Below are 69778 nucleotides of genomic sequence, written 5' to 3'. Positions count from 1 at the left end.
TAACCTCTAACTTAGTTGAACTCATGTTGTCGTTGGAGTATAACACTACTAAGTTATTATCACAATAAATACTTAATGACCTCTTAATGTTTGTAACAACAGGCAAGCCAATGACAAAATTTAACAGTCATATCATATGGTTCGATGTCTTAAAATAAGATATTAACTCCACCATCATGTTTAAAGATGTATCCTAATATGGAGTTTCTTCTATTTAGGCATCCCACAAAGTCAGAGTCAAAATATCTTATGATCTCTAAACTTCTAGACTTCTAATATGTAAGCATGTAGTTTTTTGTTCTCTTCAAATAGCGCATTATGCACTTTACTACTTTCTAGTGCCGCATACCATGATTGCTCACATATCTCCTTAGGATTCCCACTAAGAAAAAACTATTTAGGACGAAAACAAACTTAAGTATACATAAGACTCCTCACAACTAAAGCACAAGGAATCATTTGCATCTATTCTTTTTCAAGATTATTAATGGGGCACTATTTAAGACTAACTTGTCTCCTATACCAACATGTGTATCTTCTGGTTTATTATCTTTCATGTTGAATATATCCTAAACTATATTATGATTAGGAAGTTTTCATCAACATATATAATGCCAAAAGAACAATTTTATTCCCACAGAAATTTTGGTATATGAAATCAACAACCAAAATTGCCTCCAAAACCATAACAAGTAATAACTAGATGAAATTTGTAATACCATTGACAGAAAGCCTATTTAAACTCATAGATGGATTCTTTAAGTTTGCACACCATTAACTTTGAATCGTCTTAACAAAGTTTTCTAGTTGCACTATATTGTTTCATCAATGTTGTCATTTAGAAACATAGGCTTTTGCATCCATCTAATGCAACTCTAAATCAAAATGAGTCATCAATGTGATTATAGTCTTAAGAGTCTTTCTATGAAACCAGAGAAAAGTCTCTTTATAATCATTGCCTTCCTTTTAAGTTAAGTCTTTGGCAATTAGACAAACTTTATATATCTCAACATTATCCTTTGAATCCCTTTAAATTATATGCTTACAACTTGTGGGGTTCGCATCTTCAGGTAATTTGACGATATTCCAAAAGTTGTTATCAACCATTGATTTAATCACATATTTAATAGCAATAGTCCATTTTTTAAGGGTTAGAACATCGTATGACTTGACTAAAGTTGATTAGATCTTCCTCAGTCAACCTAATGTCATATCGATGTTCTTAAAGAGATGCACCATAATAATCCAAAGTTACATTTCCCATTTTTCTAGTGGATCTTCTAAATGACACTTCTTGATATTGTCAGGTTTAAACTATAGGTGGTGTTTGAGGAGGAATCTCAATGTTTTCTTGTCCTTGAATGATGTCAAGAATAACATCATTATTAATTACCATATATGTTTCTTGAACAATGGTAAGTACAAAGACTTATCCATTGTCAATAACAGTTTATTCTTTAAGGACAACACTAGTTATGTTTCCTTCCCCTCCAAACTCAACTTCCTCAAGGAATTTTCCATTTCCCTTTCAAAGAATGATCTTATAGTGGGATTTTAAAACTTATTCTCACAAAAGCATTCAATCTAATCAACAAAGCAGTAACTATATCTTTAAGTATAGTTTACCTTAATGAAGCCTATAAGGCATTGCTTCAGCTAAACATTCCCAAATTGCATATGCCTAATGATGGACTTATTCTCATTCTATAGCTCATGGGGGTTCAGCGACTACTTTAATTGTTACCTTGTTGAGGATATAAACTGTAATCTTTAATATCTTTCCCCAAAGTGACTCTAGTAGACAAAAATCATACTTATCATATCCTTAAGAGTCCAATTTCATCACTCTACAACTCTGTTCATGTTAGGTTTGCTCAACATTATATATTGTAGAATAATTTTACACTTATTGAAGAAGAAAAAATGTGAAAGGGTCTAGACGTTGCTCACCTTATTTGTCATATCTATCGTAGTAGTCACCATCACAATTAGATTTGGAGTGTCTTAATTCTCTTTCCTAATTGAAGTTCAACTTCAACTTTGAAAGACTTGAAAACATCTAGAAACCGAGACTTCTTATCTATTAAAAAAAAAGTAGTCGTCTATGAAAATAATAAAATACATTTGTCCATTCCATGAATCCATAGAAAAGGAATCACAAACAAATATCTGTATGAATTATTTCTAAGACATCCTTAGCTCTTTCGGGACCTAAATTTCTTTTGTTTGTTTGTTTTCCCTTAATACACCCAATATAGATTTAAAAGTCTGACAAATCTAAGGGTCTAAGAATTTCCTCAAGCATAAGCTTCTCAGTTCTCTATATAGAGATGTGGCCTATGTGCCTATGCCATAAAGTGACAAAATTTTCATTTAATTTATGTTTTGTACCGTGCGAATCAATATTTAATTATAGGAACACTCAAAATCAATTAAAGACCCATAACCAATATCATTTGAATTACAAGAGAGATTAACTTTATTATTTCCAAATGAACAAGAAAAGCTGGATTTGTCCAAAATAAAATAGAAATTGAATTCTATCTAGTAGATGGTGCAACATATGTCTCAACCAAATCCAAATGATAAGTCTTTAAAAGCAACCTAAAAGTTCCTATAACTTCAACTGCAACTTTATTTTCATTGCCCCATATAGATGATTCTTTCAGCATCACTTGGCAAATGATTCCACAAACAACCTTACGAAAACATACTTATGTGAGTAATAGCACCAAAATCTACCCACCAAATGCCCTTGGGTACGAAAACTAAATTAATTTTTGAACAAACAAAATGAAAAGTTTACCCTTCTTCACAGATCAAAGAGTGTACTTGGGACACTTTTATTTCATATGTCCCACCTTTTTACAAAAGTTACAAGCAAAATCCTTATCTTACTATCGTGTTTCTACTTTAATTGAGAAAAAATTTATGCAATATCCTCAACTTTCTTCCTTTTCTTATACAAAAAAGGATCTAGTTGATCCAGTGTCATGATAAATAAGTCCTATTAACATTTTTCGTAGTTAAAAAGTTTTTCCAATTAATTCCATGCAATTGAGAAATTCTCAATTGACTCCTTTTAAAATGATAAGTTTGGGATTCCAAAAAATGTGAGTAGTGAAAAAAGACTTAAACAAGATATCTAGCACACCATTAATTCTAACCTTTGGATTGAAAAGACTAACTGGAAGTGGTACTCTCAATGCAATGATCAAACACTGATGATAAGTCCTGTCAAACAATGGTTGTCTTTGGACATTTCATTGTTCACATGAAAAAATAATTTGGTGACAAATCATGTCAAATAATGATTGTCTCTGGACACTTCATAATTTACATGGAAAACCAATCATTATAATCACCACACACTTACCATCGCAGACATGTAATTTTCTGGTCAAACGGTGTCTTCCTTTGGGCTGAACGTAATTCGCAAGAATAATTACACACAACATTTGTGTAAACTCAATCAGACTAACCTCACCAACATATGTTACTTTGGCAATATGTTGTTTCAATTAATCCAACCAAAAATACCAAACAATTTAATTGAAATAGGAGGTCTTAAATTTACACATTTTACACATAAGCGTACAAAACCAAAAATTATATGTTTACATTATTGTTTAATGATCATATAACCCTTAAACAATCCTCAAGTGAAAAAAAAAGAATTTCCAAAAGAATTTTCAATTTCACAAGACTTTATATATTATATAATCATAAAACATTAATTCCAAATTACCATAATAAAACTGCATCACAACTATATATAATTAACCCACCAAATTTGATTCAATCCTTTTTTTAAAAAAATATTTTAAATAATATCTCATTATATCCAAAATCCAAATGAAATTCAAATGATTTTGGCGGTTGATTAAAAAAAATAGAATAAAATACAATTATATTAAATTTCAAACCACCTACACCTATGGATACTGCGATACATACTAATATTGTATCCAAATCAATATTTCGTACATTGACTTTGTATCCACCATTAGACATATATTTGCTTAGTCAAGAACAAAGAACCATTCATAATATATAACATGTTTACAAATAACAAAAAAAAGTCATAATACATATATATATAACAAGACGTGCAAATATTCAAATAATAGACACATTACAAGATATTCAACATAATATTAATTCATAGTCTTTGGATAGAGAAATTAATTTGTAATTGGTACTCTCAAGATCAAATATTGACAATTAGTTATGTCAAATAATAGTCTTTCTTTGGACCAACCATTATTCATATGAAGATACTTTATAATTGTCACATATTTATTATTACAAGTATGTTATTATTTGACCAAATTGTGTTTTCCTTTTGGGCTAAACACAATTCGAATGAATAGTCTCATACGAATATCTATGTAATTTTAATCAAATTAATTTTTCAAATAGAAATTATTTTAGCAATATATTGTGTCAATCTATTTAATAAAAAAAGTATCAGACACACAAATAAATGGGGAGAATCTGTAACTACTAAATTTGCATCTAATCATGATAGCGATAAATATAAAAATATTAATCACGACAAGTAAATATCGTATCCTTAAATTATATTTAACGCTATCATTAATTTATACTTAAATTATGACAAATAAATATTGCATTCGTAAATAATGTTATCACACTATTTCAAATTTACTATAACATCACCGATTCATGTATCAAGGAAGCGCAAGACAAATTCATCCAAAAAACATTTTTTTGCCATGTATGTAACATCTAGACAATGACATCCAAGGATTTCAAATGACACATAATGCTTAATGTAGAAAAACTTGAATCCTAACAATCAAACAATGAAGTCTTGCTCTGATATTACTTGTTGGAATATCTTTAATCTTTATTCTTTATGTGGATGCTAAAAGTTCATAGGTCTATAATCTAAGACAATTCACCAAAAGCCTTAGGATCTACAACATGTTTGATTATTAAGGATTAGATAAAATACCTGGATCCGTAGTTGGTTTCTAATCTAAGCATTCTCTAGCATTTGTTGTAAGATCTTTGTGGCTATCTATCACGATCACGAACAATGGCATTATGATTCTTCCTCAACCAGAGTCTCTTTATTCTTTAATGAGACCTTCATAACTCTTCAGATGGGGAAAAGAGAAATTATGCATGACGGTTTGGTATATTGGGGACTATAGTCTTCTTATAGAGTGTTAGCCTAATAGAGTTCCCAGTATTTCCTAATAGGCCAACATTGACATATGTTCATTTAAGTTTATATCATCTTATTTAGTTGTCTAACGGGATCACTTAATTTGACCGCATAAAATAAAATTCACTAATAATAAATAACTAATATAATTATCTTATAACATTAGCCCACATTAATTAATGGAATAGAAAATTCCAACATACCGTAGTTGCTTGCCATCCCACAAATGGGGTGTCACTAACCAACCTTGTGGCGATTACACTAGGACTTGCTAAGAATATGCATGTTTCAATCTTAATATAATTTCTTTTATGGTTTCAATGTTGTCATATGATTGAGATTGTCATAATCTGAAGTTGCATGTAATAATTTATGTTTTTGCTTCGTACTTTTGTTGTGGTTGTATGGTTGTGTATTATATGTACTCTTGGTTATTAAATGTTGATAAGAATAATATTCTATTTGAGATGGAAAAGTTTGTGAGAAATATATTATTACAAGCAGTTATTTCTAGAATTTTGTTTTCTATACAAAGTAAAATTCTAGCTATTATTATCATTAGGTATGAGATTGTGGCACATGCATGGTTATCAAACTCTCGAGTTAACTCGCTAACTCTTACGAGTTTATGAGTCCACTTACCCTATGTTAGTTGACTCGTGTGTAAACTCTCTTTTTAGTAGACTCTAGGTAAACTCAATAAACTATAAGTAAACTGGGTAGACTCTCGAGTTTACCATCAAATCATAAAATAAAAAAAATTAGATAAAAATATAAGTCATTTTGGGCTATTTTTTATCTGTTTACTATTTAACATACCTTCATTTAGTGTTTGTTCTTGAATCAAAAAAATTTCATCATTAATAACATCAAACCCTTGTTCTCTAATAACATCAAACCCTCGATGAAAATTATTTATCACTACTATAACATCTATAAGTTATTATCTAGTAGTGATGCATTACTAGACTTGATTATTTAAGTATTGTGAAATTTATGACTTATTATTTTGCTTTATTATATTGTTGGAATGTTTAATTAGTATGTTATTCACACATATTTTATTATTATTTTTATATAAAGTGGACTCTTATGAGTCTACAAGTTGAGTCCACGAGTCGAGTCTATAGAACTCTCACGAGTCTACGTAAACTCTCGAGTTTGATAACCTTGGGCACATGAAATAAAATTTGTGTATTATATACCTTTTTTTTTATGAGATTTACTACTCTTTGTTGATTCAACTCTAACAACAGGAGTCATTTTTGCATAACATTGTTCCTTCAATTAAAATTTTAACAAATTGGTTTAATTTTTCAATAATTTTTGCTTGAAGGGTTAATGTTGTTTTTGAGGATTCTTGGTCAGATTTTGCAACAATTGAGCCTACTTAAACAGTTGCATAACCTGTTGACTATCGCTTTTGAGTTATGACAAATTCAAACACCTACTCTCAAATTGAAGTATGTATGTCCTTTTTTATGACACATTTTTGAGTTTTTCAACTGTCTTAATTTTATGTCTACACTGCATGAAAAGATTTATTCATTAGACAATTTCAAAACAACTAAGATACTAAACTATGCATGTACAAAACGACATTTTTTAAGAGTCATCAAAATGGCTTGGGCTAACCCTGGTCCACATGGGCCAAGGCTAAAAAAAGCCTACAGTGCCAAAAAAGCCCACAGTGCCAAAAAAATCCACAAAGTCATTGGATTAGGGCTGGTCAATGGACCTTAAGTGTCAATATCATGAAATTTTTTTAATACTTAAGTCAAAGTCAGTCAAAAACAACTTTGATCGAGGTCATCCAAAAACAACCCAAATAGAGGTTGGCCAAAAACAACCTTGGTAGAGTCAACTGAAAACTGTCCAAACTAAGGTGGCCAAAATGAACCTCAATCGAGTTGACCAAAAATTGTCCTATCCAAGATTGGTAAAAAATAATCCTAGCCAATGTCGGCCAAAATAACCCAAGCCGAGGTCGATAAAAAATAACCCTAACCAAAGTTGGTCAAAAATATCCTTGACTGTTGAGATCAACCAAAAATAACCCTAGTCAATGTCACCAAAAAGTAACCTTTAGTCAAGATTATAACTAATTGCAATCAAATATCTTCTTGTTAGCCCAAGTTTATTAATTTTGTTAGCGGCAATGCCCTAAATTGCCCAAGTTACCCTTTCTAGGATGACCAACATATTTTGAGTGTAGGGATGAGAATTGGTTGGGTCGCCGATATGAGCATATGATCTAGCTTGTTTAATTAAAAGGAGGCGCAAATGATTTTACAAGCTATCCTAAGCCAGTAATATTATTTTATTGTGACTGGTTTGATCCAATGAGTAGAGGAACAAGAGTTGATCCTAAATATGGCACAATGGAAATTCAAATGGATAAAAGATATACTTTATTTGACCCATTCATCATTGCACATAATGAAAGGAAAGTGTATTATGTGTCGTATCCAACAATAAGAAGGGACAAGCGTGGTTGGTGTGTTGCAATTAAAACGAAGCCAAGGGGTTACATGAAATCTGATAATGTAAAAGATGATGTGCCTTACCAAGTAGAGGAAATGTCACATGTCAATGAAGTCATTGAAGTTGAAAGTAATTATGGATTGCAAGATTTAAGAGGTGGTGTTGAAGAAGTGGACCTTGCTAATTTGTTGCTAAACGAAGGAGAATCAAATAATTTTGAAGAAGACAATGAAGGGGAATTAGAATATGATTTTGAAGTTTACAATTCTGAAGAGGATTAGACATTGATGTTTGTTAGTCAATCTTAATGTTTATTATTAGTATCATGTTTTTTGTTGTTGTGATAGTTGAACACTTTATTAGTGTATTTTTTGTGTGTGTGAAATAGAATTATGTTAGTTATCTAATTTTAGTTCATCCCATTCTATTTGATTCATTATTTGTAATATTATTTTTCTATATATAAATATAATCATCAGGAAGTTCTGACCCTCCTCGACCCCCGTCACATGACAATAGTGGGAAAGGGACAAGTGGGAAGAAAAAATGATATGTGGTTAAACTACTACCACCTAGAGATGGCATGTCATCATTTACCCCATCCTCGTCTTATGTATCTATGCCAATTTGATCTTCTGAAGTTGTGCCTATACCATCTCCATCTTTGACTGAAGCTAGACTTTTTCTATCTCCGATTGATGCATGTGGACCATCCCTGGTACCTACATCCACACCATCCCCATCCCTAGTTGTAGCGAACTTGTCTACTGATGAAGACGTTCCAACTTTGGCCATGGAAACCCCCCCCCCCCCCCCCTCAATGATTGTTCTACGATTACACTTATCAATGGAGCGTAAGTATTAAAAATTTAAATAATTATCATTATATATCATACATCATTTTATCTTTTTATTTTTCATGAAATATTTTTTCTATTTAGGTTTCATCCATCTATGGTTGTGGCAAAGGTTATCACATTGCCATTAGGCAACAATTTGCTAACCCATGGCCTACATGGGGAGCAATTCCAAATGATCATCAAGAACTCTTCTTCCAGCATTTTAAGGTAACTTATTCACCTCTTAATGAATTAGTTCAATTGCTGAAATGGATAACTCATGTTTTAAGATTATTTTTTTTTCATTTGAAAATTGGGTAATGCTTTTTCTTTTGGAAATAAGATTGTAGCATAATTAAAATTTTGATAACAACCACTTTGTTCTTTAGACTTCAAAATTTTATATATATATATATATATATATATATATATATATATATATATATATATATATATATATATATATATAATGTGTTATTTGTATATCTTTGGTTGAATCTTGGAATATGAGAGACTGAATGTGATCTTGTATTGGAAGGAATTTAATTGGGATGATAACGTATTTGTTGTTTTGTTTGTGGCTTAATTGATGGTTTTAATATTCAGAAACATTGGGAGCGAGAGAGGTTTTCTTCAAGTGATTATGATGTGGTGTTCCTTCCATATGTTGAACATCATTAATGGCTAATCAATTTATAAGTGGGAAGAAAAAATATTGCATTCATTTGTGCTCTATATTTAATATCCTTCATTTGTGCTGGAAAATCAATAATAAGTAATGTTGATTTTGTTGTATTTGATTTGAAATTGTAAAACAGGTATTTTGCTAATTGTGTGGCATTTCATAACTTTGTGATAATTTAGAGAAAATTGGTATGGAGACCCAAGGAAGAGAATGAAATTAAGAAAGCTTTTAACTCGGAAGCCTCTCACAAACTTTTTGAGATGTTCAGAGATGCCTGAAACAAAAATAAAAGGCCATATTGGATTGGAGATCATGTCTGGAACGATATATTATCACATTGGAATGCACCTGGTTATTGTTCCAAGTGTGCATAGGCCAAAAAAATCGGTCCTCTGAAAAGGGTGGGTGTATGCATATAGCTGGTTCTATTAGCTTGTAGGATCACGTCATTAGCTTGGTATTTACATTCAAATTATAATACATACTTCTTTATACTTGTTTAATTTGCCACTTAATGTTTGTTTTACAATGTTTTTAAATAGTTATAGGAGCTTGGTCGATCTGCATACGTTGATAATGTCTTTTAGCAAATTCATTTATGAAAGGATACTAATCAATTTGTTGATGATAGATCTAGGAAGACATATGTGAGACCATTATCTTGCATGCTCTTTTATTTTTTAAAATGTTTATTTTATTTATGAAATAATGACTGTTTATGAATGACGGAAAGATTTTGAGGCTAGACTGTCTCAAGCTAAGTCTAATGTTGCACTAAGTATTGGTCAATCACAAATCACTCCTTTAGACCCAGTTGAAGAACACAAACTTAGGACTTGTTGTTAGGTTGCAGCTGCAGGACCAAAGCATAAGGGACGCCTTTACGGTACTGGAGATCTTGCTCATAGTTATAAATGTGGAGATGACAGCTTCATGCAACATATACAAGGATCTTATAGTCACACTCATGATTCAACGAAGATTAATTGATTAAGTGAGGAATTTCATCAATCAAAGGAGGAGATGGGTGTATTTCAGTTAGTTGTACTTCAATTCCTACCTCTTAAAGTGTGGAACATTATTCATCAACATCAACAACCTGACCATCAGCAACAACACGACAATGACCAACTAGATGACCAGTAGCAACAACATAATGACCAACCATATGACCAGCAACAACAAGACAATGACCAATAGAGGCACTCTATCAATGGATATTCAGATTACTGACTAAGCAACACTTGTTATTATTGACATATTAGACATTGTGCTTTTATTTTAGATTTATTTTGAATTTAAGTGAATTTGTTCTACCATTTGTTTTGGATTTATGAATTTGAGTATTTCACTAATTATATGTATGTGTTAATTTAAATATTGACGTTAAATAATATAAATGAAAAAAATATATATTCCTAAATTACTGATGTTAAATAATAAAAATGAAATAATAAATTCTCGAAAAAAAAATTACCGATGAATTTTACCGTCGGAAATTTGGTCGTGGGCAATACCAACAGACCTATCCATAAAAAATTTTCCACGAATATTTCCATATTTCCATCGATAATTACCAACGGTTATATTCGTCGAAAAAAAGTCGTTGGTATTTTCAATGGATATATTTGTTGGAAATTACCAACAATCTCTTTTCGACAGATATATTCGTCTGTAATTACTGACAGACAATAAAATTCCATCAGTTGATATTTCCTACGAGCATTTTTTCTGACAGATTATGGCCCGTCAAAAGTATTAAATTACCAATGGATTTTGGGGGTTACCGACGGATTTGTGCAGTCGAAAATATCCTTTTTTGTAGTGGGTTGAGCTTAGGTTTTTAAAAAATGTCTATATAGTTAAATAGACTAGACTTGAGCTTATAAATAGTTTATTAAGTCTAATAGGTTAGTTTGTTTATTCATATAAATATAATAAAAAATTAATATATATTATACTTCTATATTTAATATCTTATAGTTGATAACTTTTATCATAAATAAAATAAATATTTAAAATAAATAATTTTAAATAGACTAATAGATTATTTCAGACATTAATTTTTTAAAATAGGTTAGGTCTATTATGCAAAGTCTTGCGTAATCTAACCTATTTTCCACCCTTATTTGAGGGTCATCAACAATAAAGTTACCTATACCCCATTGAGATATGAAGGCACGGTAGAATTTGCTTAAAATTAAACAAATTCTTATTTATATACTTTTTAAAAAAATGCTTGATGTTAGACCTTACAACAATATCTTATACATTAATTAATTTCACAATCAGCTTGTAGTTGAAGATATTCGTTCATTATTTCAGTGTAACACAATTTGTAGAAAAAAGAGATGAGCTTGACTAATGAACCACATAGCCTTTGTTTCAATTTCTTTTCAAAAAAGGAGGGGAAAACAAAATGAAGAAAGGTCTCTACTTGGTGTCGGTGATCATTCTGATCATCCACGTACATCTAAGCATAGGGCAACCTCATCGGAGGAGGTAATGGGCAATGACTTGGAATCAAAGTTCTCATTTGGTTCCCATGTGACAAGAATTGATGCAATCCTCCCTAGGAAGGGACCAATCACTAGAACCATGAGCAAGAGGCTCCAAGAAGATTGGGCTAGAGCTGCTGAAGAAGGCCCTAGGGTTCTCATGAACCTTAGGGTAGATTTCTGAGCCCATGGGCCAAGGTTGGGTCCAATTATCTTTGTACATATTAGACTAGGATGTCATTATATTTGGTCCTTGTATATAGGGCTCCATATTGTAGGTAGGGTACCCTAGAAATATAGGATTTTTCAGCCCTTGTATTTTTGGGCACCTAGACTAGTTTTTGTATTAGGGGTAGTTTTGTAATTTCACATGCACTAAGTGGATATTTGATGTGTGTGGTTGGAAATAAATTTAATTGAATTGGTAGAAGCCCAATCCAATTAAATTTTAGAGGGGGAGGTGAGCATTTGCTTACTACACCCCATTGCCACATCATATAGTCACACTTTGTGCATGTCCTTCATGCTTTTCATGCCTCATGACACCTAAGCACACTTAGTGGAGAATCTTGTAATTGATCTTGGATTAGTGGGCTGAACCATAACTAAAATTCACTAATCATAATTAGTGAAATTTTGGCTCCAAAGTTTGGCTCCACAAATTCAATTTCAAATTCAAGTGAAATTTGAATTTCCCTCCAATTTTGTGTGACACTTAGGCTATAAATAGAGGTCATGTGTGTGTATTTTTTTCAACTTTGATCATTTGAATATTAACTTCAGATTTCAGAGCTCCTTTTGAGCACAAAATTTCGTGCTCTTCTCTCTCTCTCCCTTCATTCATCTCCTTCTTCCTCCAAGCTCTTATCCATGGCCTCCTATGGTGGTGAGCTTCTTCTAGACTCATCTTCTCCTTGAAGTGGCGTCTCCTCTCTCTCTTCCTTCTCCATTCCGCTGCCATTTATCTTCCAAGAAGCAAAGGAATCCATTGATGAAGAAGATCCTAGGCCTACAAGCTCCAATGGAGCTTGCATCAAGAATGCTCTGAGACTATGATGTAAGTCAATCTAAGTTCGGCAAAACAGGGATTAACAACAATATGCTGCTGTTAATTGTCCACAAAGCAATCGTTATCGTAGCTGCTTGCCACCCCAAAAAATGGTAAGAATATTTTTTAGTTAAAATTTATTAAAATTTAAAATTTTTTACAAGTCTCATTATTTTTTAATTAACCTCACTTATATATTTTATTTTTCAATAATCTTTAATTAATATAAGAAAGAATATATTATTAATACTCTTCAATTATATATATTTCCCTTTTTTCTCAATATATATCTCTTTTTAAAATCTATCATTGATATATGGTCGAATATTGATTTTGACAGCGAAAATTATATTTACACATACATTATTGTGTGCAAGAACCACACAAGAGGGATATGATGAATATCGATAAAAAAAAATGGTACTATTTTTTTTCTTAATTTATTTTATTGTTATACATTTAATAAACTTAAAAATGCATGTGCTGCCAAATTATTATGAATCTGTTTAATTTAAAATTCGTTTTAATATAATTAGTTCTGAATATTAAATATAATTTAGATAAGTGTTTGAATTAATTTCAGATTTTCAATTATATATAAATTCACATTATAATATATTTGTTGTATTAGAAAATGTTAGAACAAAAGAGAATGTGGATGAAAGTTTGAAAAAAAAAGAGAAAAAAAAAGAAAAAAAAGGCTTTAAGTCCCACATCGCTCAGGATAAACACTTGAATAGTGTTTCACTCCCTATATATAGAGAGCTTCTTTCTTCTTTTTTCCTTGCCCCAGTTGAGAAGCATTTCCTCAACTTTTCTTTCTTCCTCCCATTTTTCAGCCGATGCATTTCCGGCAAACTTCTCCCTCTTTCTTTATGTCGCTCTATAATTTCGGTTGGTTATAAGAGTGACTTTTTAAGTCATATTTTTGGCTGGCTATAAGAGTGATTTTTTAAGTCATATTTTCAGTTGGCTATAAGAGTGACTTTTTAAGTCATATTTTCGGTTGGCTATAATAGTGACTTTTCGGGTGGCTTTAGAGTGACTTTTCAAGTCATACAAGAGGGTGTAATTCTAGAAAGGTTCCCTCAGTGCAGTGGGAATCTTATACGGTGATTTGTACTATTTTATCCTAGGGACTTCGTGGTTGATAGTCTGCTTCCACAATTTTTGGCAGTGCCACGAAACGTCTTAAAGAAAACGACATTGTTCGCGACTCAGCCAGTAATTTTTTTTCGGTTTGCCATAAACTATTGTTACAACAATTTTAAGACGATTTTGATTCTGCTATGGCTACTGTAGATATTACTGGCTCGAACAACAATGACCTCAACAAACCTTTTAGGTTTGAAGGGTATCATTTCAAATGTTGGCAACAAAAGATGATGTTTTCTTTAACTATGAGAAAAGTTGCCTATGTTTTGAACACTGATATTCCAGTGGTACCTGAGGATGCTGAGAAGGAAGTGAAGGATAAAATGACTATGGAATTAGCTCTCTAGAATGAAAATGATTACCTATGCAAGAATTTCATTCTGAATGGGTTAGCTGATGATCTCTATGATTATTATAGCCTATATAAGTCTGCCAAATTAGTTTGGCTAGCTTTGGAAAAGAAGTATGATACTGAGGAAGCTGGGACTAAAAAGTATGCTGTTAGCCGCTACCTCAAGTATCAAATGACTAATGATAAATTAGTAGAGTCTCAATCCCATGAAATACAGAAAATTGCTCAAGAGTCATACATAGCTGTGATAACTAAGATTAATATGATTGGAGGATCAGATGGATGGTGGATAGACACTGGCGCCTTTCGCCATGTCTACTATGATCGTGCTATGATTAAAACATACACAAATGTTGAAAATAAGAAAGTGTTGCTGGGAGATTCCCACACCACTACTGTTGCTGGAACTGGAGATGTTGAACTGAAGTTTACCTCTGGAAAGACTTTGATTCTCAATGATGTGATGCATACTCCAGAGATGAGAAAAAATATGGTTTCTGATTTTCTTTTAAATTAAGGAATAGTGAGGGTACTTCATCTAGTCATCTTCTTGCTATTAGTAGTAAAAATCTTACCCAACCAGAACCAGATATAGAGCCTCGAAGAGGTAAGAGAGCAAGAATTGCTAAAGATTATGGGTCCAATTATATGGCCTATACATTAGAGGAGGATCCATCAAACCTCCAAGAAGTTTTGTCTTCTTTGGATGCTGACTTGTGGCAAGAAGCCATTAATAATGAGATGGATTCTTTAGAATCTAACAAGACCTGACATTTAGTAGACTTGCCTCCTGGCTGCAAACCAATTAGATGTGAAATCATTGTTGTGCAACAACTTTGATATGAAAGACCTCGGAGAAGCAAGTGTAATCCTTGGTATTAAGATTATTAGGTCAAAAGAGGGAATTTCTCTGGATCAATCTCACTACATTGAGAAGATCTTAAAGAAATATGACTACTTTGACTGTAAACCTGCTAGTACACCATATGATCCAAGTGTAAAACTGTTTAAGAACACTGGTGAAGGTATACGACAAACTGAGTACACAAGTATCATTGGCAGCCTTAGGTATGCCACTGATTGTACTAGACCCGACATAGCCTATGTTGTGAGATTCTTATGCAGGTTTACCAGTAGACCTAGTATGGAGCACTGGCACGCTATTGAAAGGGTAATGAGGTACCTTAAAAGAACCATAAACCTTGGATTACATTATAAAAGGTTTCCCGCTGTACTTGAAGGATACAGCGATGCAGATTGAAACACTCATTCAGAAGATTCCAAAGCAACCAGCGGCTATATATTTAGCATAGCTGGTGGGGCTGTTTCTTGGAAGTCAAAGAAACAGACTATCTTAGATCAGTCCACTATGGAATCTGAGATGATAGCACTAGCAACTGCTAGTGGGGAAGCAAGTTGGCTAAGAAGCTTACTTGCAGAGATTCCTTTATGGGAAAGACCGATACCAGCTGTGTTGATCCATTGCGATAGTACCACGGCTATTGCAAAAATTGAGAACCGTTATTACAATGGTAAGAAATGACAGATACGTCGTAAGCACGACACTGTTAGAGAATTACTCTCAACAGGAGCTGTTAGAGTGGATCACGTACGCACTGATGATAATTTAGCAGATCCTTTGACGAAAGGATTAGCTAGAGAGAAAGTCCATAACACTTCTAAAAGAATGGGACTAGTGCCCTTACTGCGATGATCATTCATGATGGTAACCCGACCTAAATGACTGGAGATCCCAAGAACTAGGTTCAATGGGTAATAACAAGTTATGAAGTGATATGAGATGAACATGCAGTTATAAGTGAAAGCAGCATGATTCCTGAAGTAACAAGAGGATGAGTTATGAAAAAAATTCATAATTCTTAATGAGATCTATACTCTACGTTGAGTGGAGTACCTAGGCTACAGGAGTACTCTTGATAGACTGACCTATGTGAATGTTGAAGTGAGGGCCGCTTCATATGAAATTTTGGGCAAAAATTTCTAGAGCGTTCACTATACTGGGATAGACGTGCATGGCCTTTAACGCACGAGCTTTATAGAATACACCTATGAAAAGGTTGTGTGTGGTTTGATGTCGGAGATAGAGTTCAAGACTTTGAGTCACTCTAGTAAAATCTGAATCTTACTCACTATGCAAAGGTTCAAGTTGTATGACACCTTTGTTTATGCACAATTTTATGAAATCCTCGAAAATCTTCTTTTCAAATTTCAAGTGGGGGATTGTTAGAACAAAAGAGAATGTGGATGAAAGTTTGAAAAAAAAAGAGAAAAAAAAGAAAAAAAAGGCTTCAAGTCCCACATCGCTCAAGATAAACACTTGAATAGTGTTTCACTCCCTATATATAGAGAGTTTCTTTCTTCTTTTTTCCTTGCCCCAGTTGAGAAGCATTTCCTCAACTTTTCTTTCTCCCTCCCATTTTTCAGCCGATGCATTTCCAGCAAACTTCTCCCTCTTTCTTTCTGTCGCTCTATAATTTCGGTTAGCTATAAGAGTGACTTTTTAAGTCATATTTTTGGTTGGCTATAAGCGTGACTTTTTAAGTCATATTTTCGGTTGGTTATAAGAGTGACTTTTTAGGTCATATTTTCGGTTGGCTATAAGAGTGACTTTTTAAGTCATATTTTCGGTTGGTTATAAGAGTGACTTTTTAGGTCATATTTTCGGTTGGCTATAAGAGTGACTTTTTAAGTCATATTTTCGGTTGGCTATAATAGTGACTTTTCGGGTGGCTTTAGAGTGACTTTTCAAGTCATACAAGAAGGTGTAATTCTAGAAAGGTTCCCTCAGTGCAGTGAAAATCTTATACGGTGATCTGAGTTATTTTATCTTGGGGACTTCGTGGTTGATAGCCTGCTTGCACAATTTTTGGCATTGCCACAAAACGCCTTAAAGAAAGCGACATTGTCCGCGACTCAGCCAATAATTTTTTTTTTCGGTTTGCCATAAACTATTGTTACAACAGAAAATGTAAAAGTTGAATTTTTAGCACCAAAATAAAGAGGCGGGGTTAAATAATATTGCTATATGCGTTAAATAATAAAATATTATTTTATATATTCATATTAAATTAAACAACACATTATTTTATACATAAAAACATTTCCAATGGGGAAGAATGTTTTTTTATGCTTACAGGAATGTAAAATAAAAAAAACACCGAAGGAGAATTTCTCTAAAATATTATGAAATTTGTAAGATTTTATCTGTACATATACTTTTTTTTTTATGCTTACATTAATGTATTATCTATACAATGTTAATTCTGCGGACCACGGTGGATAGATGTTCTTGTGCGATCTCGGCCCTTAAAAAATTCAAAGCCACATGTCTAACAGAAATTGATTGACTCATAAAATATTGTAAAGGTTGTTTCATTTCAATTTGGCACTCCTTGTGCTACGATTGAAGTATATCTAATAAGATCTCTTTCTTTGTTCGTAAAACAAAATTAGAAGAAAAAGCTAACTTAAGCTACTTTTATAATACGAAATTATAAAATGTATTTACGTGAGTAAAGAAATAGGAAGTGAAAGACTGAAATGAAATAAAGTCGACCTCACTTGGATTAGGATCTAAAGTTTTCTAAGTAGAAAGAAAAAGGCTTGTTAAAGAAAGATGCCAAATTGAATTCTTTAAATAAAAAAAAAACAAAAACTAGCTGGAACCTTATCCTCTTTTTTGAGAGCAATGCACAATCGAGTCCCTACATGTTTCACTCGTATTGATTAGTAGCCAATAGCCATCCAATTATATCAAGACCAACGGATGAAGTATAAAGAAAATCTCTAATCTCTTTCTTTTTCAGATTTTTTATTTTTCAAAATGTTTAAAGTGAATAAGATTTTTTTAGGCTATTAAGTAAGACTTTTCCAAACCACACAGGAGAATTCAATGCTTTTCTCTCGCAATTCCACACACTGATAAGGAACATCCCTGGTTATTTCGTTTTAATACTTTATTCCTTTCAAAAACAAATTAATACGAGCAAACAAATTTGAGTGAAAAAGCTTTTTCGATTAGCCTGTTGTTAACGTGTAAGCCACCGACAGATTTAAAAATTCTGGTAATAAAAATAAAATAGTATATCTTTTTTATATGATAAAGATTATAAAAAAACTACATGATGGGCAATATAATTTAAACAGAAATGAATGTATATTTACTCCTAGTAGTTCTATCCTATTTAAGCATTATTAATTTCAGAAGATAATATAGTTTATACAAAAAAAAATCACTCATTTATATAATACTAATGAAATATTTTGAAATTAAGTGGTGATAAGTATTTCCAAATTACAAAGCATGGCGTCAAGTAAACTCTCCTCAGTTTCTTGAAGAAGAAAAAACTAAATAAATGTCTCTAAAATATATACGTGAGGTATATTAATTTTTAATTTAATTTAAATTATATAGTCATTACATATTTAAATTTAAGAAAATGTAAAATGAGAAAAATGTTTATATATTCTTTATTCTTATTTGAATTAAAAGATTCCAAATACTTAACCTATTTTCAATTAATAATAAATGTCCTCGGCTTTACATATTTCCCCATTTAATATTTTGATTTGTTTAGGATTAAAAGAGAGTGCAAATAAATAAAAAAGAAAGATTGAAAAAGAAGAGAAATAAAGTGAAAACATATTTTTTAAATATATATATATATATATATATATATATATATATATATATATATATATATATATATATATATATATATATATATATATATATATATATAAAGGTAGAGAAATTTCTTTCTGCATGTTTAAACAACTGGAAAGCAATCGAAAATAATGTAATAATATTTTTATACTAATTAAGAATTTTTTTTGTTAATATCCTTCCTTTCTATTCCTCTTCTCAAACAAATACTAAAAGTTTTATATTTTTTTTTCATCTTTCTCTTTTCTATTTGCAAGAAAACAAAGGTAAGAGTTAAATCACATTATTCTCAATATACTAAAATTGAAAAACAAAAAAACAAACTTGCAGTTAGAAGAGTAGTACATAATAGAGATAATACCTTAATTTCACACTCAACTTGATGTTGAAGAAGATTCCTATTATTTAGTGTAACCCAACTGTACAAAACAGACAAGAAGAGGCCTTCACTCTGAACCAAATACCATAGTCTTCTCTTTGTCTGAGAAAATAGTTCCCCCCAAAAATAAAATGAACAAGGGTCTCTCCTTTGTGCTGCTGATTCTTCTGATCCACTACAACAACGTTGTCAACGCCAACAACAAAAACTGTGTCACAGAGGATTGCCTCATCGGCAACAATGATTTGGAATCAGAATTCTACTTCGGTTCCCATGTGGCCAGAATGCTCTACGATGTGAGCCAATCTGTGTCTGGCCAAACAGGCAATTCAAACAACAAAGCTGTTAATTGTCCACAAAGCAATGGCTACCGAACCTGCTTGCCTTCCAAAAACGGTGGTGGCCCTAACCAAAGTTGTGGCGATTACACCAGGGTTTGCTAAAGAACATGTTCCAATCCTTGTAATTTCATTTCTCATTTTTAAGGTTGTCATATGATGGAGAATCTTATTTATTTTAGTTTAATTTCCCTATGTTATTGTCTTCTTTTTTATATTCATAAGTCAGGTACAGGAAGTTTGTTTATAACAATCCTGTTATTGTTAGTATTACTGTATGTAATATTTAATGTTTTCAGTTCATACTTTTGTTGTGGTTGTATTGTTATTGTGCCATCAGTTTATCAAATGTGGATAAGAATAATTCCATGTGAGATGGGAAATAATAATATATTATTGCCTGAAGTAATTTCTGGAATTTTGTTTTCCGTAGGTTTTATTGTTTTTAATCTGTATTCTCAGTTTATTAATATATCAATTCCATCTGTATTCTCAGCTTAATCAATTTTTTCTTAGTAAGATTAAATTTTGCATATCCTGATTTGTGTTCAAATCAAACTATGTATATCACCTCAGTGGACCATGGTTCTGGAAAAATTGAAATTGAGGGGAAGACAGGAAGAAGAAACTGTCATGTATAAGTTGAAGAACATTGGAATCTCGATGGGCATCTTAAATGATCTTATCCCCTGTACTTGACTTCCCAAGATATAAATTTTATAAAAAGAATGGAAAAGAAAATAAATTAAAAAAAAGTATTGTTTATATATATATATGAACAGAATCTCAAGATTATAGGTATACTTGTATCATTAGTACTTTTGCAAGGGATCTTAAGATTGAGTCATGGAATTAGAATGAAACCTTTTAATTTCGTTTATTTTCTTTGGTGTGTATATTTTAAAATTGTCTCTCAGATTCTAAGTTCAATTTCGTGACATTAAAGTAGTTAGTTTATATTAAACGTAATTTTTAATAGAGCTTTATTTTAAATATTTCATCAGTATATCTCCTTTTTTTATTTTTTATTTTTATTATATTATAAATTTTATTATACTTATATTTCTCTCTCATTGTATGTCTGATATATATATATATATATATATATATATATATATATATATATATATATATATATATATATATATATATATAAACAAAGGAAGGCACAACGGAAAGATGTTCATGAAACATTTTCCTTCGTATATCATATTGTGTTGATCGTTATATTTATGGTTTATACACTTCAGATACTGATATTATTAAGCTTAATACATTATTACCACTGAAAAGTCTTTTTGTATATAGTTGAAACGGAAAAATTTATTCTCAATTCCCAATACAAAACAAAAAAATATTCGAGGTGAAGAAACATCGTTGTGTTTGGTGTTAGATATTTAGTGGCACGAAAGCAACCATTGCCATTTGTCGCTATGCCTTTGTCATGAGTTCGCCATGTTCTTGCACTCACTCGAATCTTTTGATCATGACCGTTACTGACAACACTATCAAGTCTCAACCACAGTATTTGTTAGACTCATTCAACCACGACTTCCGCCATAGAATATTAGGTCCAATATTTGACAAGAAGAAGAAAAAAAAATAGGTGATATGTGAAAATTAGAAAAATAAATAGAAATATGTGAGAAGTACAATAGAAAAGGTGTTTGGTTTTTTTTTTAAAGGGAAGAAATGAGAAAACAATTAAGGTTTAAATGCATTTTTTACAATTATCTTATTATAATAATATGATTTTGATGTCTCAAAATTTCAATTGAGCAAATTGAGTATTTTACATATTGCAATTGTGCAATTTGATACCTTTGTGATATAATTTTAGTAGTTTTTGTTGACAATGCTAATACATTGTATGACAAATGATGTAATGCTGACAAATATTTCAACACGATGACATGATACCAATGTGACAAATAACAGAAATATAAATGTGATGAAGTAAGATTGTACTTCTGTTATATTTTTTATTTTATTTTTTAAAAAATAACACAACGAAAACATAATTTATTATATTATTGGACAAATAACACAACAAAATCATATTTTTGTTATGATGTTTTCCAAAAGAGAAACAAATGACAATAAAAGTACGGTTCCTTTGTGATTCTCAACACAAAACACAATGAAATCGTATTTCTGTTGTGTATAAAAAGCGAAGAAAAAAATATAGAGGCTTACATCAAGGATGAAGAGAAATGAGAGGAAGAGTAATTTTTATATCCAATTATACCTTTTGATTTTTTTATATACCCAACTATCCCTCCTCCCAAATTATTAACATAATTATCCCTCATTACTATTCACGGTGTGAATTCAGGCTTTGGAACCCTAAATTCACACCTTATTTTTTCACTTTTAGCAAACCCTCATTTAGAATTTGGTACCCCCAAACCTAAACACTAGACGAAAAAAAAAATCAGTTTTTTTTGTTTTCATTATTTTTTTTTTGTAAATTTTTAAGTAGTTAGAAATAATATTTAGTTATTGTATTTGCATAATATAATATAATTAATATATTTTTTAATATATAATGATGTAACAATTTAACTAATTGTAAGAATAATTAGTAATATTTTAAATATATATATATATATATATATATATATATATATATATATATATATATATATATATATATATATATATATATATATATAACAACAAATGGCTAAATAATATTATGAGTAGATACAAACACTACCAAAATAAATAATTAGCATTTTGTGATAATCCGTAGACACAAACAAGAACAACATAAGTTATGAGACATTTTAACAACAATTTAATGGGTACATTGACGACTTTGACTTGTGCTTCCCCGAGTATTTGGACATTTGTTCTTGGAATGACCAACAGTTTTGCACAATGAACAACACTTAGGTTGCTCCCTTTCTCTTTGGTCCATTTTAGTGTGTATACGGGTTGATCTTGGGTGGTCATTTTTTCTCTTCCATATTTGTGGATCATGACACATAGTTGGCCCTTCATATTTTGGCCAATATGATGCGTGCTTCATTTGGCCAAATGATCTGTTGTAAACATTGGACACATAATTGAGCTTGTAAACGTTGTTGATTAACTGTTTGTAATCAACACAAGCGTACATACATGTTACAATTGCATATGAACATGACATGTGTAGTTTTTGTAATTTACCACAATCACACCACCACTCAGAAATGTTCAAAACAAATTTTTCTAGGAGACATCGTTGTCTTGGATTTAACAATTCTTCCACTAAGAAAAGAGTACTTTGTGATGTGAACCTGAGTAGGAGCGGATTGCTTGATACAGACTGTAGAGTTTTTGGATGATGCCACTTCCAGTGAAGGAAGATAAGTCAGGGTAGACGCCACTTCCGGTGAAGGAAGATAAGTCAGGGTAGACGCCACAAGGATTACCTTGATAAGTCTGATAATTGGTTCAACAAGGAACCGAGAGAGAAACTCTCACCAAATTTTATCAAATGCCAAAAGTTTTTTTATTCAAAACAAAAACCAATACTTATAGTGTATCTGAACAAAAAGATAAAAATAGACATGGGCCTTCTAAGTAGTTTGGGCGAAAATTACAATAAATAAAAATTATAACTAAAAAACATATTTAACTTGGGCCTTCAAATTAATCTAGGCCTTCAGCAACAATTAATAGTCTTGATAGTGTCTCTGCCTCTGGGCCTTCATCCTTCTCCACTCGGGGGCTTTATCCTTCTCCACTTGGGCCTTTGCCCTTCTCCACTTGGGCCTTTAGCCTGTATTTGGCCAATTTCAGGATTCTCTTCATTCCCTCCTTCTTGGAAAACATTTTCCCTCAAATGTCCAGGATCATCACCAAGTTCAAGTACCACTTCCTTCCTTTTCTTGTTGGCTTGCTTAGGATAACTTTCATTCTTCTTTGCAATTTGCACCTTTACTTGGTCATACAATCTTTTCACATACTCAACTTTGACCTGTGCATGCTTATGCTGAATCTCTTGGGGCTTGCTGTTGTAAGTTGGCTTGTTAGGCAATGAAGCTTCAAGAAGGAGATCAACTTGATGTTCTATGCTTCTTGAAGGTGGCAGTCCATGAGGAATCTCCTTGAGAAAGACATCTTTAAATTCCTGCAATAAGGGTTGAACACTAGGAGAAACATAAATAGTTAATTGATTAGAATTATCACTCTCTCTCTCTCTTGTGTATCCCTCCATCTCTCAAGTGTATCACTCTTCCTTTTTCTATTCCTCTGTGATGCCTCACTATTGTCTCTCTCTTGTTCTCTCTTTTCTCTCCTTCTGATTTGGTTATCACACACTTCTCTAAGGGATATAGGTTTATGAATAATTTTCTGGTCATGGTGCTGGAAAGAAATCTTGTTGGTGAAGCCATCATGCACTGCTTTGGTGTCCTCTTCAATGTTGGCCCTCACTAGTGCCATCTCCATCTCCTTGTCCTCAACAGTCAAACTTCCTTGGGATAACCTCTGGAGTTTCTGTCGCATGGTTCTACTGTAGCTAGTTGGAACGTACCTCTTTCGCATAACCCTTATCATCTCAGTCCATGTATCTATCTCCCGCCCTTCTTCTCTCTTCATCTCTCTTTGATTTTTCTTCCACCAAACAAGGGCATAGTCTGAGAATGTAGCTACTGCTAACTTCACCTTCTACTCTTCATGATAATCATTGTATGAGAATGCATGCTGAATCTTCATCTCCCAATCAACGTAGGCGTCTGGGTCACTCCTGCCTTTAAAAGAGGATACATTGAGTTTTACTCCCTCAATTCTGTCTTGCCCCTCTATTCGGTTCGATCCATCATTGTCCCTTCTGTTGCCACCATAAGGTCTCCCAGCATTTGGATTCATTTGGTGCTCTAGTCGTTCTATTCGCCTATAGAGCACTTCATTATTACGGTTCAACAAACGTTGCATTTGTGTAGTCATCGCGTCCAGTAACAAGCGCTGAAATCCGTCCAGTTGATGATATACACCACCATTGTCACCAGCTCCTGCCATGATTAAGGAACAAAGAATTTTGCAGTAATTTTAAAAAAAATTCCGAACCTCACCACACTCTACTCACATGTTTCTCTCTTTGATGGTAGTTCACTCGTGTTTGATGTTCTCAATATAGGCTTTTGTGTGATGTTTTCACTCTTGCCTTTTACCACTCGTGTTTCCTCTTAAGTTCCTGGATGGACCAAATTAGACACACAAGGTAATATAAAATAAAAGGAAAGACAATATAATGATCACAGACAGATTTGATTTGGGACAACAACTTGGACTTGATTTGGATAATAATATATTAGATTGGATTTGGATAACAAATTAGCTTTAATTTGGGTAACAAATATGATAACAAATAAGATATTAGATAGGATATTAGCTATGATAACAGATAAGATATTAGATAGGATAATGGATAAGATATTAGATAGGATAACAGATAAGATATTAGATAGGATAATAGATAAGATATTAGATAACTGATATGACTAGTAAACTTCAAATGCTCATAACTTTTGCTACGGTTGTCCGTTTGAGGCCCACTATATATCAAAACGCTCAGAATTCAAAGGAGAATCTAGATAAGGGGATTTGGTACACGATTTTCTGCCAAAAAAAAGCCTCTAACTTCCTCAATTTCGTGTTCAAAGATCAAACACCCTACTTTCTTTTCTTTTCTTTTTCTTTTTTTTTCTTGTTTTCTTCTTTTTTTTTTCAAATTTCTGCAACTTTTTTTTTAACTTGAAATAAAACTAACATATTTTTTTTTACACAAAGTCTGAAATACACAAGAAACAAGAACAAGAACAAAAACGTGACAAGAACAAGAACAAGAACGAAACAAAGACACAAACAAGAATGCAACAAGACGCAAATAAGAAAACAAATAACAGAACAAGGACAAAACACAAACCTGAACAAATTACAAAGAAAAATAATAGGAAAGGATAGAACCTGTATCAAGAGCCGAAGCTCTGATACCAGATGATGTGAACCTTATGGGGCGGATCGCTTGATACAGGCTTTACAATTTTTGGATGACGCCACTTCCAGTGAAGAAAGATAAGTCAGGGTAGACGCCACTTCCGGTGAAGGAAGATAAGTCAGGGTAGACGCCATAAGGATTACCTTGATAAGTCTGATAATTGGTTCAACAAGGAACCGAGAGAGAAACTCTCACCAAATTTTATCAAATGCCAAAAGTTTTTTAATTCAAAACAAAAACCAATACTTATAGTGTATCTGAACAAAAAGATAAAAATAGACATGAGCTTTCTAAATAGTTTGGGCCAAAATTACAATAAATAAAAAATTATAACTAAAAAACATATTTAACTTGGGCCTTCAAATTAATCTGGGCCTTCAGTAACAATTAATAGTCTTGATAGTGTCTCTGCCTCTAGGCCTTCATCCTTCTCCACTCGGGGGCTGTATCCTTCTCCACTTGGGCCTTTAGCCTGTATTTGGCCAATTTCAGGATTCTCATCACTTTGTCTATCAAACTCAATTACACACATAAAGTTAGCCTTTTTTTCTTTGGCCTCAATGATGTTGCCATGTCTACCAATTCTTTATCTAATACCATCATTGCTATGGCTTCTCTGCCCCTTTTGACAAAGTATTTGTTGCATCTTTTGTAAGTACAATTGACCAATGCAAAGATTAGGAGACTCCTTTTTTTTAGCACTAAATTCATGGCCTCAGCAAGATTTGTTTTCATGTGACCCCATCATTGCCTGTTGTCCTAAGCAGTAGTCCATTTTTCTTTTGGGATCTTCTTTAGCCATTCAGTCGCTAGCTTATTTTCTTTCATTACATTGTTAAAGTAATTAGCAAATTTGGGCTCAATCATGGCATACCCTAACATTTGATCAACAAAATACATTAGCAGTGTTTGTCCATATAATTTAAAGTTTAGTGAAAAATAATAATTATTTGGTTGTGAAACTTACCCATGCTAATGACCTCTTTCCTTAGACCTGACTTGTTGAACTGTCTCATGAAGTTTTATGCAATTTGTCTAATGCAATACACATACACCTAGTTGTCTGGTGTCCACCACTACCATGTTTCTTGTAAACACTTTTTATTGAAATGTGTCTATCTGACATTAGACACAATCTGTGTTGCTTTACCACATGCATTTTTAAGTTTTGGAGGAAAAAATACCAGGCTTCTAAAGTCTCACCCTTAACAAGGGAAAAGGCATTCAAAAGGATGTGGTTGACCCCATTTTCTGTAACTGCCACTAACAATGTTACTTTGTACTTCCCATAAAGAAAAGTACCATCGACCTAAACTATTGGTTTGTAGTATGAAAACCCATCAACAAGTGCCCTAAATGTCCAAAAAACTTGATGGTACCTAACACAATTGTATCATTCTTTACCATAGCTATGATGCTTGTACCAATCACATGGTACCCGAGCTTTATGTGATCTTGTGATATCATTGTTGATACCCAAGTGTGGGGTTCTTTTAATATTTTTATCTCCCATTGATATTCAGTATGTACTCTTAATGATGCTCTTAACTTGTTGGAAGAAATAACATATTAGTGTTTTAAAATATTAAAATTATGCACTAGTCAATCGCTACATTTACTAAATGTAGTTTCAAATAATTTACCTTCATTTGCATGTTTTGCCGATACATTTCAAAATCCATAAGTCAGTCCCTGACTTTGTGACCTTGTAAGATTTGTTATTCTTTATACAATAAATATTTACTACATATTTGACATTATCTTTGCTAGGAAACTGCATTCCTTGAAAGAACATTCCTAGTTCATAGACAGGTTCTTTTGGACAGTCCATAAAGTGACCAAACTCATGATCTTCCTAAGGTTCGTTGTTGCTCATATCATGCATGTGTGTTAGCATACTGTAGACAAGCTCGATAACTGATGGTCACTCGATATTTAGGTTTTGGTTGTCATCCTCGTCTACATCGTCATTGTTCAAATTTATTTCTTTGTCATCTTCACTGATTGGACCAACTTCTTCAATAGGTGCACCATCCTTTGCGTATTGAGGTTGAGATTGTTGTGGCGTGGGCATAGGATCTACAACTGGGGCACTCCATGATGCATGTTTCATACTTCTTGAAGTGTAAGGAATAGGTTGTTCATACCCATAAGATGTTGGTGATTGAGTTAGTTGAGAATATGTTGGGCCAATTAACAATTGTGTGTATGACACAAGGTTGGTGTCTTATTCATAGCCTTGACTTTGGGTGTGGTTGAGATCAAGTGTTGGTTGGTAATGTTTGTAATTTGGTTGTTGGGATGTTTTAAAATATATTGGTGTTGGGATTGGTGTATCAACATTAACATATGTGAAAAACAACTCAAACCCAAAAAGAAATGGGTGTTGGTTGAATAGGTTGAACATGCTATCTATGTCCAAGTCATCCTTAAGATTTATGGATATGTACCTAAGTAACCCTTGACCTGTTGTTAAAGGGTATCTATAAATCATATCCTTTGTGTATTGAGGTTGAGATTGTTGTGGCGTGGGCAGAGGATCTACAACTAGGGCACTCCATGATGCATGTTTCATACTCCTTGAAGTGTAAGGAATAGGTTGTTCATACCCATAAAATGTCGGTGATTGAGTTAGTTGACAATATGTTGGGCCAATTAACAATTGTGTGTATGAAACAAGGTTGGTGTCTTATTCATACTCTTGACTTTGGATGTGGTTGAGATCAAGTGTTGGTTGGTAATGTTTGTAAGTTGGTTGTTGGAATGTTTTAAAATATATTGACTCTGTTGGTAATTTGGTTGAGGAATTGGGATGGGTGTATCAGCATCAACATATGTGAAAATCAACTTAAACCCAGAAAGACATGGGTGTTGGTTGAATAGAATGAACATACTATCTATGTCCAAGTCATCCTCAAGATTTATGGATGTGTACCTAAGTAACCCTTGACCTGCTATTAAAGGGTATCTATAAACCACATCCTTAATTTGTTGGATTTTTTTGAGTTTTATTCCTTGGTGTATGTCTCTACGCAATGCTTCTAATCTGATGTCTCTTGTGACTTGTAATTTTGCATGTTTTTGGAATTGAACTCCACTCCTTCAAAGGATTCACCCATTTTGAAATTGTAATGGACAATAGCCTGAATGGTTTGCTTTTGAGTAGACATTATTTTGGGATGGGCTAATGACTCTGTGATTGTGTTTTGGTTATATATGTGGATACACCAATAGACATTATATAATAGATATATTTTAACAATAGTAGTATAGACCAATGAGTTATGAAAAAACTTTGGAAAGTGTGTAATAGACATAACATTGCCTGAAGCTTCACATCATACTTGTCATTGATCAATGCAATGACTTGTGATCATTGGATTCCTAACATTATTTTCAACCTCCATGCAACAACTTTAATAAATATACTTGAACAACAATAGTATAGACTAGTGAATTATGAAATAACTTTGGACAGTTTGAAATAGACACAACACTGCCTAAAGCTTCACATCATGCTTGTCATTGATCAATGCAATGACTCATGGTCATTGGATTCCTTTCATGAAGCAACTTTAATCGACAACCATGACCTTTTTGTGCAAGGGCATTTTGGTCATTTAACTAATGACTATCTCTGATTGGCCTAAGCTTTTAGCAATAACTAGAAAAAAAAATCAATCTTCAATAGTCCCATGTAGAGGACCTACTACGGGGATTTGGGGTTCAAAATGCTAAAATTTATGTCTGAGTGTGGTTTCTTTTTTTTTTTTTTTTTCAGTTTGATGGTTTTTAAAAATCATAGAAAAAAAATCAGAAATATGTTTATAGACATTTTTGTGATGTTCTTCCAATTTTTACATATTCTTTTCATTTATTTTAGATTTTTTGATACTTATATCAAATATGATTAACAATTCAACACAAATTTACTATGCATTGTGAATTAATCCATTATGAACATGAAATTAAATACAAACAGTATTAAATTCAAAATAAAAAACCATTTCACCCATTACAAGTTAAACATAGTCTTAAATTCAAAATGAAAAAACACTTCATTCATTACAAATTAAACATAGCTTAAGCATGATAAAAGTAAAGAAACACATAAACACACTTTAAGATTGATCATCATTTTGTAATTGGGTTCATTCAAAGATGGAGACCTGAAACACACATTTTTCACCTTCTAGTGGGAGAATGTACAATAACGTTAGAAGATGTAGCACTTCAGCTAGGACTATGTGTAGATGGAAAACCAATGACAGAACCAACTTATTTTGACTGGGAAGACATGTGTCATACTTATCTAGGTGTTGTTCCACCAAAAGCCAATGCAATAGTAGGATTGACGATCAAACTAAAATGGTTGTGTGACAATGTCACTTTTACTGCAACAACAATTAGAAGCTCAATGTAGAGAATACATTCTTGGATTGATTGAGGGGGTATTGATGCCTAATAAAATAAGTAACAAAATTCATCTAATGTATTTAACTTTGTTAACAAATCTTAGGTGTCCAGGTAGATATAGTCGTGGCTCCGCTTGTTTAGCTACACTATATAAAGAAATGAGTCAAACAACAAAAGTTGATGCTAAATGCATGGGTGCATGTACATCATTGTTATAGTCTTGGGGATGGTATCGTATTCCATTCGTTGCACCACAATGTAGCAGACAATCAACGTATCCACTAGTACTTAGGTGGAGCACAGATGGGTTACATTTTGTTGGAACTCCTCATGCTAGTGTTATTGGTTTGAGAGCAAGAATTGATAACATGAGGCATGATCGGGTATAATTTATGACATTTAGGTATAAATTAATATTACAGAACGTAATGTTTTATACATTGTAATAATATTAATTAATATTATAGTTTATTTGGATGTCATATCTTCCTTATGTCCAAACAATGCCACCACAAGCATTTAATTATTCACACATGGATCATATGCATTGCATTGGTTCATTATGTAGTGGTTGTCTAACAACAGACAAATCAAGTGAAGCTCCAATTCGATTTTCGCCAGGATGTACCAAAACAACCGAAAAACTTAAGTAAATTACATAAGGTAGACATGCGTGGACACACTGATGAGAATTGGGAAGAAAAACATGCTAAGTCAATAAGGTTTTGGAATGAAAGATAAGAAAGAGTCTTGGTAGGGTAACCTATGTAGGGACTTCTACATCAAACCCTTGAACACCTTCAATGGTACCATATTAATTTGGTACAACCAAGGAACATAATTCTACAACCCAACAACAATGGTCCAGACGACATGTGGAACAAAGACCTCAAAGTACATCACCATCAATAACAACATGTAGAAACATGCAATGCACCTCCACAACAAAGTACATTCGTTACACACATCATGCCCAATTATGACATGGAGCCACATCGTCAATCATTTGCATTGTCTCCATCCGAACAACAACCATATGCAACATTTGAAAATGATCCATAATCATTTGTATCCATAGCTACAAAATTCTACAATAATTTGTTTGGTACAAATCTAGGAACCACAGAGTCAGTTGTTGCATGTATGCAAACATTGTATCCCCATAATGAAGGTGGTAGTTCGTCATTGAATGAGGGACATGTGAGTTTTACTCTGTCATCATTTAGTTTAAATATCTCTCAGGATTTTGATCAACCACATGATGAACTTGTTGACAGTGGACAACAATTAGAACAACAACAACCCCACCAAAATCCATGTTGTATAAGGAAGCCTAGACATTATGGCACTGGATTCCACTTTGGCGATCAATTGTGTATTTTGCTTTTGTTTTTAGAAACTAGTGTATTAACAATTTATTGTTAGTATTTTGTGTTTATCTAATTTACTTGTGTTAATTTGTCATTATTCAAAATTTATTGGCGAAGTTTCATAACACCTATTTGAACCATTTGCAGGAAAAAAATCACATTTTCTTAAAAATTTCATTCCATGAGGGTAACTTTTGGCACTTGAATGGTTATGTGTATCAGTTATTTTGGTTCAAATAGTAATTCATTCTCATAGTTTCCATGTTGATGAAGCTGATAATAGAACTCTTAGGACTTCAATTGGCCTAAAAATGCATTAAAAAAGTATCCAAAACAAGAAAAAATCACTTATGCTTCAAAATTTCATTCCATGAGGGTAAATTTGGGCACTTGTATATTTTGGTTTAAATAGTTATTCATTTTTAGAGTTTTCATGTCGATGAAGTTGATGATAGAAATCTCAAGACTCCAATCGGCCTAAAAATGCATTAAAAAAGTATCCAAAACGAGAAAAAATTACCTTTGCTTCAAAATTGTATTCCATGAGGATAACTTTTGGCACCTGTATTGTTATGTGTATCAGTTATTTTGGTTCAAATAATGATTCATTCTCATATTTTTCATGTTGATGAAGCCGATAATTCAACTCTTAGGACTCCAATCAGCCTAAAAAAGCATTAGAAAGGTGCTCAAAAACAAGAAAAAATCACCTTTGCTTTAAAATTTCATTCCATGAGGACAATTTTTTGCACCTATATGATTATGTGTATTAGTTATTTTGGTTCAAATAATGATTAATTTTCATGTCAATGAAGTTGATAATAGAACTCTCAGGACTCCAATCAGCCTAAAGTACATAAAAAAGTGTCCAAAACAAGAAAAAAATCACCTTTGCTTCAAAATTTCATTATGTGAATACAACTTTTGGTACTTGTATGGTTATGTGTATCAGTTATTTTTGGTTCAAATAGTGATTCATTCTAATAGTTTTCATGTCGATGAAGTTGATAATAGAACTCTCGGGACTCCAATCTACCTAAAAATGCATAAAAAGTGCCCATAACAAGAAAAAAAATCACCTTTGCTTCGTCTTTTGTGGCGGAAAAGGAATGATTGAGATAGCACCGATGACAATCATTGGTTGATAATGCATTTATGTGAACAAGGTTACTATTCACTTTTCAAGTATCCTTCAAAGCTTCATTTTTTGCCGTAGAAAAGGAGCGATCGAGATAGCACCGACAACAATCAATGATCGATAATGCATTGATGTGAACAAGTTTACTATTCACCTGTCAATAATCTTGCAAAGCTTCATCTTTTGTGGCAAAATAGGAGTAATTCAAATAACACTATTGACAATCAACAAACGATAATGCATTTATGTAAACAAGACTATTGTTCATCCATTAGGAATCCTACAGAGCTTCATCATTTGTGTCAGAAAAGTAGGGGCCAAAATAATACCAACGATAATCAACTGCCCATAATGCATTGATGTGAAAGAGGTTACCGTTCACCTGGCAGGAATCCTACAGAGCTTTATCTTTTATGGTAGAAAAAGAGAGATCGAGATAACATCGATGACAATCAATGACCCATAATGCATTCATGTGAATGAGATTATTGTTCACTCGTCAGGAATCTTGTAGATCTTTGTCTTTTGTTCCATAAAAGTAGTAGTCGAGATAGTATCAATGACAATCAACAACCCATAATGCATTGACATAAATGATGTTACTATTCACTCATTAAGTATCCTACAGAGCTTTGAATTTTGTGCCATAGTAGACAAGTGACTAAGATAGCAATAGAAGAAAATGATCGACAACATATTTCATTTCATCTATGTTATCTCTTCCATTCAAAGCTCGACTCATTTATTTGTATAAATATGGGTAATGTATGAATGTAAACTTCAATATCTCATCATCATCAAACTATTTATTTTTCTGACAAAGTCTCATTCATCATGGCCAATAATATGTGGGAATTTCTCGACATTGATGACTTAAACCTCCCATCCTTTGTTCGTCCTTCTAACCCAAATTTGTCATCCTCCAGTTCAGGAACACTTATTCCTAGTCCCACAGAGGTCATACAGGCTGTCATGATGAATTGACAATCTAGGGAGCCACTCCTAACTCAAGAATTCATAATGCATAGCCACCAAGAAACCCAACATGAATCCATGGTTATGTGCTTTAGATTTCATTCGATCACAAGGTCAGCTACTATAAAACATCTATTGTATTTGATACACCTAAACCTTCAATTGATTGTTGAATTTGTATAATTGTAGGATTGGTAAATATTAATGACACACCACACGGGATACTGTTAGGATTCATTGATTTTACTTTTAATTTTGTACCTTTAATAGTCATCATTGTCAAAACTTATACCCCCAACGGTTTGGGCGACATGAGAGTTACCCTCAAAGTAGTCAAGTTTAATTCAGTCTTTAACAATTACATTTTTATTTTTGGGATATTCATTCATGAGAGTTTTAATTTCAGGATCCTACAATGACTATTGATGTCACTTTGCGGCAGACAATCATACAAGATAAAGATTTTGGCCAATATATGGTTGTTAGTTCTGTCTTAGTTTTGTGAAAGTTAAGTTTCTTACTCTTGTATCTTTCATCCTCACTCCAAATGTTATTTGAATATTATATTGCACAATGTTGTCCAGGTAATGTTTTAGCATTTTAGGCTACCAATAATTTTGGTATTCACAAATTAGCATTGTATGCTCATTTGTTGTTAATATGTGACACAACTATTTCCAAAAGAGAATTGACCTCATGTTAAGAAGTATGTATTCTGTGCATGCAACGTGTCATGAAGTGTGATAAATAATGCTCCAACAATATGTTCGAGCAATAGCTTTCCCGTTTGTTTGTTTTGTATGGTCCGGACTATGTTTGTTTTAGGAATTTCATACGTAATCTTCTTTTTATTGCAGAACAATAAAATTGATACCATTGAATTCATCAACAAGAAGATAATGGGAATGAACAATTGTTCGTACCAAATAACCTCATTTTCATAAGCAAAACAATGCACATGATGCATTGTTCATACAAAATAACCTCATATTCATATTAAAAATATTCAAAAAAAAGACCATTGGGAAACTATTCAATTGCAAAAAATGATTTTTTTAATGTTTTCAAACACCTTTTTCAAGTCTTTTTAAATCGAGTCTGCAAAAAGTAAAACAAAAAAGTGTGAATTCAGGGTTGAGATTGTGAATAGTAATGTGATTTGCAAAAAGTAAAATTGAAAAAGAAACAAAAATAATTTTCGTTTAGAATTCAAGTTTGGGGTCCCAAATTCTAAACAATAGTTTGGAAAAAAAAATAAGGTGTGAATTCAGCATTGGGAGGCCTGAATTCACACCATGAATAATAATGGCAAATAGTTATGTTAATAATTTGGGGGAGGCATAGTTGGGTATATAAAAAAAATCAAAAGGTATAATTGGATAGTTTTCTCCACGGAGAGTTGGGAAAGAAACTAACCTTGTGTTTAGATCAAGAATTTCAAAATTTCAAGGAATTTAAAATGCCTAGAATTTGAATTGCTTTGATTTTAATTTCTTTCATTTTTCAAATACTTTGTTTGGATGAATCAATTCAAATTTCTTCAATTTTAAATTCTTTGTTTGGATAGGACAATTCAATTTTCTCCATATGCAAAATTTCAATTTTATATTTTAAATAGATGAAATTTTAACATTAAAATTTATAGAAAACAAACAGAATCTAATTTTGAAATATTAATTAAAAAATATTTTTCAATTTTTAATAATTTAAAAATACAAAATATTGATAATTTTAACTATGGTTGTTTTGCCTAACCACAACCAGTGATGTTTTCAAACCGACATCAACCAAGGCTGTTTTTTGGTCGACATCAAATAGGGTTTTTTTTTGTCAAAGTATGTCGGGAATATTTGTCAACTGATTTCACCTGGGGCTATTTTTCAGTTAACGTTGGTTGAGTCTATTTTTCAGCTGACGTTGGCTAGGTTTTTTATACCAACGCCAACTAGGGTTTGTTTGGCCGACACCGGCTATGGTCTTTTCGAACGATATTGACCAAGGTTACTCTTAGCCAACGTCGGCCTAAAAAATCCTAGTAGGCGTTGACAAAAAAATCTACCCAGCATCGACTAAAAAATAGCTTGGTTAATGCTGACCAATAGAACCTACCTGATGTCGATCGAAAAACATCATTGGTCAACGTTGGCCGAAAAATCCCTAGTCGAAGTTGGCTAAAAAGTAGCCCTAACCAATGTCGGACAAAAAATCCTACCCAACATTGGCTATAAAATAGCTTTGGCTGATGTTGGCTAAAAAATAACTCTGACCAATGTCGACCAAAAAAACTCTAGTGGATATCGACTGTAAGAACCTTGTCGATGTCAACTAAAAATAGTCATGTTCGATGTCAGTAAAAAATACCTAGCTGATGATAGCAGAAAAAACCCTAGCCAACATCAACCAAAAAACCTAGCTAATGTGGTTAAGAAATAACTCTGACTGATGTCAGTTAGAAAACCCTAGTCGATGTCAACAAAAAAATCCTAACCGATATCGGCTAAGAAAATCTAGTTGACATCAGGCAAAACACCCTAGCTAACATCATCTGAAAAATAATCCTAGCCGATATTTGCTAAAAACTAGCTTTGGCTGATGTTGGCTGGAAAAACCTATGACGTCAGCTGAAAAACCCTAGCAAGCGTCTACTCAAAAGTTAGTCATGACCGATGTCAGTAGAAAAAATGTAGCCAACGTCGGTCAAAAAAATGTAGCCAACGTCGGCCAAAAAAATAGTTGGTCAACATCAACTAAAAAAACTTTGAGCTTCAGTGAGGTTCTTCAATGGTGATTTTCCACCATGGAGATGCAGTAGAAGATAAAGGAGAAGAGGTGAAAGGAGGTGTCATCCACTAGGGAATAAGCCATGGAAGAATGAGTTTCACCACTAAGAGAGTGCCTTGGATAAGAAGCTTGGAGAGGAAGCTTCAATGAAGGAAAAGAAAGAGAGAGAGGGGTGGGGGAGCACGAAATTGAAGGAGGAAAAGAGAAAGAGAAGTTGATCCCTTCATTAATAGCAAGGAAATATGTTAATGCCAGTTCTTTAGAATTATCATATCTAAAGGCTTTAATGGGAACACCAAACTGAATCTCAACCAAAAACAAAGAAGAAAGAGGAAAGTCCAATTGAATCTAAAGGTTTTACGGCCAGTTCTTTATTTCCTCGGACTTGTAATGCAAGAGGAAAGTCCAATTGAATCTACTGTGATCATCTACCAGTGTTAGAATTTGTCACAATGCACCAAATCAAAATGCTAGCAGAAAATTGATTGTTAAAAATGAAAGTCAATTGATGTTGTCCAGCTAAAGGACATCATATTGAAAAAGGTGCATAGGAAAATTTAGGGCAAGTAAAATTCTATTTTCTGTTCAGTAATATCAAAACATTTGCATATGACAGATGTCCAAGTCATCTTGAATGCCTAGTACAATGAGAAATCTGATTACAAATAGAATTACAATGTTGTTTTAAAGAAACAAATGATGGGGTTTGTGAAGTTTGGAGGATGTAGATATTATTCTTGAGTTCACTCTTCACAATCATCTTCAAAGACTTGTTGTCCTAATATAAAAGAAGCCAACAGAAAATAATATAACTACGTAAATGTAAGCATACGAATTCAACAAGGATCCTAAAAAAAGATTGGAATGAAAGGAGTAAATGTAAAGGACACCATATATGTAACACTAATTTTGGTGAAATTTGGACAGTGACAATTCTTAAAACTAAAACCTTTGTAGCGTTATAGGTAAAATAATAACAAAAACCTTTCAATGAACAAAACAATATTGTTAGCAATATAGTCTCTAATATATCTTTTATCGCACCTATCATTTAATAAAATTTATTAAAAATTATAAAGTTATAAGTGAAACTCATTAAACAAAAAGTATGAATAATAAATTTTAACTAATAATAAAAAAATATGTTTAAGAAAATATATATTATAGAAAATGTTGATAACCCTCACTACTGGAAAAAAAAATTCTATTATATCGATACGAAGACGGTTTCCTAATAACCACCTTAGTATATAGACGGTGACAATTTTGTAAATACGAAATTTTTCAACGAAGACGATTTTACGAAAACCGTCTTAAAAGACTGTTATTCTAAGATAATTTTGTAAAAATCATCTTAGAAGGTTTTATACTTTTTTTAATATTTGATGTCTAGCTCCCTGTACTCTCTCACGCTCTGTATCCTCACTCTTCCCAAGCCATCATGAGAGGGACCAAGGTCACCTCTCCGTCAACGCCTCCAAGACCAGATTCACCGTGACAACATGCTCGTGCTGAGCTTGCATCGTGTTGCAAGATTCTCCAAGACCAGATCCTCAAGCTCCGCATGTGTTGCAAGCTCACTGAAGCTGAAATGGAAGTGTTCATGAAGAACTATAAGGGATTGTTAAAGGTCTCTTGCGGATTGTGCACATTTAGGTCAAGCCTTTCTCTAGACCTTGTAACTTCCTTTTCTCTCTAAACACTCTATCTCTCTCTCTCATAGGGTTTCAATTTTTTTTCTCTTCCCTTATGCATTTTGTTTTGGTTACTGTGGCAAGTTTCGAAGGATTCTCTAGAAGTGATGAGAAGAAGGAAAGGAGATCTGATTTTGAGAACTCCAAAGATGAATGAAGAACGAGAATTGAATCTCTCAAGAAGAAAGTGCTCAACACGTCCTCCAAGTTCAAGCATTCGCTGAAGAAAAAGAGCAACAGAAGGAAAAGCGATGACCGTGTTAGCTCTGTTTTGGTCGAAGATGTTCAGAATTTTGAGGAGCAATAGACCGTTGATGCATTTCGCCAAACCTTGATCATGGAAGAATTGCTTCCTGAGAAACACAATGATTACCACGTCATGTTAAGGTGTGCCTTGCCATTGATAATTTTCTTCATTTCCTGAAATGGAATTTTTGCTTCCTTTTTTTTTTTACATTTTATTGATTCCTAAATGCAAGGAAGTTTGATATTGAAAGAGCAAAGCATATGTGGGCTGATATGCTACAATGGAGGAAGGACCTATTGAGGGGCTTGCTCTAAATTTTGTGAAGGACCAGCAGAGGTAGTTTTTACAATCTTCAACCATGTAAAGGATAAAGATTATAGGTTCTTAATATTTACTCTCAATTGTTCTAGAACAGTTGGATTTTCATCAAGAAATTTGATGAGCTATGTATAAGAATAGTTGTGGTATCATGGCCTGAAACCATCAGAGTTAATATATTGTCCTTCCATTGTTTATCTTTTTCTCTGCAACCAGCAAAGTTAATATAGTTGTGGTATCATGGCCTACAACCAGCAGTTAAGTTAATTTAATTTGTTAAGATTTAGTCTTATCTATCTAGTTTGTTATCTTTCTCACTTTTCCTCTATAAAAACACATTAAGTGAAATATTATTTATGATCATTTCTAATTATTGTAAACAGAATATTGAGAAAAGGCAGAAGTACAAAGTAGTCTTCTATGCTAAAGCAGATGGTGTAATTAATCTAGAAGTTTCATTTGTTGGATCGGAGAAACGTGAAAAGTTGGCTTCAAATAACATTAGGTAAGTTTTTCAATCAATTAGAACATATATATAGAGACGACATTTGTATTTATAAAACTAATTGATTGATTAATTATTGGTCAGTCGTGGTAGGGCTTTAGTGTTTTGATGTTATGCACACACAAATTAATGAGTTATGTTAGTGACTTTATTTGAGTATTGTGCTACCAAGTGATCCCAATAGAGAGTTGCCTCCGGGGCTAGCAGATTTTTGACACACTTGAGAGCCAGAATGCTGAGTACAGTACAGTGTGAAGGTCACCTTTTTGGAATTGTATAATGAAGAAATCATTGATTTGCTTGCCCCGAAGGAAATAAGGTAGTCTTCCTCGAACTGCTTAACATATGCATAATCATTGTGCTTTGATTGTTGTCCTTTCTTTATTTATATTTATGATATATTAAATTCATTTTCATATAGGGACCTAACAAGGGTTTTATTAGAATTATCTAAGGAGTTCAATATTGAAAAGTTTCTTCTTGTGCTTTTGGACTCCTTGATTGGCTGCAGGTGTGCTTCCTATGATTGTCTTTCTGGAGATATATGATTTAAGTCATATCTTATAGAAGCTTATGTTTTGTGCTGATAAATGGAAAGATGTAATATTATTAATGATGTCTCTTAGAACTCTCGAAGGTTCTTTCAAGCCAACACATTATCTTTTATTTTATTTCATATATATATATATATATATATATATATATATATATATATATATATATATATATATATATATATATATATATATATATATATAATTGTTGGGCTGTGTCCTAAATCCATATGGAAGGTTATTCTGTTATTTTTCTGTTTTGTCCTCTGCCTATATAAGGCAAGGATGCTCTGTATTTTACAGATAGGATAAGCTTCCACTTGTATACTACAACCATAATAGAAGCTTTCTGTTTTTCCCTCCCGTGGATGTAGCCTTACTCAAGGTGAACCACGTAAATCTGTTTGTGTGTTCTTTCTCTCTCTTTTCTCTCCTTTTCAATTCTGCTGCAAAACTCTGTGTGTATGATATTTCTGTTCTGCTGCATCTACTGCTGCTGTTCTTGCTTGTTCTTCATCACTTCCATAACAAACTGGTATCAAGAGCTCAAGTTGCGATCAAGGGAATTCAAGATTCTCATCTGAATACAAAGATCAAGCTGCGGGAGTCTTGTTTCTGGTTCTTTCGCTGCTTCTTTGTGATCAAGAAAATTCAAGAAATCATGTCAAACACAATCAGGATTGAGAAATTCAATGGAAAGAACAACTTCAATCTGTGGCGCATCAAGATGCGCGCTTTGTTGAAGGAACAATGTGTTTGGGCTCTTGTTGCTTCTGCATCTATGAAGAAAGAAGTGGCTTCTGAATCAAAAGAAAAGGCCTCTATTTCAAAGACTGAAGAACTTGCAGAACAAGAAGAAAAGGCTCACTCACTAATCTTGTTTTCCTTGTCTAATGAAGTTTTATATGAAGTTGCAAATGAAGAAACTACAAGTGGATTATGGCTCAAGTTGGAAAAGTTGTATATGACTAAGTCAATCTGCAACAAGCTCTTCTTGAAGAGGCATCTATTTGGTTTACACATGAAAAAAGGTACATCTCTTAAAGATCATCTTGATGAATTAAATTCTATTTTGATGGAATTAAGAGATATAGATGTTAAGGTAGAGGATGAAGATGCTGCCATGATTTTGTTAGCCTCTTTACCACCATCATATGAGAGCTTTGTCAATTCTCTTAGTGTTGGTAAGGAATGTGTCACCATGGAGGAGGTGAAATCCAGCTTATACTCAAGGGAACTTCGATTTAAAGCACCTGGAAATTCTGAAGTATCAAATGGATCTAGTCTTGTTGTCTCTAACTCTAACAAGAACATCAAGAAAAAGGTGTTTAAAGGAAAGAAGAAGACTCATGTCAATCCAAAGAATATTTGTAACTACTACAAGGAGCCTGGTCATTGGAAGAAAGATTGTCCTAAGAAAAAAGGCAAACCATCTGCTGCTGTTGCCAAAGAAGGTTCCACATCTGAAAATGAGCTTGTTCTCTCAGTTGCTGATCATCACCAACATTATGAAAATCAGTGGATATTAGACTTTGGCTGTTCCTTTCATATGTGTCCTAACAAAACCTAGTTTGACACCTATAAAGAGAAATCGGATGGAAATGTCTTCATGGGAAATGATGTCTCATGCAAGACAATTGGAATTGGCACAGTAAAAATCAAGATGCATGATGGAATTATCCGAACACTCACTGAAGTTAGGCATGCTCCAGAGCTGAAGAAGAACCTAATCTCTATAGGTATCATGGATGTAAAAGGGTTCAAATGCAGCACTAAAAATGGGGTCATGAAAATTCAGAAAGGCTCTACAATGGTGATGAAGGGTATAAAGAGGGGTAATCTCTATATACTTCAAGGTACAACATGTATTGATGATGGTCTAGTAATTGTTCCATCAAGATCCAATAAGGGCATACCTGACTTAACTCAATTGTGTCACATGAGGCTAGGACATATGACTGAAAAAGGTATGATGATACTTCAAAAACAGCAACTGTTGGGAAATCAGAAATTGGATGAACTGAAATTATGTCAGCACTGTGTTTTTGGCAAGCAACATAGGATTAAATTTCCTAAAGCAATTCACACCCCCAAAGAAACTCTTGATTACATTCATGCTGACTATCGGGGGCCTGCAAGAGTATCTTCTCTAGGTGGTGGAAGGTATTTTTTGTCCATAATTGATGACTACTCAAGAATGACATGGATCTACATCATGAGTCAGAAGAGTCAAGCTTTCAAATGCTTCAAAGAATGGAAGGCACTGGTTGAAAAACAAATTGAAAGGAAAGTTAAAAGACTCAGAACTGACAATGGCTTGGAGTTTTGCTCAACATAATTTAACAAATTCTGCAGAGATGAAGGGATTTGTAGACAGCTTACTATTAGGAACACTCCTCAGCAAAATGGAGTTGCCGAAAGAATGAACAGAACACTTCTGGAAAGAACAAGATGTCTATTGTCCAATGTTGGTCTCAACAGAAGTTTTTGGGGAGAAGCTATCAATACAACTTGTTTTCTTATCAATAGAACACCCTCTACTGCTATAGGACTTAAAACTCCTATTGAAATCTGGAATGACAAAACAACAAACTACTCAAACCTAAGAGTATTTGGCTGCAATGCTTATTATCATGTCAATGAAGGAAAATTGGTACCTAGATCAAGAAAGGGTCTGTTCATGGGTTATGGTGATGGGGTGAAAGGCTATAGGATCTGGTCACCATCTGAAAAGAAAGTTCTTCTCAGCAGAGATGTAATTTTTGATGAATCACACTTGTTTCATCCCAAGCTTGAGGTTCCAATTGCTGGAACACAGAGTTGCCACTCTCCTCAAGAAAAGGATGTAGAATCTACAACCAAAGACTCAGAAAAAGGGGGTCATTTCGAAACATCTCCTGTGGTTCTTCAAGAAGGTGAAAAATTAGAAGATTTCAGTGCAAATGAGTCTCATTTGGCTGCTAAACCTGATCCTCCATAGCTCAATTCTGGAATCAATCAGAGACCAAAAAGGGTCACTAAACCTCTTGAAAGATATGGTTTTGAAGACATGGCTGCCTATGCATTACATGCAGCTGAAGAAATAGATTCAAATGAACCAGCCACTTACCAAGAAGCTATCAATCATCCTGAAGCTGAAAATTGGTTGTTAACTATGAAAGAGGAAATGGAATCTTTATATAAGAATCAAACCTGGAAACTTGTTGAACTACCTAAAGGAAGACATGTGGTAGGTTGCAAGTGGATATTCAAGAGGAAACCTGGTCTTTCAAAAAAGGAAGGGATAAGATACAAGGCTAGGTTAGTTGCCAAGGGATTCAGCCAGAAAGAAGGAGTAGATTTCAACGAAATCTTTTCACCTGTGGTCAGACATACATCTATCAGGGTTTTTCTTGCTATTGTGGCAAACCAAGATCTGGAACTTGAACAACTTGATGTCAAGACTGCTTTTCTCCATGGAAGATTGGAAGAAAATATTCTAACGAAACAACCTGAAGGGTTTGAAGTTCAAGGAAAAGAAAGGTATATTTGTCAAGACTGCTTTTTTCCTTGTATGGTTTGAAACAATCTCCAAGGCAATGGTACATGAGGTTTGACAGCTTTATCACCAGCCAAGGATTCAAGAGAAGTCTCTATGATTGCTGTGTTTATCACAACAAGGTGGAGGATGCATCAATGATTTATCTTCTACTCTATGTAGATGACATGCTTATTGCAGCAAAAAGCATGTGTGATATACAAAATCTGAAGATTCTCCTGAATGGTGAATTTGATATGAAAGATCTAGGGGTTGCAAAGAAAATCTTAGGAATGGAGATCTATAGGGACAGAACTCAGAAAAGGCTATTTGTGTCTCAAAAGGATTACATTCAGAAGATACTTGTGAGGTTTGGAATGGCTGATTCTAAACCTATTAGTACTTCCCTTTTAGAAAAAGAGAAGTTGTCTGCTATAATAAAGGTTCAAGCTCAGGCTGATCAAGACTATATGTCAAAGGTTCCATACTCAAGTGTTGTTGGTAGTCTCATGTATGCCATGGTCTGCACCAGACCGGACCTTGCTTATGCTGTTAGCATGGTTAGTAGGTTCTTAAACCAACCTCAGAAGGAACATTGGAAGGCTGTGAAGAGAATTTTCAGATATCTTAAAGGGACTGCAGATGTAGGTTTGATCTATGGATCTCACCCAGATTGCTGCCTCACTGGCTATTCTGATGCAGATTTTGCTGCTGATCTGGTCAAGAGAAGGTCATTAACAGGGTATGCTTACACCCTTGGTGGCTGCTTGGTGAGTTGGAAGGTAACACTTCAACCTTCTGTTGCTCTCTCAACTACTGAGGCTAAATATATGGCTCTTACTAAAGCTGCAAAGGAAGGAATTTGGCTTAGAGGTCTGATAAATGATCTCGGAATTAATCAAGAATATGCTAACATCTACTGTGACAGCCTTAGTGTTATATGCTTGGCCAAGGATCAAGTTCATCATGATAGAACCAAGCATATAGATGTTAGATATCACTTCATTCGGTTAGAAAGAAGAATCAAAGTTCATAAGATTAGCACTCTACACAATCCTGCTGATATGTTCATAAAGCTTGTTCCAAAGAGCAAGTTTGATCACCGCTTAAGCTTGCTCAATGTTGATTGTTGGGGTTAAGTTCATGTGTGCTTGGAGGGAGCAGTTTGTGTCCTATATGGATGTTAGTTCAAGGTGGTGAATTATTGGGCTGTGACCTAAATCCATATGGAAGGTTATTCTGTTATTTTTTTTGTTTTGTCCTCTCCCTATATAAGGCAAGGATGCCCTGTATTTTACAGATAGGATAAGCTTCCACTTGTATACTGCAACCATAATAAAAGCTTTTTGTTTCTCCCTCCCGTGGATGTAGCCTTACTCAAGGTGAACCATGTAAATCTGTTTGTGTGTTCTTTTTCTCTCTTTTGTCTCTTTTTCAATTCTGCTGCAAAACTCTGTGTGTATGATATTTTTGTTCTGCTGCATCTACTGCTGCTGTTCTTGCTTGTTCTTCATCACTTCCATAACATATATATATATATATATATATATATATATATATATATATATATTGACTTATTGTGTTTTACTAATGCTAATTAGTGTGAGTTAAGCTTATGTAAGTAGGTCGTTGCCATGTGCTTGGAGAGAAGGGAAATGATTGTGTTGGATTTTAGTTGATGATCTTATTCTATTAAGTTTATTATACAAGTGTTGACAGTTCTAAATGTTAATTTTTGTTTGCTTTGATCTCTCAAACAATATACTATTCATCCCCTACATCTGCTGGTGCCAAGTGCATTGATCCTAGTTGCAATTGGGTGGAACAATGGTAAGTATTTGATTTCACAATTCAAATCTGAAATATAGTGACTGGTTATGCATATGCCAGTCTAAAAGATAGGAATGTTTCTATATTAAAAACAATGGTGTGTACTTCTTAATGGGACTTGGGAGGTTGGTTTGAAATGGATAGAGGATGTATTTTCTTTTCAGTAGGTAGCAATAAGAACTTCTCAAACAAAAATGTTTCTTAACCAATCACTTTAAACAAGAAGTAAAAGGTTGCAATTGTTACTTGTGGGGGCTCTGCCCTGGTCTTAATAATGCCATCAGACAGGTTAGTTCCATATGAAATTGTTTCTCATATAGCTTTTGACAAATTTTAGATTAAATATTAAAGCTTTGCAATAAAGTTAAGGCAGCAAACGATAGAGAAATGTTAGATTTTAACTTGCGTTGACTGTACCATCTCAACAATATGTTTTCACTAAATTCTATGGGCAGTGGAATACTCTTGTGCATAAGTTATTGTCAAACAAACCTGAAATATATTCCTTATGGACCTTATCGCAATATATTAATAATTTATTTCCAGAACTGTTAAAAATTGATTTAACATAATATTACTGTAGAAGCCTCAGATATGAAAGAATGCTTCTCATTTCAACAAATAAACTTATAGGTTTTCCCTTAACCAAAAGCGTAATAAATTCTAATAGCTTATGTTGATATAAAGATTTGGAGTTTCAGCCATGAATCTATTGCATTTTTAAGGGACCATCGTGAAATTTTTTTTCACAACGTGTTGCCCTTAAAGACAGTTCAAAATCGTCGTAGAAGACTTCTAATAACCAATGTAGAATGGTCTTTCTACACCAGTACCTTGAGTGTAAGAAAAAATAAAAAATAAATAAATCAATTGATTAGTTTGAATAAAATGTTATCAGAATATTTCAAATCATAGAACCCAAGACACATCAGCTAGAATGATCATATTTTATTGATTTGGTTCGATATGAATTTGAATACACAAACTATAGTCAAGTAGTTTTCTTCAATTTATTGAATTCTTGTTAATCCAATCCTATGAACACCTTCTTATCTTATCCATTGAGATACATTTGAAATTACTTATAAGGATTCATATTAGTTTACCAAGGTGAAAAATTGAGAAACAATTATCCAGAAGTTTCATAATTTAATCAATTAATTAAATTACCAAACTCAAAGGTCAAAGCATGCACATGATTTGGGCTACTAAGAGCAATTTATCAAAGCTAAATAAAATACATGGTTTTCTGTTCAATTTTCTCCCATTATTATATCTTGTTCAAATTTTCTTGAGGGTCGTGACTTGTTAGTTAAGTTTACTATCCTATTTCAACAATATTTCCCAATAAAACATGTCTCGTGTAATAATCTCAAGATGTAGATCCAAATTGTCCAATATTACAAACTCAATGGTTAATTTTATTAGGAGACAAGTCTATCTTGTTGTCATAAGTTAGCAAGGGAAACAAGATGTCATGCTAGTCATCAAGTGTTTCACTATGTTTCAGCTATTATGACATTCTCAGAAATCTTTTAAATACACCAAATACATTTGGAACAAATTAAGGACGATAACACATTTAATCACACTAAAAAATGAGTGCTTAGTCATGACAAGTAAAAGATGTAAGGATCAAACTTGGAAGGCTACATGAGAAAATAAATAGGATGTGAAAGACTGATGAGATAAAGTTCACCCCACACCACATGCATTAGGAGCAAAAGTTTTGAAGGATGCACGGGACACGTGAATTGCCAAGTAGAAATAAATACAGCGCCCCCTTAAAGATAAAAGGAAAGAGCCAGCTCAAAAATGTCATCCAATTGAATAAAGATCAACAAATATATAGACTACAAGGAAAATCCCTTATTTCACAATTTCCTTAAGAATAAATCATCAATTTTATTCTTAAAATATTATTTTTCTCCAAAATAATATTTTTCGATCAGTCTCATAGTTGATCTAAAAGACTAAATCTTGTAAAATACATTAAAGTTGTTCCACTTATGAGTCAATTAAAGATATACTAATTATTGTGGTTAAAAAATATATTATAATGCATAGTTTTTTAGATATATATTTTTTTCAAATTAATCCTTTAATGTTTATAAAACATCAACTTATGAACTAAACTAATGAATGTTTAATATTTTAAGAATTGATTATATAATTCATTGCTATAAGAATTATTTAGGAGAGTATAAATTGGTTATTTATTAAAAAAAATTCAAAATGTTCAAAATGAAAAAGATTTTTCTTAAGGTTTTAAGGCTTATAAAGAGACTCCCTAGCTTAACTAGCAAACCATATCCTCCTTTGTCCGTGAGAAAAGAAGTTCCCAAGAAGAGGACACACCACAAAATGAAGAAGGGTCTCCTCATTGTGTTGCTCATCATTCAGATCCACTACAATGTTGTTGTCAACGGCAATGAGTTGGAATCAGAGTTCTCATTTGATTCCCATGTGGCCAGAATGCTCTATGATGTGAGTCTCTCTGTGTCTGGCAAAACAGGCAATAGATACAACAAAGCTGTTAGATGTCCACAAAGCAAAGGTTACCGTAGCTGCTTGCCATCCAGAAATGGACGACGTGGCCCTAGACAACGTTGTGCTGATTTCACTAGGGTTTGCTAAAAACATGTTTCAGTCTTGATAATTTCATTTCTCATTTAAAGCTTGTCATATGGCATGGAATGAATCTCAAGTACGTAGTTTAATTTCCCTATATTGTTGTAATAATATGAATTTGTATGTAATGATTAATGCTTTCGGATCATGTTTATATATGGTGATTTATTGTATGTTTATCAAATGTTGATGAGAATAATTCCACGTGAGATGGAACAGTTTATGAGAAATAAATATATTAACTTCAAGGATTTATGGAGTTTTGTTTTTTCCGTACATGTTTGATAAACTTTTGCACATCCTGCTTTGTGTTCAAGTCAATATTATCAAATGCTCTGATTTCATATTTCAAGAATTCAATTTCTAGAACATTGGATCCAACCATACGGAAAAATGGAAAATATTTAAACACCCGAAAATGATTACTTTTGATTTTAAGAAAAAATTATTACTCATGCACAAGTATAAAATGGAAGGATCAAATTTTCTTAAATATGTAGAGCAACACCGGGTCCACCTCACGGGAAAAGAAAACCGAACAACAATCCAAAAAATTTAAGACTATTATCAACAGAGCATTTAGATACAATTTGTTTTTTAATCCGTAGGAATGAAAGGTATGAGATGTTTCAAATAATTCGTGCATCATATTCAACAAAGTGAAGTAGATTCTCTTCATAGATACAAAATTAATCTAACAAATAGAAAGCAATTAACAAATGGAGAAAAAAAAATGTTATCATGGCGCAACGTCAGTCATTGGATAGTTTTAATATACAGATTGGCAAGCCATTATTTTAACTATTGCCATATTACTCTACAAATTTGTTATGAACATTTTAATTTTACAGAAGAGTCCTCACAACAAGTCTTCAATTTTTTTTCAGATTCAAAAACAGAAAATAGCATCTACAAAGAGATATTCAGCAAAGATGATATTTTAAACTCAACTGATGAGAAGACAACACGATGTCTATCTGGTCTATAACTATGATAGTGTAATCAGTGCACAATTTCTTCAATATGCACTAAAAATTAAATAGATGTATATTGATTCCTACTTCCTAGGAGCACAGTCCACGCTATCGTGAGGCTGCTGTTTTTATTTTTTTGACATAACATAAAAATGGAAAAACTTAAAACAAAAGGTTCTATATCAAAGTTGAGTAGCACAATTAGTCACCTGCCAACTAAAATAAATGGAAATTTGTAACAAAAAATTACAATTTTTTCCTGTTTTAAGATGAAAATATTTTTCACATGGATAAAATCTAGATGCTTCAGAGAATTACTTCAGTTGAAAACGCCCTCTCACCGAACTACCAAACCTTGGGCTGCCTAAGACTCCTCCTCTGTTATTTTGTTGGCCTGAATGGTACTGATAACATTTGCAATATTTCCCTGGAAATAGGAAACAAGTAATCGAACATCGTGGCCAATCAAAAACCAGTTACTCGTGTTGAAGCAATGGCGTTTCATCTAATAACATAACAATCAAAATGTTATTAAGTGCACAACCATCATCTAGAAGACTAGAACAAATTGCATAATAACGACCTTTTGCGAAAAAAGAGATAAGCAGAATTAGTTAACATTCTCCAGAAAAAAAATGATCTTCTACAATTAAAATTGTATGCACCACCACTATTATATACATGGAATGTTAACATTTGAGGTAGAAAAAAACTATTGGGATATTTCTATTTATAAAACAGTCATATACTTCTCAATAAGCAGCATAGTTCAAATTGACAGGCTTTTGAAATCTTAAAATCAAATTTTGGTCTTGATATTACAGGTCATAAATTCAAGGCAGTTATTCATTGAAATTCTGATTAGCAGAAATTAACTTCGCTGTTCTTTTCCTTTGAAAATACATTTATGGAGTCAATTATCGTGCTCATATTATGTTAATGGCTGTATAAAAATAGGAATACTAAAAACATTACTATGCATTATAACTTATCTAATTATAATTTCGAAAATTATAGACAGAAATTCTTACCCTCTATGTCACTAGCTTTGTTCTCAGTGCTTGCCATTGATGCTGACCAAACATGCGATCAGTAGGATGACGCACATTTACACTTGCATTAAATCAAGTATAACGGCTAAATGAATTTTCAACATGGGGATATATGATGCTGAAAACAATAACTATGGCCAACAGGTGCATGTCCATGGGCCCAAAGAGTGGTTTGTGCTAGTAGGGTGCAGAGAGAGACGAGAAATTGAGGTAGAACATACCCAACAACTACTACTTGATTCATTTGGTCCATCTTACAGTCAATTAACTTGGCAGTTATTGCTCTAACCACCCCTAGTTCCACTTCATCATCATTGATATGAAAGGGACGTTCCAACATTTCAATTATGCTAGGAAGAGCACAAACACACATAGAAATCGAATGCAAATTTACGTGAAGTGTGTCCCCAATAAGTTATTTTTCCCAATGATAGAGCATTTTTAGTATATTATTTTTCTATTCTTATTAGCTTATTTGACCTTTCTTTGAATCTTATTTTCTCATCTTAATTCAGTTTTGGTCTTAGGCAAATAATTGGGCTTAATTGATGATTGTTGCTTATTTTCGAACTTTGTTCTTACTTGGCTCATCTACCTTGTGCAGGACCTACAAGATGCTACAGAACTCCAAATATAGCATATGAGTAGTCCCTGGAAAGCTAAAGAAAAGAACTACAATTTTATCACAAATGAGATTGGCCCAATTCTGTTGCTTTGAGGGTCATTTTGGGCTTGAAATTCATAGCCTCTACACTTGGATTTTGGGCTACGAATTTTGGATCTTTGCATTGTGTAATTAACTTAATTAGAGAGATTAGTTGGGTCTAATCAACTTAGTTAGAGTATATATTAGTCAGAGTTAGTTAGTTAGAGTCATTTGGTACAAAACACACTTTCAGAAACTTCTAGTGCAAGTTTTAGATCAAATTCTTCTCTCTCTTTTTCTCTCATTTGTTCTTTATATTTCTTCATCTCTTCAACTCTGTTCTTCTCTCCTCTTGTTCAATTTTCACTATTCTTCTATTGGTGATGACTATGGAAGGTTAAACAACTAATCAATCCAAGGATCCAATTCAAGCAATGATGAATTTGAGTTATGGTTAAGTATTTTGAATTTGTTGTGAATGTTCATCCTTTTCTCCAATTCTATTTCTATATTCATGATTCTAAATGTGTTTAGGATTGGAAATGAATTAGGTAATTAATTAATTTCCTAATTCGAATCATAATTGCATATTAATTGGATGATACTTCAATCTGATTTGTGATCTCAATGTAATTAAGGATTAGTTCGATTAAATTACCTCTAATTAGATTGACTGAACCTTCATAATAGGATCATCATCTTTAGAAAACTGTGATAATTCAAATTGCTTGGATTTGGTGAATTGGATTGATGCTTCTTAAATCTGTTTCATAATTCTTTTAAATTTTGTGATTCTATTTTTGCATTTCGATTGTCTACAAACTGTTTGATGAAATCCTTTGCTCTAATTTATAAGTGGATTGAAGTTAGAACCTAATTTGATTGTGTTTCTGAGTCGACCTAGGTTATTCCTATACTATAGAATTGTTGGAATTCTAGTTTGTTTTGAGACGATTCGACATCATCATCACCCAACAGGATGCAAGTCAAGTAAATCACACTACAACATGACAATCAACTTAGTGAATGCTCTTCCAGACCTTTTAGCAATCTAGGCCAAAAATAGCATTAATAATAGTGCACATAGATGTTTATGAATAAAATTAACAACCTTGAGGAGATAATGGAAAGCACCCAAAAGACAAACAAAAAATCTAAATATAGATGAGTTGTGCCAACATGAAAGCATCCTTATTACCTAATGGGTTTTAGTGCTAAGCAATAAATTACCATGTTTCATTCTTGCATGCTTCTATGTCTAATTACACACACAATAAATTACCAAGTTTCATTCTTCACAAGCCTCCATTTTTATAAGAAAGGGATGTGGCTTCTTTCAAGAGTGACTGGTAGATGTCAATAAATGATTTGCATTCACAAAGCTCATTGTAACTCCAATCTTCACTTTCCTAAGTAGAGTGTGTAAGTCTCAAGGTCAAAGAAACCAATTCCAAGCCCTTGGAAAGTGTTCCACAACTTCCTATGCATGCCATGGAATGTGCTCCTCAATTTCCTATGTATTTGAATTTGCATGTTTACTTGAGTGTGAAAAAATCTTAATTATGGAGGAATTTCAAACAAATCTCCCCTTTCCGACATAATTGGTGTGCACCACTATACCAACACCTTGATAGTAGTCTTCAACCTTCTTGGTTGGTATTGTCTTGGTCATCATATCATACCAATTAAAGTTTGTATGGATTTTCTCTAACTTTAGTTTCTTCTCATCCAACACCTCTCATATCCAATTTAACAAATGTCAATGTGTTTGGAGCATGAATGGAACATAGGGTTCTTGGCTAAGTGGGTGACACTTTGATTATCATAGTTTGCCGCATAATCATCTTGATCATGTCCCAACTCTTTTAAGAATTTCTTCATCCATAACATTTCTTTGAATGCTTCAACTACTGCAATATGCTTTAGTGGTTGATAATCCAACACACTTTTGAAGTTTTGATTACCAAGACGTAGCTCCCCCAGCAAAAGTAATCAGACATCCAGATGTAGACTTTCTAGAATCTACATCTCCTGCTATATTTTCGTCTATATATCCAAGAAACATTAAATCTTCATTGCCAAAGCACAAGAACCTTTTGGAAATTCCTCTGAGGTACCTTAGTATCCACTTCACAGTGTTCCAATGCTCATTTCCTGGATTTGATAGGAATATGCTCACAACTCCTACATCATAAGCAATGTCTTGTCTTGTGCAGATCATTGCATGCATAAGGCTACCTACAACAGATGAAAAGGGAACCTTGCTCATCTCTTCTTTTTCTTTTTCATTCTTTGGACATTGCATTTTTCTTAATTTGAAATGTCCAAGAAGAGGAACATGCATTGGTTTGACATTATGCATGTTGAACCTTTCAATAACCTTCTCAATGTAGTCCTCTTGAGATATCCAGAACATTCTTCTAGATCAATCTCTAGTGAGCTTCATTCCAAGAATCTTCTTTACTGGACCAAGATCTTTCATGGCAAAAGATTTGCTTAATGCCTTCTTGAGAGCATCAATCTTCATTTTATTTTTGTCAACAATCAACATCCAACAAGAGTATGATGGACTCACCATTCTTGTAGTTGTTCACAAACACACAATGGTCTGTGGAGGTCTTTTTGAAATTATGTTAGGCCATAAAGAGATCAAACTTCTTGTACCATTGTCTTGGAGGTATCAGACCCTAATTTCGTCCGGGGACTATCATTCATTGATGTTTTGATTATCGCTAGCCGAATTGAGCTGTTCAACACCAGTTATCGCGTAAGACGAAAGATCATTCGACGTTTTGGTGAAGAATGCGAAAAATACCCTAAAGGGAGGGCAAAAGGGTCATTTTTAGCTTTTTCTGGACCCTGGCTCGCCCAGGCTAGCCTCTAGCTTGCCTTGGCCCCCAAATAGCTTAGGGGTGAAGTAACCAACTTGCTTAGGCGAGCAAGGTTACTTCAGGTTAAAGCAACAGCTCGCCTAGGCGAGCTGCCAAAATCTCAAACCCCCTCATTTCCTATAAATAGGCATGATGGGGGCTGAAGAAAAGGTGCAACTTTCAAACATTGAGAGGTTTCAGTGAAAATCAGAGAGAAGAAGAAAAAAACGAGGCCGAAGCACTACTAAATCACAATCGTGATCGATTTCTACATCGTTCTTCGTTCGGTGTTCTTCGTTCGTCATCCGGTTAGTATTTGTTTTAAGAATTTGGATACGATCTATGCACCCTTAGGGGTCCTCTTTTTTGCTTTGCACATCTTCATCTCATTCTTCTACCATCAGTAATCTCGTTTCTTAATTGAGTTTTTTATCCATAAAAGTCGCTTGAATCCGTTCAAGGTCCAACGCCTTAACGACCTCTTTTGTTTTTGTTGGTTAAAATGAACCTTTCAAAAGTTCAAAATCAACTCAACACACAACTTTCTCGCTTTTAAAGAACTACATAGGTCTGAATTCTTCATCGCACTTGAGGATACGTAGGAGCAAGGGCAACACCCTTGTCGACCCCAAAAAAATAAAGAAACATAAAAAAGGGAAAATAAATAATATTGAAGTGACATTTTTTGCACACTCGATTAAAAGTTGTCGTCCCTTGTGACAGACGTGTGGGGTGCTAATACCTTCCACACGCATAAACAACTCTCGAACCCCTTTTCTTTGAAATTCGCAGACCCCTTTTGGTTTTTCTAACATTTTCCTCGAATAAACGTTGGTGGTGACTCCCGCGCGTTCTTCCTTTTTTGGAAGACGTACTTTTATCTCGCGTCGCCCTCCCACCGAAGGGTAGGTTGCGACAGTTGGCAACTCCACTGGGGATGTTTGTTAGAGAGTTAAGCCATTTAATCTGTGTGCAATTTTTATCGTGACCTTTTCTTTATTTTGTTTCCTTTTCTTATTTTATATTCTTATATTCATATAACTTTTTTTTTGTGCTATTATGTTGGGTGTGTTTGTCTACCTATTACATGCATATTTAGAAATATTTGTTTGTTCTATGCACACATGGCACCTACACCTTTGCACACACATTGAGTTATTGGACCCTATACCTAGGTCCATGGAGACATAGGAAGTGGAGGTTGATCTATGGTCATGCTGGGTCTCTAACTCGCTTGATGACAGCGAAGCCTCATCTAGAGTTTTTCTCTTAGATGATACGTTGTCGCTGGTAGTCCCTACTGCCACAATGTTTGATATCAAAGAGGATGATATCTCTAGAAACCTTTGAAAGTTATGTGCGACCACCCTTGGGAGTTTTCACTAAATAGAAAACCTTTAATCCCTTCCATTAGGTTCCTAAATTAGGGGCATGGAACAAACACACTATGTTTTGTTTCCTTGATCTAGCCATGCATATTTTTATGACGTCATGATTGTGTGCGTCATTCCTGTGTTTACCATGTTATTATGTCATTTTGGCATTAATTTATTGTGTTATCATACTCATTCGTCTAGCATGTTTCTCTTTGTGCTACTAACCGCATACTTTTTATCGTCATTAGTCATTCCTTTCACGCATGCATACTTATGTCATGTCATTGCTTATGCCTTGCATGTGTTTTCGTCATCTTCGTCACGGGAAGCCGAAAGGTCTGCATCGCTTTCTTAGTTGCATGTGTTGGGCACCATGGTAATGACTGCAAATGAGCCATGATACCCAATGCATTGTGGGTAAGAAGGGATGGTCTTCCGGGCTCTTGTGTCTGTAGATAAATGCATTTTGTCATGCATAGCATAAACATGCCCTAATGCATTCATCATACCTCCTCTATGATAGGGTGTTGAAGTATTGGTCATCAGAATTTTCATTCTAGCAAACATGGGGTCGAACCAAGCACCCTCTTTTAAAAAAAGGTTCTATCATGTCAAAGTCAAGAACCTAGAACTAGCCAGCTTGCGAGAGCTAGGGCAACAAATGGATCAAGTTCGACATCAAGCCTTCAGCAAGGCGTATGGGAAAATCTGGGATTTGACCATGATAGAAGTGTCTGTTGAAGCCATTGCATCCCTTGCTCAATACTATGACCAATCGCTCAGATGCTTCACGTTTGGGGACTTTCAATTGGTACTAACCATAGAAGAGTTCGAAGGGATCTTGGGATGCCTGCTAGGAGGAAGGAAGTCATATCTTTTTTTCAGATTCCACCCTTCCATGGCAAGAGTAGCAAAAGTGGTCAAAATCTCAGCACAAGAGTTAGACCGAGTGAAGCAAAACAAGAATGGGGTGGTAGGGATACCAAGGAAGCGCTTGGAGGAGAAGGCAGAAGCTTTGGAAAATCAAGGAGAGTGGACCTCGTTCATTAACATATTAGCATTGTTGGTGTTTGGGACCATACTCTTTCCAAATGTAGACGAGCTAGTGGATTTAGCAGTGATAGACGCTTTTCTTGCTTATCATCATAGTAAGGAAAGTCTGGTCATTGTTGTTTTGGCCAATGCATATGATACATTCGACCTGAGATGCGAAAAGAGTGATTCAAGAATTGTCTGTTGTACGCCTGCTCTTTTTGTGTGGTTGGTCTCCCACGTTTTTCGTCATGAAGGTAGACCTATCGGCCCTCTACAAGGTCATTGAATGTGCGCTGAAAAGGGAAAAGTAAATTGGGAGGAACTCTTGTCAGGTGTGGTAGGAGCGTCTGTTAATTGGTTCCCCCGATGGAAAGAAGGAGGGGCCAGAGTGTTGTGCTCGTGTGAAGGATTCCCAAACGTCCCCTTGATGGGAACAAGGGGTTGTATTAATTATAATCACATGCTGGCCAAAGACAACTAGGCTATCCTATGAGAGGTGCACCGTCAGAGGAGATCATCGCACCTTTCATCGCATGGGGTTTCAATGAAGGCAATGCCAAAATACTTCAAAGAATCCGTAAGGTGTGGGACATGGTGGAAAGGAAAGATAAGGAGCTTAGGGGGAGCAACAACGATGTCATCAGCGGCTATCATAAGTGGTTGAGGGCTAGGATGCAAGGGATGACTTAGCTCCCAAAGCCAAAAAGTCTAAGTTGGAAAGAAGCTGAAGTCCCTGAGGAAAGCGAAGAAGTGCAAGCCTTGAAAGTGGAGCTTGAAAAAATTAGAGCAGTCAAGGAAAAGCTAAAGACAACAATCACTAGGGTCAAGAAAGAGTGTGATGAGCTAAGAAATGTCAACATGACTACGATCGAAGCATTAGAGCGGGAAACGAAGAGGGCCCGAAAGGAAGAATGGAGCAGGAACAAGTTCCGAAGGGCTCTATGGGGCAGTAGCAACGAGCTCAAGCTTAGAAGGGCCGAAAGGGATGAGTCAAGGGTGGAAAACATGGTGTTAAAGGATAAATTGAAGGCTTGTCAAAGGTCAAAAAGAAGTTTGACTGAACAGCTGAGTAGAACAGAAGAGAATATGTTAACAATTATTGAGTAGTATAAGGAGAAGGTAAACCTAGCTGCTATTCATGGGCAGAGACTAGAGGATGAGCATGCAAAGGTATCGACTCTACAAATTGAAAGGGTAGCAAGAGAGAGGCTGATAGAATCATTGCACACAGAAGCTATGAAATGGATGGATAGGTTCGCTCTCACTCTGAATGGGGGTCAAGAGCTTCCAAGGTTATTAGCCAGAGCCAAGGCAATGGCAGATGTATACTCGACTCCTGATGAAGTTCATGGGCTTTTCGATTACTACCAACACATGGTCGAACTGATGTCCCACATAATTAGGAACCGCTGAGGCGTTTGTGTTGTATTTATGCTTTGGCTTTGGCAAGATGAACGATGTTGTTTCTTAATGAAAATGAGATTTGATTTGACCCTATGTCTTTACTGAAATTTCTGCATGGGTTCAATACTTCGGCAACTTATCAATATCATGCATTCATGTTTATTTCGTTGCCGCATTACTCGTTGCATTTTTTTTTAGCAGTCGTAGTCAAAAAGTAAACATAATAACCAAAAAGAACGAATGCGCTTTACGGCACCTCTACCAAACACATGCCAAAACCAAAATCATGAGTGAAATAGAGGAAGTGCAAGAGCAGATGAAGACCGACATGGAGGCCATGAAGGACCAAATGACCTCCATGATGGAGGCCATGTTGAGTATGAAAAGAATGATGGAGGACAACGCAGCCGCAGTCACCATCACCGGCGCCGCTATTGAGGTGGATCCGACTCATCCATCTGGCATAAACCAAATAAGTCATCCAGTCCCAGACGTGGTAGGTCAGGGAGGAGAAGTGTTGGGAAGTACAGGCGGTCCCCACGTTGTGCAAAGTAAGAATTCTTTCACACCATATGGCTTGTCACCTAACTATACACCACCCAGTGCGATGCATGTGCCCGATGAGAATGCCAACCACTTTGCTCCTGTTCTCCTTGAAAGCCAGTAACCTCAGTTAGGGCATGCACCCTTTGCTCAACCTATGGGAGAGGCCCGTGAAGAGCCCTGGGACCACGCTCCGGGCGGGTTCGAGGCTTATCCTGCATATGCCGCTGAGGGACTAGCGTTTGGTGGCATGCCTCAGCCCAATACCTCGGGGCCCCTTCTACATTGCCCACTACAACCCTTACATTTCTCGATGGGGAGACTACCTCCTGCCATGGAAGAAAGAGAGAAATTTGATCTTATAGAGGAAAGGCTAAGGGCCATTAAAGGGATTGGTGACTACCCTTTTGCCGACATGGCAAAATTATGCCTAGTGCCTGACGTCGTCATCCCTCCCAAATTCAAGGTGTCAAACTTCAACAAGTACAAAGGGACCACTTGTCCCAAGAACCACTTGAAGATGTATTGTTGAAAAATGGGGGCATACTCAAAAGATGAGAAACTCTTGATGCATTTTTTTCAAGAGAGTTTGGCCAAGGCGACAATCACTTGGTATACTAACCTGGAAGCTTCTCGGATCCATTCTAGGAAGGTCTTAATGGCTGCTTTCATCAGGCAGTATCATTACAACACTGACAGGGCTCCCAATAGGACGCAATTGCAAAACATGTGCAAGAAAGAGCATAAGTCTTTCAAGGAATATGCCCAGAGATGGAGGGATTTGGCAGCCCAAGTAGCACCTCCAATGATGGAAAGAGAGATGATAACCATGATAGTGGACACATTACCAGTGTTCTACTATGAGGAAATGGTAGGTTATATGCCTTCGAGCTTTGCAGATCTGGTATTTACGGGCGAGAGAATTGAAGTGGGCCTAAGAAGGGGCAAGTTTGATTGTGCCACTTCAACAGGGGCTGGCAATAGGAGGACTGGAATGGACGGAGCCAAGAAAAGGGAGGGAGATACCCATGTCGTGACCACGACTCCCACATGGCCAAAATCCCAACAAACCCCTCACAACCCCACCTATCAATATTCCCCGCATCAACCAAATTATTCAACCAACATTGGAACCCCTCCCAATCCAGTGCCCATCCAACAAAGATTGCCCACTTAATCAAAAAGGCCTCCCCCACAAAATTCGTTTCCCGCACAATCTCAACCAACTGGAAACACCAATCCCAACATAAACACAAACCCGAGAAGGAATTTCCCGGAAAGAAAGCCCTCGGAGTTCACCCCGATACCGATGCCTTATGCTGACCTACTACCATCTTTGCTCGACAACCAAATGGATGTGGTGAGCCCTGGGAAGGTCTATCAATCTCCCTTTTCCTGATGCTACAATCCCAACGCAACCTGCACCTATCACAGTGGTGTTCCGGTGAATTCTATAGAGCAGTGTGTGGCCTTCAAGCACAAGGTACAAAGCTTGATTGATGCAGGATGGCTGACGTTTCAAGAGGACAGTCCGAATGTGAGGACTACTCCACTCGCTAGTCGTGGAGGCTCAGCGGTTAATGCAATGGAAGGATGGGAGTCTCGAGGGCTGAAGCAGATAGGGGACGTGTCAACCTCTAGAAGGTTCATATTGGAAACATTGCACGAAGCTGGTATGATTTTCCTTGATGGTGACAAAGGAGATTCCTATTTAATGCATCCGAGGGCATCGCACGATGTGGAGACGTGTCCAATGGCGAAAGAGTTGCTACAGGGAATGATGAACAGGGGTTAGATTGAAGTCTACAGTGCAAAGAAAAGGGAAGGGATGTATGCATGCATTCAGATAATAAAAACCTGAGTAAGCCCAAGCCTTTGGTGATCCACTTCACCAGGGACGTCACCACTCAGAGGCCTCGAGGTTTCCAGCCCTTTACAGTTAAGAAGTCTGTGCCCTTCCCTTACAAAAGTGATAAGGCAGTGCCATGGAAGTATGCCGTACAAGGGCCTGACGAAAGGAAGGACACATCTGTCATACATGTTAAGGATGATCTACCCTTTGCTAAAGTTACAAATATATCCGGTACGAGTGGCATGACTCATAGTGGACGGACCTTCACAGCGCCTGAGCTACCGGTGTGGTCCAAAAACAAAGGGAAGGCAAAGGTGGATATAGGCGAGAAAGATAAGGCGAGCCTAACCCCAAATGACGAGGTCCCAATTAGAAAGATCGTAGAGGAAGGGGATGACTTCAGCAAGAAGGGAATATCTGCTGAGGAGGCGATCGAGTTCTTAAGGATCATCTAACAAAGTGAGTTTAAGGTGATTGAACAATTAAACAAAACCCTAGCTAGGATTTCTCTGTTGGGGCTGCTTATGAACTCTAAGCCTTATCGGGCATTGTTGGTCAAGATTTTGAATGAAGCCCATGTAGCACAAGACATATCCATGGAGGGTTTCAGGGGTATAGTCAATAACATCACGGCCAACAATTACCTCACTTTCGCCACAAAGATACCCGTCGAGGGCAGGGGACACAATAGAGCCTTGCACGTTTCTGTCAAATGTTTGGACCACATAGTGGCCAAAGTGCTCATTGACAATGGCTCTTCCCTCAACATCATGCCCAAAGCTACTTTGGACAAGCTGTCTTTCAACGTGTCACACTTGAGGCTGAGCTCCATGGTGGTGCGAGCTTTCAATGGTAGTCGCTAGGATGTAAGGGGAGAAATCGATCTCCCAATTCAAATTGGGCCCCACGTGTGTCAAGTAATGGACATAAATCCTGCCTACAGTTGCTTATTAGGTCGGCCTTTGATTCATTTGGTTAGGATGGTCCCGTCAATGCTGCACCAGAAGTTAAAATTCGTGGTGGAGGGGCAGCTGATTATAGTATCAGGAGAGGAAGACATACTTGTAAGTTGTCCGTCTTCTACTTCTTATGTTAAGGCTGTAGAGGAGTCGTTGGAAACATCCTTCCAGGCACTAGAAGTTGTGAGTAGTGCATATGTGGAGTCTCCTCCGGTGCAGCCACACCTATCTGGTGCCACTTTGATGGTGGCTCGGGTTATGTTGGGCCACGGATATGAGCCCGGAATGGGTTTAGACCGAAACGGGAATGGCATAGCAAGTTTGGTGGAGTTCGCTGAGAATTGCGGAAGGTTCGGGTTGGGTTACGAGCCTACATGTGTTGACAAGAGGAGGATCGCCTTAGAAAGGAAGGAGAGAAGCTCGGCTCAGCCACAAGGGCTACAAGTGGAAGAAGTCCCCTTTTGTCACATCGATGAAAGCTTCGTCAGTGCAGGGTGGATGTGCAAGGGACAAGTTGTCGTGATAAATGAAGAAACCCCTCAAGACCAATGAATTTGGGTGCAGCCGTGTCCTCTAGAGTTTCAATGGGGAATTGGTAAGGCGTCAAACAACCCGGGATTTCCATGACAAATTCAATCAGGGGTGCCGTAAGCGTTTAAGTAAAATTGAACATGATAACACCTGTTTAATTATTACATTTAATGTTCGATCATAAGCATGCACACATCTGCATCATATCATCAAGGGACCCTACAAATCGGAAAATGAAGGAAGAGTCATTTTGGGTGATGGTCAACACCACACCGACTTGGGTAAGCACTAGGGGCAAGTGAAAGGTAATACAAGCATCTTGTAGTATTGTTTCACATTTTTTGCATGATGACACTTTCTTTGTCCAAGCTTAGGGGCAGGTACGAACAGGTGCTAGGCCCATGATCGATCGATCGATTACCACCTCGCATCCGGCTAAAAACGTTAAAGAAGCACTCCTAGGAGGTAGCCTAGTATCTCTAACTTTACTCTTTAATTTCATGTTTCATACTTGTTCATTTTCTTGAACTATATCTTGAATTCGCCCAAGTTTATATGTAATTATAGGATTTTAAGAGAGAAAATATAACAATGAATAACACAACTTTGCAAAGAATTTTTTGCAAAAAAAAATAAAATTATTAGCTTGCTTGGGCGAGTGGCCAGCTTGCCTGGGCGAGCATGACTGTAAAAAAAAAAACATAAAAGGGGAGGGGTGAGGCCAATTTCACCCCATTCTTCCCCAAAATCAAAAAACCTCCACAAAAGCTCACGGGAACCATCAATGGCAGTAGCCTCAAGCTTCCTTTGTGCACCTTTTGTTTCGTTTTTTTATTCCTTTGATCCCACACAAGTAAGTGTCGTCTCCATCCAAATTTACCGCTTCCTTATGGTATTTTGGTGCTTCATTTGTTATTTTCTTTGCAATATTGGTAAGATATATTGTTTGTGAATCCATGACTGAATGCTTTGGTTAGGGGCTGCAATGGCTGCCCCTAGGCTTATCTTTGATCCTATTGTAGATTTGCATGTCATGTTGTTCTCTATTCCTCATTTTTACATACTTAAACATGCGTCCACCAACCGTTAGATAAAATGCCACAATGACCATTCCATGTGTTGTTTTGGAATTTGAATGTGAAATGAGCTTTATGCATGTCCAGCCATCATTTAGAATGTATGAGCAACTTAGGTTGATAGATTGAAATGCCAAGAGCATGAGCTAGGCTTGGAAATTTAGACTTTGTTTTAAATGCGAAATACATGAATTACATAACACATGTAAAATTGATTTGGTGGAATTAGCCTAATTATTGGTTGAGCTTGCTACACTATGATGGGCATATTGCATCTGAGTTGTTGTAGAATGTTTTTCAAAAAGATAATAATAATACGCACTGGCGTGTGATTTGTTTTATTAGTCGCACGGTAGCACTTACAATTAGCAAAAAAAAAAAAAACACCACCCAAAGTTGGTTGACTTCTTGTTTTCTTAAGATAAATGAAATAATGGTTGTGTGTTTCATGCAAACTAAATTTTTATGGATGTATCGTTGCAGGCAATGGCTCCAAAGAAACTTCTCACTAAGAGGGCAAGGAAAGACGCCGCAGGAGAAGGATCCAGTGCGGCTCCACAAGCAGACATAGAATTTGACGGACACTGTTTCCGAAGTGAGGAACATCAATGCCGCTTTGAAGCAATCAAGGGTTGGTCTTTCCTCAAAGAGAGATGGGTCCAATTGAGAGAGGGGGAATACACGGAGTTCCAGGGGGAAGTTTCCAGGAGGCAATGGACTCAACTCACAGGGCCCATGGCTAAAAATGACCAAGAAATAGTCATGGAATTCTACGTGAATGCATGGCCCACCAAGGAAGGAGTCAGGGATAAGTGCTCCTGGGTGCGGGGCCAATGGGTCCCCTATGATGAAGATGCCATCAATGAGTTCTTGGGGCATCCGTTGGTCCTGGAGGAGGGGCAGCGTTGCAAGCTCAGTGAAAGGAGGAACTAGGCTTTGAGATTTGATGAAGAGGCCATAGGCTAGCTGTTGTGCATTTCGGGATAGGACTTTGCACGAAGTGTGACAGGAAGGCGGGTGTGGATCATGCGCACTTGCATGACCACCTTGACACAGATCGGGATGACACTGCTCCTGAGCAACATCCCTCCCAGCGATCATAATTTTGATCTCCCGCTGCCAAAATGCCAGTTGGTCTACGCTATCTTGACCCAGGTCAGTATTCATGTGGCTCAACTTATCTCGGATGTCATTTATCAGTTTATAGGGATCACACCTCCAAGACACCCAGTGGACTCGAAAAAGTCCAACAAGGCACTAGGATTCCCAGCTTTGATCACAGGTCTCTATCAGTTCTATGGGGTGCCGATTACACCCACAAAGCTCATCCAGCCTCCCATTAACAAGTCATTCATTGAAAAGTATTGCATGCCAAGGCAGGTACAACAACCGGGGCAGGACCAGCCGCAGATGCACCACTGCCACCTCTACAGCAGCCACCAACTCTAGAGTCCATCTCAGCTCACATACAGAGGATGGAACTCTACATGCAACATTTGGCTGACCAGCAGATGACCAACCATAGGGGCCAGGTGCAGTTGAACAAGAGCTTTTATCAGTATATCCTGCATCAACAGCGCCAGGACCCCAATCCTTACCCATGGCCTACTCCCGAGCAGTTCAAGGCCACAATTGCATGACCTGAAGACAGGCCCAGTTTTCAAGCAGGGGCAGGGCCCTCAGAGGTCCCAGAAGATGAAGATGGAGCTCAGGAAGATGAGAACATGGCCGATGTGATGGACTTCTTCCTTTGAGGAGACTATGCCGGGACCAAGACCTTTTAAAATTGTGACCTCGTCTTTATTTTATTTATCACTTTCAGTATTTTGCTTGTCATTTCATTATGATGGAACTTGTCTTTATTTTATCGCTTTTTGTATCTTGTCATGTTATTTCATTGTGATGTCTAGTTTGAAACAAGAAAAGAAAAAAAAACTAAAGAAAAGAAAAAAAGAAAAAAAGATCTTTGTATTGTGTCTTTTCTTTCACGCACCCTTTGTCCCTTTGATAAGTGCAGTCTCGGGTTATAACTTTTCCTACGATTCAAACTTTTTCTAAAACAAATAACACGCTTTTAAAAATAAATAATCGCCAGTTTTCTTTGGAAAATTCGTGGATCAAAACACAAAAGGTTTTTGAAAAAAAGGAAATGTGTTCCTAGAGGGTGAAAACAACGAAAGACTTTCTCGAATGCCAAAATGAACTCGGATGTTTTGCATGACTTGATAAAAGAGCAATCGTTGAAACACTGGTTTGGCCTAAATGTGGAAACGAACCCTAAGCCTTAGTGTTTGTGATGAGAATCCTGAAACTGGCCAAATACAGGCTAAAGGCCCAAGTGGAGAAGGACGAAGGCCCAAGTGGAGAAGGATAAAGCCCCCGAGTGGAGAAGGATGAAGGCCCAGAGGCAGAGACACTATCAAGACTATTAATTGTTGCTGAAGGCCCAAACTAATTTAAAGGCCCAAGTTAAATATGTTTTTAGTTATAATTTTTATTTATTGTAATTTTGGCCCAAACTGTTTAGAAGGCCCATGTCTATTTTTATCTTTTTGTTCAGATACACTATAAGTATTGGTTTTTATTTTCAATAAAGAAAACTTTTGGCATTTGATAAAATTTGGTGAGAGTTTCTCTTTGAGTTCCTTGTTGAACCAATCTCAGACTTATCAAGGTAATCCTTGTGGCGTCTACCCTGACTTATCTTCCTTCACTGGAAGTGATGTCATCCAAATCTTCGTAGCCTATATCAAACGATCCGCTCTTACTTAGGTTCACATCATCTGGTATCAAAGCTTCAACTCTTGATACAGGTTTTATCCTATCCTATTATTTTTCTTTGTAATTTGTCCAGGTTCGTGTTTTGTCCTTGTTCTGTTATTTGCGTTTTTGTTTACATCTTGTTTCGTTCTTGTTTGCATCTTGTGTTCTGTTATTTGCGTTCTTGTTCTTGTTCTTGTCACGTTCTTGTTCTTGTTTCTTGTGTCTTTCACACTTTGTGTCAAAAAAAAAAGTTGCAGAAATTTTGAAAAAAAAAATTGGGTGTTTGATCTTTGAACACGAAATTGAGGCATTTAGAGGTGTTTTTTTGGAAAGAAAATCGTGGATCAAATCCCCTTATCTAGATTCTCCTCTGAATTCTGAGCGTTTTGATATATATTGGGCCTCAAACGGACAACTGTAGCAAACGTTATGAGCATTTGAAGTTTACTTGTCATATATGTTATCTTATCTGTTTATCTTATTTGTTATCATATCCGTTATCCAAATTAAATCTAATTTGTTATCCAAATCAAATCAAAATTTGTTATCCAAATCAAATCAAATCTAATCTGTTATCCAAATCAAATCCAATCTGCTATCCAAATCAAGTCTAATTTGTTATCCAAATCAAATCCAATCTGTTATCCAAATCTAGTCTAATATGTTATCCAAATCAAATCTAAATCCAAATCAAGTCTAATCTATTAACCAAAATCAAATATGATTTGTTATCCAAATTAAATCTGATACACAGTCTGTGATAATTAAACTGTCTTTCCTGTTATATACCTTGTGTGTCTAATTTGATTCATCCAGGAACTTAAGAGGGAGTGAGTGGTAAAAGGCAAGAGTGAAAACATCACACAAAAGCCTATATTGAGAGCATCAAACATGAGTGAACTACCATCAAAGAGAGAAACACGTGAGTAGAGTGTGGTGAGGTCCTGAATTTTTTCTTTAATTTACTGCAAAATTCTTTGTTCCTTAATCATGGCAAGAACTAGTGACAATGGTGGTGTATATCATCAACTGGACGGATCTCAGCGCTTATTTCTGGACGCGATGACTACACAAATGCAACGTTTGTTGAACCGTAACAAAGAAGAGCTCTATAAACGAATAGCCAAATCTTCCTTGTTTACTCTTAAACCTCTATCCCCTAGAGAAAGTGTGTGATGACCAAATCAGAATGAGAGAAAAGAGAGAACAAGAGAAAGAAAATAGTGAGGCACCACAAAGGAATATGAAAAAGAAGAGTGATACACCCGAGGAAAAGAGTGATACACATAAGAGAGAGAGTGATACACATGAGTGAAAATTTAATTATTTTGCAGAGGCGAGTGAAGTGAGGAAAGTGTTACCTGCTCATGAACCACTCAATCTACAGTATTGCAAAGACAGTAAAATTTCTACTGATAATTCTAATGAGTTTACTATTTCTATTTCTCCTAGTGTTCAACCCTTATTGCAGGAATTTAAAAATGTCTTTCCTAAGGAGATTCCTCATGGACTGCCACCTTCAAGAGGCATAGAACATCAAGTTGATCTCCTCCCCGGAGCTTCATTACCTAACAGGCCAACTTACAAAAGCAATCCCCAAGAGACTCAACGTAAGGATGCACATGCCAAAGTTGAGTATGTGAAAAGATTGTATGACCAAGTGAATGTGCAAATTGCAAAGAAGAATGAAAGCTATACCAAGCAAGCCAACAAGAAAAGGAAGGAAGTGGTACTTGAACCCGGTGATGATCTTGGACATTTGAGGGCAAATGTTTTCCAAGAAGGAGGGAATGATGAGAATCCGGAAACAGGCCAAATACAGGCTAAAGGCCCAAGTGGAGAAGGACGAAGGCCCAAGTGGAGAAGGATAAAGCCCCCGAGTGGAGAAGGATGAAGGCCCAAAGGCAGAGACACTATCAAGACTATTAATTGTTGCTGAAGGCCCAAACTAATTTAAAGGCCCAAGTTAAATATGTTTTTAGTTATAATTTTTATTTATTGTAATTTTGGCCCAAACTGTTTAGAAGGCCCATGTCTATTTTTATCTTTTTGTTCATATACATTATAAGTATTGGTTTTTATTTTCAATAAAGAAAACTTTTAGCATTTGATAAAATTTGGTGAGAGTTTCTCTCTCTGAGTTCCTTGTTGAACCAATCTCAGACTTTTCAAGGTAATCCTTGTGGTGTCTACCCTGACTTATCTTTCTTCACTGGAAGTGGCGTCATCCAAATCTCCGTAGCATGTATCAAATGATCCTCTCCTACTCAGGTTCACATCAGTTTGTGGAGCCACAAAGCCTTATATTTGTGTCTGCATCGATGTGTGCTATGATTGATTTTGCATCAATTTCTAATTATCATAATATGCGTTTCATGGAAATGATCTAGGCATTCCCTTCTTTCTGAGCCATTGGCTAAATAGATGTCCCAATATACATTATGTTCTGCCATTTGCAAGCCTTTTGAGCCAAACATCGACTTTTTGCCATAACCTTGACCTAGGATGGAAGTTTCCAACCTTACCCTAGGATGAGAGAGCAGGGGGGTCTTCCAAGCGAAGCTTTTATTATCTTTGGTTAGAAGTGTTCGTCATAAAAAAAAAAAAAAGCAAAGCAAAGCACAAAGAACAAAAACAACAAAGAAAGAAAGCAAAAGGAAAAAAAAAAGAAAGAAAAAGAATCAATTAATCAAAGATAGAAGAAGAGCAAAGGAAAATAGAAAAGAAAAATAAGTTCTTTGGACCAGATGATGTCTGAACAATGTGCAAAATTGTCAAAAAAAAAAAAAGGAGAAGAGCAATAGTAATAGTAACTTGGTTAAGACACGGGGGAGGGGGGTGTAAAGTGATCACTTGCTTTAGTTACTAACCAAATCTTTGTGTCTACTCTCCTGTTCCACACCAAACAAAAGAGAAAGGGAAAAAGGAAGGGGAAAGGCTAGAATGACCAAAGGCAAAATTTCCTACAAAATCCGACCTTATAAAGTCCTATTGATTCATGATAATTATGCATATTATCTTTGATTTTATGGGAAATGACTTGCAAAGTCAATTTATGACATATCTGTGGTTTGGAATTGAGATGAGACACTTGCCTGTGTGAAACTTTATACACCTTGAGCGGTTTTCCTCTATTCAATTGGACCCAGTGTTTCTTCTAATGTTCTCTTAGAAACGAAATGCTAATTTCTTAAATCTCATTTTTGGTTATGAGAAATTCTATTTGCATGCTTTCATTACCCATTAGTCACATTGTTTTTTTTCAAAAAAAATGTATGTTGTTCTGATTGGTTTGGGGGTTTGTCTCTTTACCAAGCGTGTTAGCATTTTAGTGAAAGGTTTCAAAGACTTCAATGTCTTCTTTACATTTCAAAGACTTCAATGTCTTTTGTCAAGACTTCAATGTCTTCTTTACATTTCAGAGACTCCAATGTCTTTTGTCAAGACTTCAATGTCTTCTTTACATTTCAAAGACTTCAATGTCTTTTGTCAAGACTTCAATGTCTTCTTTACATTTCAAAGACTTCAATGTCTTTTTTCAAGACTTCAATGTCTTCTTTACATTTTCAAATACTTCAATGTCTTCTTTACATTTTCAAAGACTTCAATGTCTTTTGTCAAGACTTCAATGTCTTCTTTACGTTTCAAGACTTCAATGTCTTCTTTACGTTTCAAGACTTCAATGTCTTCTGTCTTTACATTTCAAGACTTCAATGTCTTCTTTACATTTCAAGACTTCAAAGTCTTTTGTTTGGTACTCTTGATACTTCATACGTTTATTCTTTTGACAGGTTTCACTGCTTTGGTTTTCGTCAGTTGTTAGCCGGATAGCAAGATCGCTTGGATGAAATTAGTGTCCTTATCTTTCCTTACCTTTTCATTTTCAATAAAAGATAAGTAAAGAGGGGCAACTGTCAGACCCTAATTTCGTCCAGGGACTATCATTCATTGATGTTTTGATTATCGCTAGCCGAATTGACCTGTTCGACACCAATTATCACGTAAGACGAAATATCATTCAACGTTTTGGTGAAGAATGCAAAAAATACCCAAATAGGAGGGCAAAAGGGTTATTTTTAGAATTTTTTGGACCCTGGCTCGCCTAGGCCCCCAAATAGCTTAGGGTGAAGTAACCAGCTCGCCTGGGCAAGCAAGGTTACTTCGGGTTGAAGCAACAGCTCACCAGGGCGAGCTGCCAAAGTCCCAAACCCCCTCATTTCCTATAAATAGGCGTGATGGGGCTGAAGAAAGGGTTCAGCTTTCAAACATTGAGAGGTTTCAGTGAAAATCAGAGAGAAGAAGAAAGAAGAGGAAAAAAACGAGGATGAAGCACTACCAAATCGCGACCGTGATCGATTTCTACATCGTTCTTTGTTGGGTGTTCTTCTTTCGTCATCTGATTAGTATTTGTCTTAAGAATTTGAATATGATCTATGTACCCTTAGGGGTCCTCTTTGTTGCTATGCACATCTTCATCTCATTCTTCTACCATCAGTAATCTCTTTTCTTCTTGTAAAGTGAATTTTGATCGATCATTTACGTCACAAATCATCTTTTAAAGAGATTGAAAGTTAATAAGTGAAACCAAGATGAAATTAGCATGTAATTGAGTTTTTTATCCATAAAAGTCATTTGAATTCGTTCAAGGTCTAACGCCTTAATGGCCTCTTTTGTTTTTGTTGGTTAAAATGAACCTTTCAAAAGTTCAAAATCAACTCAGCACACAACTTTCTTGCTTTTAAAGAACTACGTAGGTCTGAATTCTTCATCACACTTGAGGATACGTAGGAGCAAGGGCAACACCCTTGTCGACCCCAAAAAAATAAAGAAACCTAAAAAAGGGAAAATAAATAATATTGAAGTCGCATTGTTTGCACACTCGATTAAAGGTTGTCGTCCCTTGTGACGGACGCGTAGGGTGCTAATACCTTTCCCGTACGTAAACAACTCCCAAACCCCTTTTCTTTGAAATTTGCAGACCCCTTTTGGTTTTTCTAACATTTTCCTCGAATAAACATTGGTGGCGACTCCCGCGCGTTCTCCTTTTTTTGGAAGACGCACTTTTATCTC

At 35.1% G+C, this 69778-nt stretch overlaps 2 protein-coding genes across 2 annotated transcripts; both read left to right on the top strand.

Moving 5' to 3' along the window:
- The first annotated feature begins 19311 nt into the window (after positions 1-19311).
- LOC114398207 lies at positions 19312-20080 on the top strand. Its single transcript, XM_028360376.1, has one exon. It carries the CDS (start codon positions 19456-19458, stop codon positions 19765-19767), a length of 312 nt encoding a protein of 103 aa, XP_028216177.1. The 5' UTR covers positions 19312-19455; the 3' UTR covers positions 19768-20080.
- A 27226-nt stretch (positions 20081-47306) lies between these two features.
- On the top strand, positions 47307-47886 carry LOC114397946. The gene has a single exon (XM_028360024.1). It carries the CDS (start codon positions 47361-47363, stop codon positions 47631-47633), a length of 273 nt encoding a protein of 90 aa, XP_028215825.1. The 5' UTR covers positions 47307-47360; the 3' UTR covers positions 47634-47886.
- Positions 47887-69778: the final 21892 nt, after the last annotated feature.

Source organism: Glycine soja, chromosome 19 (assembly GCF_004193775.1).
Source record: "Glycine soja cultivar W05 chromosome 19, ASM419377v2, whole genome shotgun sequence".
Lineage (NCBI taxonomy): Eukaryota > Viridiplantae > Streptophyta > Magnoliopsida > Fabales > Fabaceae > Glycine > Glycine soja.
Note: the sequence above shows the minus strand (reverse complement) of the source record. Positions and strands in the feature narration are given on the sequence as shown.

What these genes read in the sequence shown, in the direction of transcription:
- LOC114398207 (XM_028360376.1), top strand. Translation starts at nt 19,456, where the DNA reads ATGAACAAGGGTCTCTCCTTTGTGCTGCTGATTCTTCTGATCCACTAC.
- LOC114397946 (XM_028360024.1), top strand. Translation starts at nt 47,361, where the DNA reads ATGAAGAAGGGTCTCCTCATTGTGTTGCTCATCATTCAGATCCACTAC.